Source organism: Rhododendron vialii, chromosome 12a, assembly GCF_030253575.1.
Source record: "Rhododendron vialii isolate Sample 1 chromosome 12a, ASM3025357v1".
Lineage (NCBI taxonomy): Eukaryota > Viridiplantae > Streptophyta > Magnoliopsida > Ericales > Ericaceae > Rhododendron > Rhododendron vialii.
Genome location: NC_080568.1, coordinates 19,560,106 through 19,626,505, shown reverse-complemented (window position 1 = coordinate 19,626,505; position 66,400 = coordinate 19,560,106). Strand labels below are relative to the sequence as shown.

Here is a 66,400-nt window from a genome sequence, read left to right as displayed (position 1 = left end):
CAAAGTCGCCAAGGCATCGGCGAACTGATTCTTCAAGCGGGGGACATGGGTGAAAGTCACCTTATTGAAGCGAGGAATCAGTTCTTCCAAATCTTGGTGATAAGGCTTCAGCTTTTCCTCACGAACTTTCCAATCTCCATTGGCTTGAGAGACCACCAGGTTAGAGTCTCCGATCACCTCCAACTTCTCGATCCCTAGAGCAATGGCTGCTTCCATTCCGACGATGCAGGCCTCGTACTCGACTTGATTGTTGGTGACATCGAAATTCAACTTGAAGGCGAGCGGAATGTGAGCGCCGGCGGGCGTGATCAGCAGCACTCCGATCCCAAATCCCCTCTGGTTAGCAGCCCCATCGAAGTAGAGCGTCCATACTTCCTCGACCACTGTTAGAACCTCCTCGTCGGGGAAAGTGAAATCCACGTCTTCCGGGCCGTCGATCGGGTGATCGGCTAGAAATTCGGCCACAGCTCGCCCTTTTACAGACTTCCTCGTGACATATTGGAGTTCGAACTCAGCTAGCAGAAGCAACCAACGTGCTAGCTTATGGGTGAGCGCAGGTTTCTCGAATAGATACTTGATAGGATCCATCCGAGAAATCAGTCTTACCGAATAGGCTAGCATGTAGTGTCTAAGCTTTCTTGTAGCCCAAACTAGCGCCCAACACGTCTTTTCCAGAGGGGTATAGCGCTCCTCAGATCCGACTATCTTCTTGCTCAGGTAGTACATAGCCTTCTCGACCCCATTGCTTCCTTCCTGTGCTAGCAGACATCCCATGGCTGTTGAAGAAACGGACAGATAGAGAATCAAAGGTCGACCCGGCGTTAGCGGCATGAGTACCGGCGGGTTCTGCAAATACCTTTGAATAGACTCGAAAGTGGCTTGGCATTTCTCTGTCCATTCGAATGGGACCCCCTTTTTGAGCAAATGGAATAATGGCCCGCAGGTTAGTGTCAACTTGGAGATGAACCTGCTGATGAACTGGACCTTCCCCAGAAAGCTTCGCACACCTTTTTCAGACTTGGGCGGCTCCATCTCAAGAATTGCTTTGATTTTGGAAGGATCCACTTCAATCCCCCTCGCGGTGATTAGAAACCCCAACATTTTGCCTGACGTGACCCCAAACGTGCACTTTTGTGGGTTCAGGCGCACATTGTACTTGCGAAGCCTTTCGAAAAACTGCCTGAGCGAGGGAAGATTGTCCTTTTCCTCCTTTGCCTTTACAATCATATCATCGACGTAGATCTCGACGGTCTTATGGATAAAATCGTGAAACAAGGTCGTTTGAGCCCGTTGGAAAGTGCACCCGGCATTCTTCAATCCAAACGGCATCTTCACATAGCAGTAAGTGCCCCATTCTGTGACAAACGTCGCTTTCTCTTGGTCCTCGGGTGCCACAGAGATCTGGTTGTATCCGGAGAATCCGTCGACAAAAGAGAGCAAGGCATGCCCCGCCGTGTTGTCCACAAGCACGTCAATGTGTGGCAAGGGAAAACTATCTTTGGGGCTTGTCTTGTTTAAGTCCCTAAAGTCGACGCAGACTCGGATCTTTCCATCCTTCTTAGGGACAGGCACGATGTTGGCCACCCATTTGGGGTATTCTACAACCCTTATGAACCCTGCATCAATCTGCTTTGTAATCTCTTCTTTGATCTTCTGAACCCAATCCGGCCTCATCCTGCGGAGCTTCTGTTTGACAGGGACAGCCCCATGCTCCAATGGGATCCGATGCTGCACTATTTCAGGATCGATGCCGGGCATATCCTTGTGAGACCACGCGAAAACCTCGGGAAATTCCTTGAGAAGCTCGATCGTTCCGGCATGATTTTCCGAGGATAGATTCGCACCGATTTGCATCATGCGGGGGTCATCCTCGTCTTTCAAATTTACAAAAATTACTTCTTCTTTTAGAGGCTGAGCACGCCTTTCGTCTTCCTTTTCGATGAGGGAAAGCAACTCAGCCGGGATGTCCCTGTCGAAGTCTATTCCTTCATCGTCAGGGTCGACACAGTTTATATAGAAGCTAGCAAAGTAGTCAGAAGTAGGATCATGCATTTCATAAAACCCCACAGGGTTGCCAAGTACAACAGACTCGAACTCGAAGTAAAAGCTACGACGTGGAGGGCCAAGAGGCACAGACTCCGACTCTGAGCTAGACTTAGACTTGACAGACTCTGTGTCAGACTCAGACTCATCGTCAATGCATGTTAGACGCGGAGTGAAAATGCAGTTATTGAGACTTCCCTGTGCCTTTATGATGAGAGAGGTAGGATCCTCGAGAGCATCTGAGGAGTCGGGCCCGAGCATCAGCACTTCAGCTTCTTCGCCCTTGCCAACCAAACCTACTTGGGAGAACATCATCTCCAGATCCCCTTGATCAAAAGTTTTCAGCCAATCAAACTCTTCCTTGGTCTGACCCAGCTGCTTCTCGAACTCCCTTTTGGCCAGTTTTTCTTCGGCTGTCTCCTCATCGGACCAGGTGTCCGCAGCAAAGATTTCAAATCCTGGCAGCCAAGTAGAAGTCTCCGGATCCCAAAACGGCTCTATCTGTCCCGAATAAGCAGAGCCTCCTCCCTCTCGCACAAAGTAGCTGTCGGGGTTACCAAAAAGGGTTCGAGGTTTTCCCGTGTCTTTCCTCTTTTCGGCGTCTTTGGCCGGTGGAGTGTAACCAAGACCAAAGCGACCTTTATTGGAAGGAAAGACAGGGAACTCAGCGATCCCTTGTTGGTTGACCCCGAGTCCTAGGCCCGGCATGAATGACATCTTCCTCATTATTTCGAGGACAGTTGAGCTTATGGTGAAGTCATCATCCATGGCAATGGCGAGGACTGAGCCAGATGTGTCGAAAGAGAATCCTCCGAAGTCTGAGTCTTCTTCCCCGTGCATAATGCCCAAGACAGGTGTGCCGTCATCTGTGAGCGGGCGGATCCCAGAGTCCGCGCAGATTGTTAAAGTTCCGGTAGGCAGCCCCAGCATGACGTTCTGGTGTAGGGGTACGGCCATGGTGTCAGCCCTATGAAGCCAAGGCCTGCCCAGCAGCAGGTTAAAGGTGGCAGGGACATCGACTACGTGGAACTCTACGTCCATTTCGAAACCCTCAGCATCCAGTTTCAGCATCAGAGTTCCCTCCACCATACGGCGAGTGCTGTCGTATGCTTTGACGGCCAGATTGGAGGGCGTTAGGTCACTCTTTGAAAACCCCAAACGATAGGCAACCCTCATCGGGCAAACGTTGATGGCCGAGCCGTTGTCAATCAGCACGGTTAGCACCCAATGTCCCCGGCACTTGACGGTGATGTGCAGCGGGCAGTTGTGAGCGGTTCCTTCAACGGGCAGATCTCTCTCGGTGAAAGTGACGGAGTGTTTAGAGAGAAATGGCAGCACGAGGGCAATCATGGCCTCGGGAGTGATGTCGATCGGTACTATGAGCTGGGCCAACGCGGAGGATAGCTTCTCACGATGCTCCTTTGATGACGATATCAGGCCCCAGATGGAGACAGCGGCCGGAATCTGTTCGAGCTGCTTCAAAATGGCGTCTTCTTCTCGAAAAGAGCGGATAAGTTCTCTGAGCAGCGGGAACAGTGGCTTTCTGACCGGGCGGATTGGACGAGCTTCCAGCCTGGAGGTTGGATGGCTGAAACACTCGGCCGCTCCTAGTGACGTTGGCCACATCCCACCAAGACGATGAGTCAATAGAATCCCACAGATCGGCCGGTACTTCTCCAGCTTGCGCTTCCCTTTGTCCATTGATGCCACCGTTGCAGACGAGTCTGTCCCCAGAGCGGTATCCCATTCCAAGTCCTCCATCACTAGACCTTCCCAAAAGGTAGGATCCTGTGCAGCCTCTTCTTCAAATGGCGCTCCCGGGTTAGTGACGAACGGAACGTCCCAAAATCCTCCATCAACGAGAGCAGCGTTAACGGTCCACACTTCGTTCCCCATGTTCAGGTCGACAATGTTGTCGATGTCCCAAATATCAGCAGGCGGTGAGGTCTTAACGGTTCCTTCCGCATCCCAGAGGTCGGCCGGAAGCGCATCTAGGACCATGATTGAGCAGTCATCTCCGGGAGCAGAAACAATAGGGCAAGGCTGTTCCACCGAGATAAAGTCGAGAGTAGGATCAAACCCATGGATGCGACGGTCGAGCGTGTCAGCAATAGAATTTACCAATGGTAACATGGTGCCTAGTGGGCGACGAATATCGGGCACAATCTCCCCTTCTTGGAACTAGTCCCAGTACTTCTCACCGAAGTCGTTTTGGTCCACATCAGTCTCGAGACCTTGACCCAATTGCCATCCACCAGGCTGTGGATCCCACACGTAATCCTCGGCTTCCACTTCGACTTGATTTAATTCGGGCTGGTAAAAGAGCGCGAACAAAGAGAGACCATCCAGAGGGTCAGCCTGCGCCGCGTTCCATTCTACCTGCCACTGGTCTAGCCATATTTGATTGACCTGAGGGTGCGCAGGGAACCCCATGTTATACTGTTCAGTCCAATCACTGCAAAGCTCTTCCCACTCCTTGGCTCTGTCTTCCATGGCCCAACCGGCCGCCATCATGTTAATGCTTGGTTCGGAGGGAAAGGGTACAACTGATCTTGGGTTGAAGGTTGAGGTAATATGGTCGGTGGGGTTGAATATGGTGGAGCTGAGGTTTATCTGGTTCACTTGAGGGTTAGGGTCATGTTTGGGTAAGGAGTTGGAGATGACATTAGGCTTTGTGGGTGGAGTCGGAAGAGTGCCATTGTCCACCAAATCCTGTATCGCATGACGGAGGCGATAGCAGGAGTCGGTGTAATGGCCGGGCATTTGGTGATACCCACAGAAAGCGTTGGGGTTATGGCTAGGGGGTGGATTTTGAGGAAGCGGAGTTGGGGCTAGAGGCCTGAGGTGTCCGGTTTTGATTAGCTTCTCCAACACCGAGGAGAGAGGTGCCTCGAAGTTGGCGAAGTTACGGGGTTGATTGCGGTTTCGGGGTTTTTGAGGGGTCTGAACTTGGTTGATGTCGGCAATGTGGTTAGAGCTTTGGGCAGAGGGGTTGTTGGCAGAGTTCGCGTTGGCGTAGCTGTTGCCACCGAACAAAGCAGTGCTGTTCCCGGTGTATGCACGGGGCTTTGATTTTGAGGCTGAGGTGGAGGGGGAATTGTCACTCCTAGGCAGAACGCCGGTTTGAAGGGCTTCTTCGATGGCTAGCCCGGAGTCATAGAAGGTTTCGAAATTTGCGCCCTGAACCAACACGAGGTTTTTGGCGAAGTCGGGCTGCAGATTATGGGAGATGATGCGGATCTGATCCTTCTCGCTTGGGCGGTCGGGCATGAGAGCGGCCTTGGCTCTCCATCTTTGGATGAAGTCTGCAAAGGACTCCTTTGCAGTCATCTTGGTGGATTCCAACTCCCGAGTGGTCATTTTGAGTTGGGCGTAGTAGCTATACTGGGCATTGAAGGCCGTGCCAATGTCCTCCCATGTCCGCCTCTTGGAAATGTCGAGCGACAGGAACCATTGGAAGGCGGGACCGGCGAGAGTTTGCGGAAATAGCTGAGCCATGGCATCCTCCCCGACGCCGCGTAGCTTCATGGCTCCATGATAGGCCAACAAGTGAGTTTTCGGGTCTCCAGTACCGTCGAACCTTGCAAAGTCGGGCATTTTGAACCGATCGGGCAGCCGGGCATTCGGAAATGGGCAGAGGCGGTCCATGTCTAGTACTCCCGACCCTTTTCTTTCGGATTTGGCAACGGCTTCTTCCAACTTGGCCATTTTGGCGACCAAGGCTGCCACTTCTGGGCTTGGAGCGGGATTCTCAACCAGCGGTTCCTCCTGGCCGGCGGCCCCCTGTTCACGCCTTTCACCGCCTTCCCCTCCTGCTACAAGGGGAAGTCACTCCTCGATCAGGGTTTGAAGATTGGCCATAGAGGCGTCGGCCTGGTCGGCTCTTTGTTGCATGATGGCCAGATTGCGCTGCAGATCGGCTAGGACGGTTGCAAGATTCGGAGGTGGGACATCCGCCATGGTTAGTACTTCTGTTTTAACAAGCTTGGGAGACGCTGGCGGAGATGGAGTAGACGGAGGGGACTCGTGCGGAGTAGTCGGTGGTGAATCCTCTCGTGACACAGTGCAGGCCAGAGCTTCCGTTGCGGTTGATTGAGAGACGAACCCCAAATCAAAACCTCAAACAGACTCGACGGACAATCCCAAGTAGGTTTGGCTTTTGATTTCGGAATTCTGCTTTGACATCGACATGACTAGACGGCAAAGTACAAGAGCTCAGTGACAGCCTGCAGTCATTTTATTTGAAAGAAACGACAAGAACGGAAAAATGCCAACGTCGTCGGTGTCCTCCTAGACTCTAGAACTAGGGGGGAGTCTGCTTTACACCACTCAAACAGTTGCCATGGAATCCTCGGATTTTCTTTTCGACGGTGTATCCTTGATTGAATCGAATGTTACTAAGAGATGACAAAACAGCCTAAGTCTTTAACTTCCTCCCTTCTCGACGTTTCAAAGTTTGATTTTGGAACAACTCGGTGTAGATGGCATGATACCGTAACCAAAGCGGCGTAAGCAGCACTGTGCCAGAGCCTGAGCGGTGTAAGTGTTTAGCACTTTTAACCTGAGTGGTGTAAGCATCATGCCATTCTCTTCGTTGTTCCTAGTTTTCGTTCTGAAACCTCAATGCGGTTTTAGACAAGGACTTAGAAAGTATCGGTTTCCTGAAGCCTCATTGATTAAGGACTTGAAAATTTTGGTAACGTGCAACATCGAGATGCACAACTCGTCATCGGTCCAAGGCAACGCCGAACGGGCGCAAGACAGACTCGACAAAAGATAACCTAAAAGCCGCCCTAGCATGCTCCTACGCAAAAACGGTCATGAATGTATGTACAAGCATGCGATAAGGAAAGCGGTAACACGTCGACAGGATATGGGTTTAGAAACAAGTAATCCTATCCTGCGGGTTCCTGTCTTATGTTGAAAGGTTCTAGTGCTTTGTAAACGCTGTAGAGGCCGGTTTTGGCTTAAAGGGGTTCCTCTGACTAGAGCCGCGATATACCTCCCATTGCAACACGTGGAGCAAAGCAGTGGTCGAACGGTAGTACGACTCATCATCGTCCAAGGTTGTTGGGCGTTCGAGGACTCCGGGCTCCAGTAAACTGTGCCGGTTACCCAAAACACCTCAACGGGGCTGACCAACCATCGATACGAACGGAGAATGCCGAAGAATGATTCAATGAGAGAGAAATGCAACGCTTTTGAAAACAAATGCCTTTTGAAGCTTGGCTCACTTTTGTTAATTGATATTTGGAGAAAACTACACAAGAGAACAATAGTAAAAGCCCCAGTTCGGATTGGTCGGATGCTGAGATCCTGTTACGTTACCACTCCGTTCTTCAGCAGCGCGAAGCGTACTATTTTGACAAGCTTTTGAGAATCGTTCAATTACGTATTAATCGCCAAATATCAATCAACGCAATGAGTCCCCAGCAGAGTCGCCACTGTGGGCACGCTACCCGAAAATTTTTGCTTTTGTGAAAAATGGGGTGTGGCCCTTTTTATTTGGAGCGCGGCGAAACGCATCGATTCAGAGTCGCCACTCGGGTTTTAGCGGTGAGAGCACCCAAGGAATCGAACTCGAAAACGTTTTGCCACGTTTGTTTGATTTTGAAAAAGGCGTAGACCGGTCCGTCGTCACCTTCGATATCTGAGGTTCGGGAGCCATGTTACGAGAGGGGAAGGGTTTTATGGCACCCCTCTCGCCCAATCCGGAGATCGGTCTCTACTCGGGCATTTTACAAAACGTTTGCATTTTTCTCTCATTTGATCATTTTTTAGCCAGGTAGGGCGGGGGAACAGATAATGGGGATTAAAGCACTGTAACAAGTTGCAGTTTATATGGCAAAATGTTTTATGGATGGCTTGATTGCAATGCTAAATATAGATTGAGAACAAGCACTGAGCAAACTGGACAAATTGCAGTACGCTGCCCCGCAAGGGGCATGAGCAAGTTCTACCAGCATGCACTGGTCGAGCCACTGCATGTTGGTTAGACTTGCGCACGCCACAGCAAGACTGGCGTACTCCACTTATCTGGTTTCACAGTCTTTGTTTGCAACCCTCTGGGCTCTGGAAAAGGACCAGCGCACACCCAGGACAAACCATGCAGTTGAAATAAGCAAGATGTACATATTTACAGACGGATGAAATGGCTTGAAGCCAACAAAAAGGAAAAAGACAGAAAACCCCCTAAACAGAGTGGGGATAGGAAGGAGGCCAGGACTAACTAAGATGCAAGGGCCAGCCACTGGATCCTAGCTTTAACTGCCGTACGCCAGTCATGGACTGCCGTACGCACGTTTAACCCTAATCCAGTGCTTGGCTTTTGCATCATCTGGGCTCTGGAACATGACCAGAAGGATCCCAGAGACCTTCTAATCAGATAAAGAACAAGCAATAACCTTCATCTAAACAGTTCTAAACATACAGAAAATAGTAAACTGGTTATTTAGCATGCAAGGGTGATTGACAGAAAGATAAAACAGCAGAAATGACGATCCATGATCCCCACGCCAGTTGTGCTAGTACTGCCATGACTGGCGTACGGCATGTAAAAACTGGCGTGCCCCATGTATCGTCGCATACAATTATTGTGTTTTTACCAGTTCAAGGCCAGGACTAGTATTGTTTACCAGCCTGGGCCTTGCTGGTTCCCCTCATGGGCCGAAAACAGAAAGGAATGCAAAGGTGGTATACCTTTTGGGTGTTGAAGTTTGAAGGTGGTTTAGAGCCTAAATGGTTGAAGATGGATGTTGTATAGTGACTGGATATCAGTGGAGGTATATGGAAGTAGGCTTCTTTCCTTTCTCTTTCAATGGAAGAAGAAGAAGAAAGCAAGAAGAGAGGAGAGGGGAGCTTTTGCTTCTTGATGATGCTAACCCCTTGCAAATGAATGTAAGGGGGGTATTTATAGGGGAGAGAGACTGAGATCAGTCTGGTGCTAAGGCCTGTTTGGCTGGCTTGGGTCAAGAAGAGAGCCTTCCCATGCATTAAATGCATGGGACTAGTTGATGGGGGGTGTAGGAGAGAAGGGGAGCGGGCCTGGCCGATATAATCATCAGGGGCTACTGTGGCCGACGTCAGGGTGGCACAAAAGTCCCGCCCAAGTGGCTGAATAAAGTTGATTTGACTGGGTTTGACTGGCGTGCGCCAGTAAAAGCTGGGCCACTGGTCGATGACTGACACGTGGCAGATAACTGGCGTACGCCTCCAGGACACTGGCGTAAGCCAGTTTGGTTTTGCTGGGGCTGTTTGGCTCTGGCTTGAATGGTTTGATATGAGTTTGAAAGAGGTTTGGGACGCTCAAAGCTCAACCACACCTTTGTCCTTTAGACTGTTTTCGACCATTAATCATCATTGGGGGGATAAAAGATCGACAAATAACGTTATCTGGACAGTCCAGAATGGGGTGTCTACAGTATCCCATTCTGACTCCCTGTAGCTCTTCGTCTCCTGTTTCAACAAGTGGTTCTGCTACTGCTACTGCTTTTCTTGGTACATCTTCTGCTGAACTTTGGCATAGAAGACTTGGTCACCCTAGTTTTCCTTTGTTTACTTCTTTAATAAATCAATTTCAGTTACCAGTCGTTAAACCCGTGTTAGTTGATTGTCCTTGTTGTCATATGGCTAAAAGTCATAAGCTTCAATTTCTTGTTTCTAAGTCATGTACTACAGCACCTTTCCAACTTGTTCATATGGATGTGTGGGGTCAGTCTCCAGTTGCTTCTAATAAAGGATTCAAGTACTATCTTCTTGTCATCGATGATTTCACACGATTTTCTTGGTTATTTCCAATGCATTATAAATCAGAGGTTAAGTATAAAGTTTCTGCTTTCAAAGCATATGTTCAAACACAGTTTGGCACTTCTATTCAAACTGTTAGAAGTGATAATGGAGGAGAGTTTATTAATCACTTTCTTCTTCATTTGTTTCTTTCAACTGGTGTGATACATCAAACAACTTGTCCTCATACTCTTGAGCAAAATGGTATTGTTGAAAGGAAACACAGACATTTGATTGAAACAACTATCACTCTTTTGTTGCAAGCTAGATTACCTGTTTCCTTTTGGTTAGAGGCCTTAACAACTGCTGTTTATCTAGCCAATCGTTTACCTCACTCCTCTTTGCATTTTCAAGTTCCTTATGTTCTTTTGTTTAAAACAACACCAAATTATTTGAACCTCAAACCATTTGGTTGTTGTTGCTTTCCCTGGTTTAAGTCATATGTGGCACATAAGTTGCTACCTAAATCTACACCCTGTGTTTTCTTGGGTTATTGTGATAATACTAAGGGATTTAGGTGTTATGATCCCATAACCACAAAGGTCTATACTTCCAGACATGTTAAGTTCGTTGAACATGATTTTCCTTATCCTACTTTAGTTCCTTTCTTGTCTACATCTAACACTGTGACTCCTACATTCAATGTACCATTAACCACTTTTGATGATATCACTGTTTCTGTTCCATTTTCTGTGTCTTCTTCTTCCTCTTCTGTTCCTATCTCTTCTTCTGTACCTTCTTTGGATTCTTTACCTCAATCTTTTCCTATTCCTTGTTCTTCTGTTTCTCTTTCAAATGCTTCATCTCCTCTACATTCTACTCCTGTCACTCTCTCTCCTTTTGCTCCTGAATCAGTTGCTCCATCTTCATTAGTTCTTTCTTCACCTGTCTCCTCTTCTCCAACTCATTGTACAGAGCTCATTTCTCAACCTCCTTCTGTTCCTTGCACTACTAACACACACTCTATGGCTACTCGATCTAAAAATGGAATTGTTAAGCCTAAAACCATTGTGAGTTTGACTGCAGTAGCTAGTACTTCTTCTACTCCTACTACTGAACCATCTCATTTTGCTGAGGCTGTTAAACATTATGAGTAGCAAGCTGCCATGGCAGAAGAGTATAAGGCCCTTGTCAAGCAAGGGACTTGGTCTCTTGTTCCACCCCCTCCTGGGGCAAACGTTATTGGTTGTCAATGGATCTACAAGATCAAACGCAATTCAGATGGCAGTATAGCTAGGTATAAAGCAAGACTGGTGGCAAATGGAAATCAACAGACCGAAGGTTTGGATTTCACAGAAACCTTTAGTCCAGTCATAAAACAACCAACAGTTCGAATTGTTCTGAGTTTAGCAGTTCATTATGATTGGCCTATTCGTCAATTAGATGTTTCCAATGCGTTCCTTCATGGCATTGTTGAGGAAGAGGTCTACATGAGACAACCACTTGGCTATAAAAGTGTTTCTCATCCAACCCATGTTTACAAACTCAACAAAGCTCTTTATGGTCTCCGACAGGCCCCACGGGCATGGTTCTCCTTATTCTCTAGTTTTCTCCTTCAACAAGGGTTTATTAATAGTAAAGCAGATGCTTCATTGTTTTCTCTTAAGACTGATCATGGCATCACTTTGATTCTGGTCTATGTTGATGATATTCTTATCACTGGGAGTAATTTAGAGTTTATTTTTGAGCTTATCAAGACTTTGAGTACCAGATTTGTGATGAAAGATCTTGGTTCCCTCAGCTATTTTCTAGGTATAGAAGTTCAAAAACATGGTAAGCGTCTCATTCTTTCCTAAAGTAAGTATGCTACAGATCTTCTTGTCAAGGCAGGCATGTATGAGTGTAAGTCTAGTCCATCTCCTTCTTCTACAAAACCTGCTATCCTAGATCTAGACCCTTAGTTTGAGGATCAGCATTGGTACAGGACTGTGGTTTGTTCTCTTTAATACTTAACTCTCACCAAACCAGAAATTTCTTTTGCTGTCAACCTGGCCTGTCAACATATGCATGCCCCAAGACAAAGCCATTATGTTGCTGTAAAAAGGATTCTGAGGTACATTAAAGGTTGTATTCTTCAGGGCCTTTACTTTGTGCCTGGTCCTTTGACCTTGACAGGGTTTTCTGATGCTGATTGGGCAGGGGATAATGTAGATAGACGGTCAACAACTGGTTTTTGTTTGTTCTTGGGGTCCAACTTGATCTCTTGGTGTGCTAAGAAGCAGCATACAGTTGTTCGCTCTTCCACGGAAGCAGAATATCGAGCCTTAGCACAAACAACTGCTGATATTACTTGGGTCCAACAGTTGCTTTTGGATGTTCATGTCTCTCCCACATTACCCCATTTGATTTGGTGTGACAATCAAAGTGCAATAGCTTTGGCATCTAACCCTATTTTCCATGCTCGGACGAAGCATGTGGAGGTGGACTATCATTTCATTCAAGAAAAAGTGCTGAGTAAACAAATTCAAATTTATCACATTGGTTCTTTGAAACAGGTTGCTGACATTTTTACCAAGTCATTGGCAGTGGATAGGTTTCTTTTCTTGAAAGGCAAACTCATGGTCTGTGATACTCCCATGAGTTTGCAGGGGGCTGTCAAAGCACACTAATGGTTAAGTTAGTCAGTCAGTTAGGTTTGTTAGAGAAAGGGTTAGTTGGTTAAGACGGTTTAGGTAGTGTTTGCTCTTGTATTAGTTTTGCCAGCTGGTGTTGTAACAGAATGGGATCATCGTGCAATCCCAGAGCACTATATATGCTCAGTTCCCTGTAATTGAGAGATAAGAGAAAATAGAATACAAAGAAAGATTTCCCCTTCCTTCTTTCTCTCACTAGTTCTTGAGTTCCTCTCTCTACTTCTTGTTACTTTCTATAAATGCCAGGCTCTGATGGGTAGAAGTAGACCATAGGCATGAAAACTGGATTGTTGATTTGATCGAGAAAGGAAAGTTGCATGTGGCACAAGTGGCTAGGGGTTGGGGAAGAAGGTTTGATTGTCTGTCTGGAGAAAACAAAAACCTTCTTCATTTTTTGCTCTATCTTTTTTATTGTGATGGGTGCAATATTAAGCAAGAGATAGATCGAGTTTGTGCCTGTAGTGGTGGCTGCATCCACTCCAAGTTACGCTTATATGGAGATCTGCAAATGGGATCTTATTAGTCATGTGTATAATTATTGAATCGACGAAGAACAAAAAAAGAAGATGACAAAAGGAATTATATAGGTTTGATTTTGACATTTCAATTAAGAGAGAATGATGCCTTGTTCAAATTATGCTCCCTTGATCCACTGTTTTAGGCATTATAACCCAATCAAGATGGAGTTTTATGATTTCTGAATTTGTTTGGGTGGTTGGTTCCACCCTGTGCAGTGTAAATGGGAGGGCCTGGGTCCTGTTGGAATAGTGGCCGGCCGGTCCAAACACTTCTGGTTAGGATGTGGTTTTTCCGTTTTTGTTTTTGGCGCGACACGTAAGCACGACTCAAATCGGACACAAAATTAGCAAGCCGTTGGGATTGGCTTTTTCTCCTGACACAGATACGATTATGGCGTCACGCAACAACACCAGTAATAAATAGGTCGGTTTGGTACCAGGGCCGGCTTATAGGGAAGGTGAGAGAAGCAACTGCTTCCGGTTTCCGAATTTTGGTCCAGAATTGAGGCTCCACTGTAATGTAACTTACATATTAATATTAGAATGTTTCCAAATGAAAACCCAATTGTATCTTATTTTCTTCAAAAACTCTTGCAATCATATTTTTTTATATTTATATTGTCATAATTGTATTCTTTTAGTTTGATTTTTTTGTTATTTTGTGTAATTTTATCATTTTTTTTAAAGAAATTCATGAATAAATACATAAAGGGCTCAATATAGAAAATTCACTTCGGGTCTCCAAAATATATGAGCCGGCACTGTTTGGGATTTGGGTCAGTTGTGGCCTTAGGAATTCTCGGAACGGTGTTCAAAATCTCAACTACCTCTAGAAATTATACATGTGTAGGGTGTTCAAGAAGGCTAAAACTACAAAAAAAACTAAAACCTAAAAAAAACAAAAAAAAATTTACTTGTATTCTAAATAATAATAAAAATTTGGGATATTCGAGTGACCACCTCGCCCTAAGGCGCCTCTGCGTTGGGTTGACACCGAGTGACTAGAAGTAGACATGTTTAACCCATGTAATAGAAATTTAGCTACCTATTTTGAAGATTATTCGAGCAAAAGTTGTAGTGGTAGACTTCTGTCAACAAAATAAAACTGCATGTGAAAAAAGAGTTTGGGGATTAATACCATCTTTTTGCTGTATAATTGAAGGGTTTTTTTTTTTTAAACACGGAAGGGTAAGAGAGTAATTCCACTTACCACTTCTACTAGACAAGTCATTCATAGCTACTATTTGAGTCACTTATCAAGAAATGACTTATAAATTACATAGGAATTCCACTACAGATATTGAATATTGTTATAAGACAACCTTCATTTCCCAATAAGAGTTAGTTTGATGAAAAACTTAAATATCACCATAGATTTGATATTTGAACAATTGATAAATCTTTTTGCTATGACACACTAACATCACACGAATCGCGCGCATATTGACCGAAAATGACATGACGTGATAAACACAAAAAATAAACGAATCGAGTTAGAATTAGAATTGGGAGAATTCTGAAAGAAAACCAACACAACAAGATATTTACCCGTTCTTTTATTGCGATCATATAGGGGAAGCGGTTCTTTCGTCAACTTTATTTCTCGTCACTTTAAAGGACATCTTCTATGAATATTATGGACATCTTGCGCGCAACAACTAAATCAAATCCAAAAAATGAAATTAATTCTCGAAATATCCCCCACAATGAGGAATAAATTAATAAAACAACAAAGATGTAGCCACCAACACAATGTGTTTGGGTTTTCATTTAACATTAATTGTCATCAGTTTACCTGTTTTCCTTATCAAACTCTTAGTTGTATAATTTACTGTTGTCCTAACCAACTGAGGCTAGCTCAATTGACCAAAACTTTACATCCCACTAAAAGGTCAAGAGTTCAAATATTCTATCCACCTAGAAGTGGGTGTTATTTCTCTTCTATTTGTTGTGATTATTTCTCCGTTAAATGGGGCTATTAGTTAGGATGAGCTTATAGTGATTGTGTACTAATAAAAAATAAAAAAAAAACACTACGTACTAATTGTTGACCTGGGATTTGGAGAAATTTTGGCCCAATTCCTAGGTTAAAATTTTATATAACGCGAAGTCTTTTTTTTTTTTTTTAGTGAGCGAGACTTCGATAATGTTCATAATTTTGTCATTTTAGGTGCGAGAGAATTTGAGAAGTTTATATGGTTGTTGCAAAATATCGTTTGTCCTTGGTGGGAATCAACTTCCAAAAGCAGGACATTCCACTAACATTTGGGCCAATAGGGGGCTATTTTTTCATATTTAGGACCTAATCCAAACATGTTGAGGATTCATGTCCATTTCGGGGGAGTACTGTCCGTCTTAGGGGCCCAGTCCAAACGTGCAAGGGATCAAAGAGAGAAAATCCCACTAGGCTGCCAAACATTTCTACCGCTCCCTTGTTTATGGGAATTTATCTTGCCACTCCCTTTTTTGTAAATGCAATTCTCCTTCTCTCACAAAACAAACCATCTAATCAAGACACAAAGGAGAGTGACATTAACAAAAAGGAAAGTGACAAAATCACTCCCCTTGTTTATATGCTAAACACAAAACATTCCAAAAAGTGGCCCAACCTCAAGGGAGGTGCATATATATAAGCTCATGGGAAAAATAAGCCAACCACTGTGTTTTGAGTCGTATGCATGCAAAAAAAAAAAAAAGAAGGTTCAAGATATATGACGTTAATAAATATTTTCTTTATGTAAAACAAATAGATTGCATTTTATTTGACCTTTTTCGCTCTCCACATTGAGAAACTAGAAACAAGGACACACATAAACTAGAATAGAAATACCATATTAAGGTGGGATGAAAATGTGATTAGTAGTGCTATTTTCAAGCAGTGCCGGACGCAGGATTCTCAATACGGAGGACCAAACCACGTGTATTCATAAATTAACAACAAAATAACATCATTATATATTAATATCAGCAACATGCATTTATGTCTAAACGTAAAAAACTGAATTTTATGAAGTGCTTTTCCAGCTTACACACACCAAAAAGACCAAAAGGGATTACACAAGTACTTTTCCACTTTCAAAAACAAAAGAAGGTAAAAATACTTCACATTGTGTTTCAGGCTTTAATCCTCATTCCTCATATCATGTCCCCATTGCCACAGCAGGTAGGAAAGCATATATTCAAAGTTGAACATTAATTCTGCACAAAGAAGTACCAAATGCTTCACAACAAAGAGGTGCCAAATGTGAAGAAATTAGGTGATACTAATTAGAGATTTTCTTCACTAGCTTAGTGACTGTGAAGAGAAGCAAAGACTGAGTATATGTTTTTTTCGTTAGTCTGATTCGCTGGGATTCACCCACCTTTTCACACACACACACAGAGAGAGAGAGAGAGAGAAGAGTACACATTTCTTGTGTTTTTGTTTCATGAGAATGAAGCACACGTTCCTTTTAGGCCCCGTTTAGTTGCACGGAAAGTATGAAAAAATCAACTTTCCTGTAACTTTTTGTATGTTCAGCTACCAAAAAAGTTGTAGGACTATATCTTCAACTTTTCCATTGAGAAACACTTTCCTGCAAATATTTCTCTCCAATCAATATTTCCTTGCCAAAAGGTGCTCATTGGCGACGAAATTATTGTTTCATTCCAATTCTAGAATTAATTAATTTTTTATATTAAAAATATATATACTATTTAAAATAAATAATACGATTTTATGTGAATAACATATATATTATACATAGGTCAACTTGGAAGTTTTGAAAAAATGTCAATATATATTTGATTTTGCAATATTCGAAACGAAGTGTCAAGTGGCTAAGCGGTGGGAGGAGTTGTTTTGAAACAAGAGGTTTTGATTTCGTGAAAATTCTTTTTTGCTTTGGTTGCTTTGAGCGACGAAAGTCAGAATGTTAAACCTGAAAGTTCTTTTGCGATAAAGATTGGGCAACGAAACTGGGTGACAAATTTTTTTTTTTTGCATACAAAGCTCTATATAAAATAAAATTTTTTATTATGATTGAAAATGAATAGTGCTAAATTTAAGTGAAGTTTGTTTTTGCTTTGACTACTCACGAATGATTTAGTGCCGACACTAGGAAAAAATATAAAAAGAAAATCAAATTATATGTAAAGAGAAATGTAACGACCCGGATTTTTGACCCAATTTTTTTTAATACAAATTTATATTTTTAAATTTCTAATTCAATAATTAATTAGATTGAATAATTAAAATATATTATTATGTGTGCAATTGATATTATTTGCATTATTGTATAAGATATGTATTTAAACTTTAGATATACAAGAAATCAGTGATTCATATTCATCTCTTATCTTTCCTATCTAAACCCTAAGTAGAACTCTATTCATACTAACTCTCCACTTCTCTATCTCTCATCCTATACATAAAAGCGTCCAGATACATTCTCACCCTGTACATACATGCGTCCACATACATTAGAATTGAAACCCCCCCCAAATGTGGCACTTGTCCCCTATCTTTTTATCGTTATCAGTATCACTCTCCTTCCTCATTCCACCACTTTTACACTTATCCTCTCACCTTCTTACTATCTTATTCTCTCTCATTATACATACCCACATAATCCGAAAATTGAACACCAGTAGATTATTTCACTCTCAATTCTATTGTTGAGTCTAGAACAGAGAGAGAGAGAGAGAGAGTTGTGACCGTAGGTGTGTGCATGCCGTGAGTTTCGTGGGCATACCGCTGCTGCGGGCCCTATCAGAGTGCCGCCGGACGCTGCCTCGAGATTTCAAAACCACCACAGCGATCTACGGACACCGTATAACACTTATCCGAACTTAGAATCGCGTTTGAGGTAGTTTTTCGGAAACCCAAAACCTTTATCTGCATTTTAATGAAGTTACTTAGATTTAAAGTTTATTGAAGATGATGATCTGCTGTTAAATTGTTAATTTATTTTTAGTCCTGTTTATATTAAAATTTAATCTGGTTGTGCTGGAATGATTAGTGTTATACCCTGTGAAAATTTATGATCGTTTAACAAATGTTTGATTGTGAAATTATTATTGATGTTGCATTGTTAATTTGTATTTGAGTGGACGTTTACGTGTTTAATAAATTATTGGGGTAGATAAATGTTTATGAAATATTAACAAGAATATTTTACTAGTAAAAATTTATTTAGATTGTAAACAAGAAATATTTTAGATTATATATTAGTTAATCTTTAACTTTAATAAATATTAACTAGAATAGCCTCGCATAATTTTATTGTTATAAAAATCTCATATTAATATTTAATATAGTTAGTAAATACTAAATTTAGCAATAAGAATTTTTCAATAAAAATTTGTTTGTAAAATCTATGAATAATACGATAGTTAAAGAAAAATGTATAAATAGTAGAAATGTTTTATAAAATTTCTAAATGAGAGAAACAGACTTAATTTTAAGTGTAGTAATTAATTGTTTGACTGAATATTATTTTGTTACTCGCATGATTAATTCTATGACAGGATTAATTTTATCGCATGGTTATGTGTTGTTAGTACTTTTAGTTGAAATATTGAACCGTGCGATATTTTGTTGTGGCTGTAGATTGGACAAATAGGTTCCCTGGGTGGTTACGAGTAGTGACTCATGTAGACGATGTTAAGTAAATGAAAATTGATAAAGTGTTGGAAGTGTGATTGTGTGGATTGTGATTTGAGCCATGGTGATGGCAAGGGTAACCTATGGGGCCCTGTGTTGAAATGTTTTACCTGAGGGGCCCGGTGTTGTGACGCTAACGTATGATACGTCATGGGAAGTTTCTCTTCGAGGAAGAGAATGGGTCCCATGAGACGGTTATAGTTAGTGAGACGTTAATGTATGATACGTCATGGGAAGTTTCTCTTGGATAAAGAGAATGGGTCCCATGAGACGGTTATAGTTAGCGTGGGGTAGTGGATGTCCGACCCTAATGTACGATACGTCATGGGATGACTCAATCCTCCTGTTATGGTCTTAAGTGAGAACATACTTGGTACATAACTTAGATGCGCTCACCTAAGACCCTGGTGCAGGACAAGCAAGAGGAAGGGTGGACCCATGAGACGATTGTAGTTAGTGGATGTGGGAGGAAAGGATCTCGCGGAGAGAATCCTTAGATTACATGTAAGATGATGGATAGTAAAGAAAAAGACGATGTGTTATTATTTTGTACCTTCGGTGTATTATGAATTATTATATTGTTGATCTGCATATTGTGGTATTGGGTTTTAGGATTTCTACTTAGTGAATTATCACTCAGGATACGTTTGTATCCTGGCAAATCGTTTGCTTCGGCGTTCAATTTGCCAGAGTGTGCAGGATTCCACAGTGGAGCAGTTGATATAGGTGGGACCCCTGAAACGGAGTCTGGGCCAACATTGCTTGGAATTTCGTGTCAAAACTAGAGTCGCTCTGGAGTTACTTTTGTTAAATAAATGTACATAGATTTTTGTATTATTTTGAAATTGTAATTTTTGTATAAGGATAAACAGGGGCCTAATAGTTTGTAAAATTTAGTGTATTTTTGGGTTAATGCTTCCAAAATTCCTTGAAAAATCGGGACGTTACAAGAAATACAAAATTGCAGTACATTTTTCGAGTCCAAGGAATTCAAGGGAACCCCACAAACATGGGTGCAGGTGTCCCTGGCCAAAAAGTCGTCAAATGTAAGCTAGAGGAGGCTTTTTTTTTTGCTCGGCAGGCTAGTGGAGGCTTACGTACTATCTGTGTCAAAAGAGAGAAGACAAGTCAATATATACGTGGAGCATATTCCAGCGTCCTTGGAGATAAAATCCAAGTCCCTATCTCCAAAACTTGGTCTAGAAAATTATGTGGGAAAGTAAAAATCTTGGCCTAGAAAATTCCATGTAGGATTTTGAATTTGAAAGATGAAATGAACCAGAAGTTGATGGAGGGACAGAGGTGGTCCTCTCCTCCCTCTTTCAACATTATTCTCTCTCCCACACACCTTGGAGAAACAATGTCGACACCATGTCTTGATTAGTATCCTCATTTTGTCGACATTTATTTTGACTGACTGTGCCATGATCACCAAATTAAGAACCAAGTTAAAAAAATAAAATAAAATTAGGTACTAATATATAATCTCCAACAACCAAACTACCATGGTTGGAGCTCTGCGAGGGGCGCTTTGGGGTTCAGAGCTATGGACAGCTTCTGAACCATCTGCGGACTAATATACTAACATCATGTTAACTCCCGTTGATGTATGCAATATTGGCAACAACAAAAAAACTACCATGCTGAATTTTTTAAAATGAAATTATTACTTGGTAAACTCATCATGCATGTATTCGGGCCAACTTATGCATACTTTGACTATTTTTGTGAACCAATCCCGCTATCCGCACTAACAAGGGCCCAATTTAAGTCCGGACAAACTCTTGTATCAACCAGCCCTTAATAGTTGGTAACACTTGGAGTCAGGGGTGGACCCATTAATGGTCCCATGGAGGCCCGGTCCCCACAAGATCATTAGAGAAAAAATAGTTAGAGAGGATCTGGGTCCGGAATATGCTAAGTTCCAAAACAGAGCAACGTATAGCGTAAGACATGTGAGAGTGAGACTGTGAGTCATGTGACTAAACCCTCGTTTTGAAATGAAAAATAGTGAGACAAATGAAAAAGATTCATTACTTGGCCTTTTCATATTTGGATAAGTATAAAGTTTGTAGATTTCCTTTTATTATTTCTCCTAGGCTCCGTTCAGTTGTCGAGAAAGTTGTGTGGGAAATTGATTCCCAGAAAAAGTGAAGTGAGGTGAAGTAAAAGAAAAAGAAAATTATTTTCCTGTGAGTGTTCATTTGACAAAAGAATTTTGCAAGAATAATTAAAGTTTAGTTGTTCATTTGTCAGGAAAAAGAAACTTTCGGAAAAATTTTGTGAGTGTTCACTCATTTTCCTTTTCCCGCGATGCAAAATCCTGTGTTGTTTGCAGGATCACTTTTGCAGGAAAGTAATTCCTGCAAGAAAACTTAAAAGCATGTTTCCTACTATTTTCCTGCCAACTGAACACTACAAAAATCATGGGAAAGTTGATTTTCTCATCATTTCCTGTACTTTCCTGGCAACTGAACGGAGCCCTAGGAAAATTCTAGATCCGGGGGGGCCTGTCACCACAAGGTGTAGTGAACCAAAACGGCGTAGTTTTGGGATTGCATAGGATTTAAAAATAAGGGCCGAAAGACCCTCTTTGGTGGAAAGCCAAGCAAAAAAATTAAGTACTTCAATTTTCAATCCGTTGGAACCGATGCGAATATCTTATTTCTTTAATCATTTTATTCTAAAAGGTCATAATTAATTTTTGGCTCTAGGGCTCTCGTTGGTTAGCCTTAAGAGATATTTAGCTCTACTACTTTCTTAGGATTAATTAACAAGAGTTCTAGAGTCAAAAATTAATTATAACCCTTGATGATAAAATAATCATAGAAATAAGATTTTTGCACCGGTTCAAACGGATTGAAAATTAGAGCACTGAATTTTTTAACCATATTTTTTAATATATAAACTGCCTAAAGATGGTTGAAAAATTAAGTGCTTTAATTTTCAATCCGTTTGAACCAGTACAAATATCTTATTTCTATGATCATTTTATCCCAAAGGGTCATAATTAATTTTTAACTCTAGAACTTTCGTTAATTAGTTCTAAGAAAGTAGTAGAATTAAATATCTCTTAGGGCTAACCAACGAGAGCCATAGAGTCTAAAATTAATTACGACCTTTTAGAATTAATAAAATGATCAGAAAAATAAGATTTTCGCATCGGTTCAAACGGATTGAAAATTGGAGCACTTAAATTTTTTGCTTGGCTTTCTACCAAAGTGGGTCTTTCGGCCCTTATTTTTAAATATAAATCCTATGCAACCCTAAAACTACGCCGTTTTGGGTCACCACAGGTCCTCAAGATCCGAAAATTCTAAAATCAGCCCAATAGGTTAACAATAATAAGTGTGTGAATGTGTATTGAATGGTGTAAAAAGTACACAGAAATAAGTGTTTTCCTTGTCTTCTAGTGTACTTATCGTCAGCCCAATAGCAAAACCGCTTCTCCTATTATTATTATTTTTTTTTTTGGGTAACCGAGGAACAATCCTGCAGCCGAGCCACTATTGGACCCGACTGCGCTATCTAAACCTAGGGGGAAACTAGCACAACAACCCACCGCTATGGCTCTTCACTTAAATCATGATTTGCCTCCGGGAAAAATCGAACCTGCTATGTTGCAAGCTCAAGTTCGCCCTTATCTTCTTTTGAGTACTAGTTCTCGGTATGTTTATTTATAGTATCACTTATCCATCAACCTAACCCACTTTACAGAAAAGGGTGAAATATGAATGCGTGGTGAGTCATCTAGCTAGACATTTGAAAGTTTGAAACATGCATGCATGTGGACTTGTCAAAAAAAAAAAAACATGCATGCATGTGCAAAGCTACTAAAGCTTTATGGGGTTCTATTAATCATTTGAATTTTGCAATTCTAATACATGCATGTGGACATGTCAAACAAAAAAACATGCATGCATGTGCAAAGCTACTAAAGCTTTATGGGGTTCTATTTATAGTGAAATAGGGGGAATTCAAGAGGAATTTTTTAAAAAAATCTTTTTGAAAAAGAGAAGAGAACAAGGCATAATAAATTATAGTGAAGTAGGGAAGATCTAAGGGGAATTTTTTTTAAAATTCTTTTTGAAAAGGGAAGAGAACAAGGCATAATAAAACCCCATAAAGCTTTAGTAGCTTTGCACATGCATGCATGTTTTTTTGTTTGACAAGTCCACATGCATGTATTAGAATTGCAATTCTAATACATGACCTCTCTGATGCGACCCATTAATGTGAGATTCATACAATAATCTTGAGTAAGTACTCAGTACCATTGTGTCGTGGACCCATGGTAGAAGAGAATGACTTGACTTGAGGCACCACATGGCGTTGTCGCAAAAGCACTGAATAATTTTTCTTCTAATACTTGCAACTTTTTTTTGGTCAAAATGGTAGATAAATTTCTATTGATATTAAAAAAATAAAACATGAAATAACAAATTAAGGAAATTGAACCGAACTGCCCTTCTGTAAAACTGCCATAAAGGATGGTAGGCCTTCCAAGTAGATGAACCTAATTAAACCTCTCACCACTCACTTTGCCAAGCAATGCGAAACACCATTCGCAGTTCTTCGATCAAAATTGAGCTTGCAAGTCCTTAGTTACTCTGCAATTTCTATATATTAGTCACCAAAACTGCAGCATCGGTTTGGGTCGGACTTTTGAGCGCATCTCCCTCTGTCCCTCAATCTCTATATATCTTGAAACCCTAGTTCCAAAGCAAATTTCAGGCCTTCACGAGCTGCCATAGCTTCCAAAACCAAAGAATTCTTTATGTCAATTGAAAAAATTCCCTCCTAGCTTAACTTTTCAGAGGAACATGTGAAGAAAAGGTTATATATTTCTTATTTGCTTCTTACATTGCTTATCTAGTTATGGTTTAAATATAAGTAATTAATAGGCAAAATCGTTGGGCTGCCAATTCCGTACCTATTTCCAAGTTGGTTATGTGTTATGGGTTTCTTTAATCGAAAATGATATAGGTACCAACGTTTCCGTAGGGAAACCGTACCGACGGCCGTGCTGGACCGTCTTCGGGCACCAAACGACCGATCTGAGCCGTCCAAAAATTTAAAAAAAAAAAAACCGAGAGGCCTTATACGGAAATCAATAACATCCGATATGTGTAGAGTGTTCGATCTAAACACCTTAGTTTTCGTATATATATCTAGCAATCAAATAAATCAGCAGCAGCAAGCAGCTGCCAAACAAACTTTTTTTGCTTTTTACTTGGTTTTTTTTTTTAATATTGGGAATATAACAAGGAATCATATTTATAAAAATTAAAAAAATTAAAAAAAAAAGACGAAACAAAAGTTGTTCTTGGAAAAGGCAACTCACACCTCATGCATACATACAGCGGCTGACATAGGGGTGCCGGTGGGGCAGCGACCCTTCCAAATTTTGAGAATTTTTAATTTGACCCCCATATATTCTTAAATATTTACAAATATTTAGCATTTGGACCCTCCGAATAATTAACTATTGCGTCTAAATCTCTTCAAATTATAATTTTAGTTGTACGATTATTTGATCATATTGTGGGGGGTCAATCTCATCGTCCACTTGCGGGGTCTCACTTAAAGATAGAGCAAAATTCTGTATGGAGCAGCCCCCAAAAGAGGTTGATAACATTAATTGAGAGGTTTCAAACTAGAATCCTAGGAGGAAGCAAACATTTAAGTCTCAAGCCTGGCCTTGACCATTAGGCCAATCCTTGACATTATCCTGCCATATATATATATATATATATATAAATACCAAATTTCATTTAACTCCCCTCTGCAAAATTATATCCACCACAACTAGTGTTTGTAGAATTAGGTTTTGTATGTTTCCAATATGAATGGCCGACAACTATATATACTCACCATTTTGGTCATAAATAGTGACCCATTTCGAATGGAGGTTGAATGAAGTGTACTTGTACAAAACCAAACCATAATGACAAAAAGGTGGGCAGTTTTAACAAACACATTGTCGAGCAAGGCAAGTTAGTTCATGGATTCAAACACTTAGCGGCCTCAGTGATCAATTGGAGATATATGGTGGTTTCTACCTCTGCCTATCCCTCTCTCCAATTTATAATTTAGTGGTGTCGGGAACAATTCGGCCCGAATGTGACAAGGATTAATAAATCCATAATGCCAATAGAATTAAAACCTAAAAAAGTTGGAGCAAACACGTTCAAAAGTTTGCTTTCTCAGATAAAGACAATTAATTGAAGGTGTAAACCCCAAGGGTTGGCATGGTAGGCGTGAAGGGTTGGGAGACTTAAGAGTTTGTTTTCTTCTATATATGTCACAAGTTGGAAATTTTCTAGCTAGGTCCTATCAAATCTTATGAGATTAGTACTTGTGAGGCTTTGCTTAAGAGATAATTGGGCCTCTTGCTAGTGGAGAGTAGGATTAGTCCCCGAAAGATGAGTTGAGGTGCATGAAAACTGGCCCTAACCCTAACCCTCTAAGTTATTTTTTGTAATAAAAAACAACGGGAAAATTTCAAAATGTCTGCTAAACTTTAACCTTAATGTCTAATAGACACCCAAACTTTAATGATGAAGTCGTTGTTTAATCAACCCTCTACCACCTAAATCCATCAAATTACTAATGAAAATTGCTGAGTTAGACACATCTAGCCATTACCCAGAAGGTTAGACATTGGCATGGATGACTTGCTCTTTTTTAGAGAAAAAAAATCCTTTAAAAAATCCTCAAACCCTAACTCTCTTCCCTCCATTTTTCATTTTCCTACACTCTCATAAAAACAGAGTATCACCCCCTACCTCAAATTCTCATTTATACCTCCATAACCATTTCCAAATCCTTCTCCATTCTTGAACACTTCCATAACCTGTTTAAACCCGAAGTTCTACTCTCAATCTCACTCCTCTTCCTAGCAACCGTTATAACATTAAACCCTCTATTTATTAACTCAATAATTACAAATTTCCAAACATACACAGTTGGACCCACCACTAGAACATTGATATCTTTTGGATTTTTACTTCTGAATGAGGTTTTGGAGGGTCCAACAGTTGTGGAAATTAAAGTTGTGATGAGTTTGAGTCATTTTCTTCTAACTTTAGAGAGTTCTAATAAATAAAAAGAAGATAATAAAAGCCCAAGTCAATCATTTCTATTGGTAATTTGACGGATATAAACGGTAAGGGGGTCGATTGACTAACAGCTTAGATGTTATTGTTAAATATGAGAGAATAGATATTTTATTGACTTCGATTATAAAACTATACAATGAGTCCTCTATTTATACAAGAGAGAGAGAGAGAGAGAGAGAGAGAGAGAGAGAGAGAGAGAGAGTAATTACGAAAGGAAATCATACTAATTAACTATGGAAGAAAATCATCCTAATTACCATCAAATCGCAATCTCAATATTACGATATTATTTATTATATCTATTTATTCTTGTTAAATATGAGAGAAGAAATCTTTTATTAAATTCGATTTATAAAATCTTACAATGAGCCCTCTATTTATAGAGGAGAGGGAGCCTAATTATGGAATGAAATCATACTAATTAACTTTGGAAGAAAATCATCCTAATTACAATCAAATCACAATCTCAAGATCACGATTTTATTTATTATATCTATTTATTCGAACAATTATAATTGAAGTTTATTAAAATTTGAGTGTCTATTAAGCATTGAGATCAAAGCATAGGGGTATTGTAAAACTCTATCAAAATACAAAGGAGTACTAAAAAATAAGTGTTGTAAAGGATATGCTTAGGGTAGGGAGGCGGCCGGCCATTGGCAAGTTGGTAACCATCATCTACTAGATCTGTAAGTTTTGGAAAAGTTTTAAAGCTATCTTTTAGTAATACGGAGTACAACTTTTTGAATATTCTACGCTGTCTGCCTGTCTACCTTTAGATATTCTAATAGGGAAATTAAGATCCATTCGGCTAAATAAGTCAATTGATTTATTTTTTTATTTTTATTCAAAATAAATTTGTATTTATTAATTTTTTATCAATTTTTTAAAAATTATTGCATCGTCGTAACGAAAGAAATCTAAAAAATAAAAAATTATAATCAAAATTTAATTTTTTTAAATAAAAACAAAAATAAGTCGATAATAACTCGCGGGTTTTAAAGAGATGAGGACAAGCACACTTCCACAGTGCGATTGCTTTTAACGTACACACGCCTACCTTTGTTGACCACGTGTTTCATCATACTCCTAACTCATCATACCATGATGAATGTACATCATCACATCTTACGTGGACCCCATTTCCACAACGAAAAGTACTATCATGTCTGACGCGGATATTTGTACCATGGAGTATTATGTTAATTTTTAAAATAAACAATAAGATAAAGAGAAATGATTTTGACACTCCACTTTTTTATGATGGTATTTCAAAATTTATCTTTTAGCGTGTCTTATTATGTATAATTTTTACACTAGAAGATAAGTTTTTGAGTGCCATCATAAAAAAAATGGAGTGCCAAAATCATTTTTGCCTAAGATAAAGTATACTCCTATTTCAGATAATGAAATTGGAGGCAACAACAAAGCTCTAATTGTAGAAAGCTTCCGCGGCATTTTGGTGTGTTCGGGTTACGGGATGCATCTTCGTTGGGGAGGCCAGTGGTGGCTAGGTGGAGTTCGGTGGTCGCTGATCGACAGTGTAGGTTTTTCTGTCTGATCAGGGTGGGCAATGTCATCATTCTTAGGATTAGGTTTTTGGTTTTCTTTGGGCTAAGCTTTATTGTTTGATTTGGATTTTGATAAGCACCCGAGAATATAATGTAGGGTGCGCTAGTGTTTAGTTTTAGTTTAATTTAAGTACTAATTAGTTATTGTTAACGTTGTTTGCTTGTAGAGTGTTCTAGTTCTGTTTTGTAGGTGAATCGCCAAACAGGGGAGTTTTCGAGGCTTAAGGCATGTCATGGCCTGAAAAATGACCCGATGACCAAGGCAGAAGCAGAATTGCCCGAGCAGAAGCAAAATTGCCCGAGCAAGAGGGAGGCAGCCAAGGCAGAGGATGACGACCAAGCATCGAGCTATTGAGCTCGGCATCGATGTCAAGAGAGAAGATCCATCGATGCCGAGGCAATTAGTGGAAATTGAGCAAAGCAGCTCGACATCGATGTAAGGTTATATGGTCCATCGATGCCGAAGTCCATGGCAGAGCATACTAAGGCCGTTGCCATCGATGCCGAGGGACTTAAGGGCGAATTTTCAGAGCATCTTGAGAATATTCCAGGCGTGGATCTCCGGAGTATAAAAGCTTATGTCATCATTTTGTACAAACAAGTAGAATAGATTCAAGTAGTACATTTTCTAGATCTAGGATTAGATTTCATGGCAATTCAAATTGTTCTTGAGTGTTCTTCATTTTGAGCTTTGAATATTTTAATTTCTGCCCTTAGTTGTTAATTTTTGATATTGTTGCTTTTAATTAAAGTTGTTTCTTTACTCCCGATCTATCATAATCTCTAATTTTCTTCTAGTGTTGCTTTTCAATTATGCTTAGTAAATTTTTACTTGCTCTTATCTCTCTAGATATGTATGAGTAGTTTCAAGGGATAGGTCATGGGATAATTAGCTTCTCATGACTCGGGCGAAAATTGCATTTTGCACCTAATAAAGCTTTAAACTTTGATTTGAAAATTGATGTGGGGTTCGGGTTTGTTTGACAAATTACCGAGGTGTTAACCTCTTTGATCATGTGTAGGTGGGAGCATCGCCTACCCACCACACATGATGCTTAGAGCTCTGTCGCTCGATGTATTTGCCAAATGAATTCTAGAGCTAGCTTGGTTCTCAAATCATTTTATCTTCCGATTTGAGAACTATAATCAAGTATCTTAAATTGTGTAATTGGGTGAAGAGTGTGATTTAGCTCGAGTCTTGGGTGTTAATAATTCCTAGACCTAGCCTATCTTTTCTCTAGTTAATTCGTTTTTAATTTAGCCTTTTATTTCCACCGTTTAAAGTAAAACAAAGTTGGCTGTCTAAAGGCCGAAAGCCCTTACTTGCATCTACAAATCCAGCAAAGCCGTATTAATTATTCCCTTGGGTACGATCCTGGATTTCCGGATTATCATGCTTTAACTGACGTATTAGGCCCTACGCTTGGGGCGTTATCCTTATATCGGAGCGAACGAAGCAGATTTTTTAGACTTTTTAGATTGTTTGAGCTATATTTATCTGGGAAATTTAGGCCCTCGAGTATTGTATTGAGCTTTGTCCATTAACTGTATCTTCCAATTTTTTATTGGAATCATTTTTCATTTTTCTAATAAAATATTACTTTAGCCGACAAAAAAACGTATGACTTTTTTCCTTTATTTTTACGGGACTACCGAAACATATTATCGAGCTAAAGGATGCAAACAAATAGAAGAGAAACCGAGCAAAAAAAAAAAAAAAACAAATAGAAGAGAAAATAAGATGAATTGAAACTCCGTTGGAAAAAGGTGGAGTGGGTCCAAATGTTCATCATTCCAGTTGCTCCAGCAACCTTTTCTAATTGCCATGTGACTAAAAGAAACATTTTTTTAATCTTGACTATATTAAAGCAACAATTGTTCTACAATCATAAAAACTTATACAAATATCTATACAAATTCACTTTATATTCAAATTGAAATTTACATACATTACTCCTCAGCGTGTGTGGAACCCCTAAAAAATGTGAGTGTGTATAAAATATTTGTGGTTATATAATAATTGATTAGAGCAAAGGATCATTTAGTGAGGAAGATTCTCATCGCGACAAGTGGCAATATGTGATTGGATGCAAATAGTCTTAAACAAATAATTTCCTCTAGATTAGAATAAATAACTTCCCTCAAAAAAGGGGGAAAAGTAAAAGGAGAAAGGAAAATGGTAATATTTGAATTTTATTAACAATTTATATGACCTTCCATTCTAGAAATATTAGTATAATGAAATATTGTGAAAAACACTGATTCATTCTTTGCCTTAGAAACACTTCTCATTATTAAATATTTTAAATTTTAAAAATTAGTCAACACAATCTATGAGATACGTTTGCAACAATACCATATACTCTCTCTGTCCCAATTTAAGTGTCCACTATGGTTCTGCATATTATTTTCAATTGCTTATATCTCTCAATATATATTGCTAAAAATATGCAATATGAATCTTGTTTAATATATCTCAATTAGTTCTATAAGACTGTTTTTTAAAAACATAAAACATAATACGGTTCTGCTAACAAGTGCCTTTTTCTTCAATAGATTACGCGTTCGTCAGGTGAGAATGCTTATTTCGTGTTCGAGATCCAAATGGTCCCCCATTTCTTCTTCTTTGTGACTAACGACCTACCAGGTGCAATAAATCCAATTGATGGCGAGAAGATAAAGAATGGAACGATTCTAATATTTGCCCACAGTCAAGGGCAAACATAAGAAAAAGAAAATTTTGTGTGAAGTACATCTTTATAGATTAGGAATGTTTGCCCTTGATTTTTTGGAAAGTTTCAAAAATGGCAAACGGCAAAAAGGGCTTCTTTTAGAATATGACATTAAATGTTGAGAAATATTCCCTAAATGTTATACCTTAACTTGTGCCTCGGGGGCATTGGTTAGCATGTGCCAACCTAATATATGTTGAGAGCTATAAACTATTAAAACAGCACGCAGAACCGTAGTAGACACTTAAATTGAAACAAATGGAGTACACGGTTTCAATTTTTCTTTGGCATAGTTAAGGTAAACACAGTTTTTTTTATTTTGAATAAAGGAAACAATAGCACTTCCTCCATTACTAAATTAGGAACATCTACTTTGAAGTTTGAAATATTGAAAAGGAACACAATCAATTAAAGACCATACATTGGTTATCCAAAAGTAAAAATGCAAGGTACCGAGCTCTAATATATACCTTTCACCGAAAATTGTTGATAAGTGTTCAAAAACTTTTCTATGCATGGGTTGAACATTCCAAAAAATAGTTTAACCCATTTGAAATTTTAAGTGAAAGGTATAGATTGCAGCTTGGTAGCTTGCATCGTCGAGATAAGAGTTCTCCTCAGACCTTCTGTTTTAATATATAGTATAGATAGATAGATTATCTTGCACCCAAATAACATACTGCCACTTATCAAGATGAGAGTCCTCCTTACTAAAAGACCTTTTGCTTTAATATATAGCATATGAGTATTAACAATGTTATGTACACTTCTACCGACCACTCTTCATTAATATTATTCTCAATCTTTCTATACTGAGTTGTGGCCTCAAACAAGCTTCAAAAGCAGAAGAAAACCAAAAATTAGAAACTGCACTAGACACAGTGTACTATGAGGTTTGTGCCACGCGGCATCTTAAATCACTGACTTCCAGGATTGACCAGTACTTGTGGAGTCAGAGACATTTTGGGCCATTCCAAAATGGTTTTCCACCATTAAAAACCTTTTTAAACCTTTTAAAACTCTTAAACTCCTTTTTAATGGTTTTTAATGTCCCATAGTGTATCAAGATGAATCTGAGGCCTTAGGCTATCCACAGTGGTATAATCAAATGCCAATTGTTTTTAAAGTTAACAATGTTGGTGCAAAAGATTGCTCACAATGGTATAATCAAACTTAGCAACATTCTTAGAAATAATCAAATTTTGGGCTTTGGATAACCAAAACTAGCAACCTTTTTCAATAATCAAAATTTATGAATCCTACTCCACATAAGTTAACTAGTTCTAAAATTTGTATACACATGTATTTCAAATGGAATTTTCTTCTTCTCTTCTTCGCCTACTCTCTTTTTTTTTTTTGGTTAAAAAAATAAAATTGAAGAATAAAAATTTTATGTAGCCAAGTTTTTTCGCCTACTTTATATCTTTTTCACTTCGCCAACAAACTATTTATCTTTCTTTTCCTCCAAAAGTGAAGCTCATATCTCTCGATCATCTACTATTCAATCAATCGTCGCCGGATTAAAGTGTTTCACTATTCTTTTCTGTTTCTAAACCCCCCACCCCCACAAAAAATAAAAAATAAATAAATAAATTTTAAAAAAAATCATAATAGGAGGGAAGGAAGTCACCGATTTTTTTTTCAAAATTAAGAGAGTGAATCGATATATTTTAAGCCATACAAAACGTACATGCAGGAAAGTGAATTACGGGAAACAGAGGGGGAGAGAGAGTGAAATTGTAGTGGACCCCATATTTTGGTTATGAACTAGAAGTGACCATAGTGAAACTTAACATTGTTAAACTTAGCAACCTCTTAAGTGAATAATCAAAAGCTGATGTGTCAACTTTTGATTATCCTTTTTTGATTATACCACTGTGGATGGCCTTACAAGCTGTTTTCAGTATTTAGAATCAATACAAACACATTTTCTAGGCCTATGGTTCATCATGAAGCATAAAAACCAAAACTGTTTTGGCAATGCACAGAAAGGTGTACCATGCGTTACATCACTCTGCCTTATAGTATTCTATATTACAGTAGCACTTTTCTGAGTTATATTGTTATTTCATTTTTGTACATATTCATTCATTTTTACACTGTACAGTTTGCACCACGAGCACGCCGATGTGTTAGTTAAATCACATTACTTATTTGCTTCCCACTCCCGTATGTGTTTACAAAATTAAGTTTTTCAAATGATTTTGAACACACGCACCCACCCCCAATTAAAATGCTTAGTAGAGAATGACTACACGTCGAGCAAGTGGTGCTTTTTCAACAAAATCTTCTCCTTTCATAACTAGGCTCCTGAACCCAAGATTTTAAGGTTTTTCGTCGGACAGAAAGCCTTATTATTTTTCTAAAACAAATCATCGGCTTCTCAGATCAATTATCTCAAAAATCCGGGTGGCGACCCTCAAAAACAAATCCGGGCCAGGCTGCCCACAAGGGTGCCCGGGTAATTGTCCACAGATTAATTTCCTAATAGGTAGCCGCATGGAAAAAAGGAAGTAATTGACAGTTGTGACCAAAATTGTTTAAACAGTATTCATTAATTGTTCACAGTTTAATTTCCTAATTAATACCCGATTAAGAGGGGAAAAAGTGAAAAAGTAAGTAGTAATAGATACCCAAATTGTCATCGGAATGAAGACATTTATGAAGACATTATTAGGCTGCAGGAAATTAATTGCTTCCCAGAAAGAGAATATTTCCAAATCACAAATTGCAGAGGGTACTGGTGAGATTCTGGCCCCATTAAATATTTTCCTCGTTCGTGTATACAGTATAACAATACTCCTAGTAACAAGACTGAAGGATAGATAGCGATGGGGATCTTGGAAAGATTCTGCCGATTGTGATCGATGCCTTTCATATTATATATAGATATATATACACATGTTTATGTATGTACATGTATAGGCCAAAAATCAAAGAACCGAGTGGGAGACTGGGAGTGACCAGCGCAGTCCTATGTGTGAAACCCACCAGTAACCACCTTTGAACACCCACGTGCTTTTCTTCCCACTTTCGTCGCAGGTCTCTTACAATACTCTGATTATTAAACCCTACTACGTTTTTCCTTCACCATATTTAATTGTGGTTAAATAGTTTAATAATATAGGTAAACCCTTTTATTCCTGAATTAATTACTCCTGTTTATTGAAGAATCTAGTCCTTTTTTTTCCACTCTGTTTTCCGGGATCAGTTACTGTTTTATAGGAGTTCATTCTGTTATTTGAAGGGTACCGATTATTTAAGGATTCTCTCTTTTTTTCCTGGATTATTTTGCTGTTTTATTGGATTTTATCGACGTTGTATTTGAAGTTTTGAACTGGGTATTGATTTTTCCAGTTTAGTACTGGGAAGCCATTGATGGGTTTTTTTGCGTTGGTTCAACAGGTCTACTACTGACTGAGGCTTCTCTCTTAGGGGTATTGGAATTTTGTGTGCCAATGGAAATCACTCCAAAGCTTGTCAATGTGGCCTATTTCTTGGTGTTTCTGATATGGGTTTTGCTAGAATTCTTCAAACGAAGAAGACAAGTTGGTGAAGATCAGTTCAAAAGTGGAGCAACAGAGGAGAGAAGAAGAAGAAGAAGATGCACAGGCTTTGCCAAGATTACTACAATTATGTCTAATGTCTTGATCTCTATTTTCTATACGGGGTTTAGTTGCTATGAGTTTTGGAATTCTAAAACCATCCCTTTAGTTTCTGCCTTGTCATCCTTGACTTGGATCTTATCCAGTGTAGTTTTAGTCTGCTCAGAGGGGAAAAAGTGGCCTTTAGTTCTCATAGTTTGGTGGGTATTCTCCAGCATCTGTGACTTAGTTCTAGTGTCTAGTTACCTAATCACCCATTTCACATCCATGAAGCTAGTGCCCTATTTTCTGCCTGAAGCAGACATTGTTGATTTTGCTTCATTCCCATTGTTGATTCTCCTCTGCTTCAATGCTCTGCTGCTCAGTAACAAGGTTAGTGAAGGAAACACAGACGATATCAAACACCCATTGCTTCAACAAGAGAAAGGAAACGTCCCTAAACATGTCTTTTCCAGTGCTGGAATTTGGAGCAAAGTCACATTTATGTGGCTTAACCCACTCTTTGAAATAGGCCGGATTCAAAAACTCGAATTGCCCCACATACCCTCCGTTCCTTCGTCGGAAACAGCTTCTGTTGCCTCTTCTTTGATAGAGGAATCGCTTAGAAAACAGAAAACAGAAACTCCTTCATTGCCAAGAGCTGTACTGCTTGCTCTCTGGAGACCCCTGGTCATAAACGGCGTCATTGCAGGTACATCTTCTTCTTTTTTCTTACTCTTCTGTTTCCCTTCAAAATCGTGCTTATTTTTCAGGTTTTTCTTAACAGATTTTTACACAGTTTTATTTCTTGGAATCTTTATAGGAGTGAATACAATTGCTTCATACATGGGTCCCCTCTTGATCACAAACTTTGTGAACTTTTTAACTACAAAGAATGACAATTCAAGCCACTACCATGGATTGATTCTTGCATTGATCTTCTTTTTGGCAAAGACAGTAGAATCACTGTCTCAAAGGCAATGGTATTTTGGGGCACACTGTATGGGTATCCGAGTACGTGCAGCCCTTATGGTATTGGCATATAAGAAATCCTTGTCAATCAAGTACGGTGGCACGAGCAATGGAAAAGTCATAAATCTCATCACAGTAGACGTCGAGAGGATTGGGGACTTCTTTTGGTACATACATGGAGTTTGGTTGCTTCCATTTCAAGTCATTTTAGCCCTGATTATTCTTTACAGAAACCTTGGTTTAGTTCCCTCGTTTGCTGCTCTTTTGGCTACAATTTCTGTTATGGGGAGCAACACCCCTCTGGCAAGGGAGCAAGAAAGGCTCCATTCAAAGATAATGGAAGCTAAGGACTCGAGAATCAAAGCTACTTCAGAAACACTAAAGAGCATGAGAGTCCTAAAACTCCATTCTTGGGAATCCACCTTCTCGAAGAAGATTTTTCAACTTAGGGAAAACGAGAGAAGTTGGCTTAAGAAGTACCTATATACATGCTCAGCCGTAGCTTTTTTATTTTGGACGTCGCCAACTGTGGTTTCCGTTGTCACCTTTGGTGTTTGCATTGTTTTGCAAACTCCATTGACAACAGGTACTGTCCTTTCAACACTAGCTACTTTTCGGATTTTACAAGAAGCCATTTACAATCTCCCAGAGTTGCTATCTATGATTGCTCAAACGAAGGTGTCAATTGATCGAATGCAAGAGTTTCTTGTACAAGATCGAAAGAAACTGATAGAGTTTAATGGCTCAAGAAAAGCCACTGATGTTGCAATTGAGCTTGAAACCGGTGAATACTCATGGGAGCTGTTGTCAACAGCTTCAAAAAAACCCACCATCAACATCACTCAGAAAATGGAAATCAAGAAAGGCTACAAAGTTGCAATTTGTGGCTCAGTTGGGTCGGGCAAATCAAGCCTTCTTTATAGCTTTCTTGATGAGATTCCTAGAATTTCCGGGGGAGGGATTAATGTTTTTGGATCCAAGGCATTTGTTCCTCAGAAGGCTTGGATCCAAACGGGCACAGTGAGAGAGAATGTCTTGTTCGGAAAGGAAACGAAAAAGGATTTCTATGATGATGTCTTGGAAGGATGTGCTCTAGAACAAGATATTCTTATGTGGGGTGAGAGAGATTTGTCTGTGGTGGGCGAACGAGGTTTGAACTTGAGCGGAGGGCAAAAGCAGCGTATTCAATTAGCCAGAGCTATCTATGCTAATTTGGATGTATATTTCCTCGATGATCCATTTAGTGCCGTTGATGCTCATACTGGAGCACATTTATTCAAGGTATGCATTATATGTCCTTTATATATGTGTAAATAGTTTTTTTTTTTTGGTATAATATGCTCTTGTAATGGGAAATTTTATTTGCAGAATTGTTTATTGCACCTCTTACGCCAAAAGACAGTGATCTATGTAACACATCAATTGGAATTCTTAAAGGCAGCAGATCTTGTCCTGGTGAGTTATAAGTTGCCTTAACAGAAGTGAAAAACTCGTGCCATTTCCCGAGAGTTCTCTCATTTTGTTTCCTTCAAATAGGTGATGAAAGATGGTAGAATCATACAGTCAGGAAAGTATGAAGACTTGATAGCAGAACTTGATGGTGAACTTGTTACACAAATGGATGCTTACAACAAATCTCTTAACCAAATGAATCCTTCCTCTGACCATAAATCCTTAACCAATACGGCCCCTCTTGAAGTTAATGAAGAGGAAATTGGAGAAACCGCAAGAACTGGAAGCATTTTGGAAAGAAATCAAGAAGAAGAAGCAGAAACTGGCCGAGTGAAATGGAGAGTATACTCAACCTTTATTGCTTGTGCATATAAAGGTGCGCTCGTTCCAGTGATACTTCTCTGTCAGGTTTTCTTTCAAGGGTTGCAGATCGCCAGCAATTACTGGATTGCTTGGGCGATTGACGAGAAAAACCAAGTTAGTAGAGGGCGAATGATAGGAATATATGCTTTGATCTCAAGTGGAAGCTCCATCTTCATATCGGGGAGGGCAGTTTTGCTCTCAACCATTGCCATTGAGACTTCTCAGTGCCTATTCCGTGGAATGATTACATCCATTTTTAGGGCACCACTTTCTTTCTTTGACTTCACACCTTCAAGCCGGATTCTCAGCCGAGTCAGTATACTACAGTGAGCTTCTTTTTTTGGGTTAAAAGTTGATTTCATCAAACTTATCCTTTTGGTTGTTTTTTTTAACAGGCTTCAACAGATCAAAGCATAGTGGACACCGACATTCCTTACAGATTGGCTGGATTAGCATTTGCGCTTATTCAGCTGTTAAGTATCATCGCCCTTATGTCCCAAATTGCGTGGCAAGTCTTTTTGCTCTTCGTTGTGATCTTGGCAATCTCCGTGTGGTACCAGGCAAGATCCAACTTCACTTCATAATGCATTTCCCAAGTCTTGTCCAAGGGCGTAAGGCCAAGAACTACGTTACACTCTTAGAAAAACCCATGTCAGGCACTGGAATGTTTCTCACACTTTTAGTTGGATATTTACCTAGGAAACATACCAATGATTCAAGTTTACCGGAGAACTATCATAATATTTTTATACAGCCTCGACATGGTCTATGAGAGCCTGTGGCTGTGAGTCATATCACGAATGCAGTTCAGTCTCAATAAGATTCCTAAAGCATGCTCAGATAAACAGCATGATAAGGGACAGCAAATTTTCTTTTGGTTCTCCTTTTATAGATTCTACAAGTGCTGAAGTATCAAGTAATATTTTGCAGTGTTACTACATCACTACTGCAAGAGAATTAGCAAGGATGGTTGGGATTCGGAAAGCTCCAATCCTGCACCACTTTTCAGAATCCTTGACCGGGGCTGCAACAATTCGTTGCTTCAATCAAGAAGATCGGTTCCTCAAAAAAACTGTAGGACTGGTTGATGATTACTCTCGCGTTGCTTTTCACAATTCTGCCACGATGGAGTGGCTTTGTGTCCGGGTCAACTTTCTCTTCAACCTTGTCTTCTTCTTTGTTCTTGTCATCTTGGTTAACCTGCCAAGGTCATCCATTGAACCTAGTAAGCTGCTCCTCTACTTCTCTATGCGTTATTTTTACGTTTCCTTGATGGCAAAGAGCGTGTATCTTTTAATAAAGGGATATTACAGTTAACCCTTGCGATAATTAGTTGGACTCAGATTAAGGTCTTCTGATCAAAACTAAATTCATCGGGCACAGAAATTACAAAAGGTGCAGGCAAAAACTGTTATTAGAGAGTGACATCTGAGGTTTTTTTAGGACAAACGGTTTTGAAAACTCTAAACGACATACAGATTTCTTTCTTCACCGCCTTTCTTCTTTTTGGAGAAATAGGACAGTTTATTTGAACAATACCAAATAGTTTATCAGCTAAATAGGAGCTATCTCCCATTTTGGTCGGCAAAGTGTGTATCATTTTCTTTCTCGAAGTAAAGGTTCCAAGTTTAACTGCATTAAAATCCAAAACCTTTTATATCCAAAAACCTCGTACATCCACTATCGAGAATCAGTATTTTTTTTTTTTTTTTGCTCACCTCTATCATATTTGATATAAGAGAGGACAATTTATCTGAAGTACAGGAAACTGTTCTATCAACAACCTTTACACATAAATAACAATTTGAGTATGTCATCTCGTTTTCTTCATTTTACATTTTTACTTTACTCCAAAGAAAAATTGTGTTGATTTTGGATGCATGGCCCTGAGAAATGATTCTTTTTTTGTGAACGGGATGAGAAATGATTCTGAGTGGATACATTTTGGTTATCTGATCACAGGCTTGGCTGGACTGGTGGCTACATATGGTTTGAATCTGAATGTTCTTCAGGCTTGGGTTGTATGGAACCTATGCAACGTCGAGAACAAAATGATATCAGTGGAGAGAATTCTTCAATTTACTAATATTCCAAGTGAAGCTCCTTTAGTGATTGAAAATTGCAGACCGGAGCCTGAATGGCCAATAAATGGAATAATTCAATTGGAAAATCTCCATGTCCAATATGACCCATCTCTCCCTAGAATTTTAAAAGGAATCACTTGCACCTTCCCTGGGAACAAGAAAATTGCCATTGTGGGAAGAACCGGAAGTGGAAAGTCTACTCTAATTCAAGCCCTCTTCAGAGTCATGGAGCCTGTACAAGGAAGGATTTTGATTGATGGAATTGATATTACTAAGATTGGTTTGCAAGATCTGAGGTCTCGGTTGAGTATAATCCCACAAGACCCAATACTTTTCCAGGGAACCATGAGGAGTAATCTTGATCCTTTACAGCAGCATTTAGATCATGAAATTTGGGAGGTAATAATAAGATCTAAGTTATATGGACTCTTGAAAGTACCTGTATCGGACCATCAACCTTTGGGTAATCATATGGGATATGTCTATGACATTGTTATCTAGACACTCAACTAGGAAACACATTTAGTATTCATGTTTGTGCAGAACTCTACTTAGAACAATCATATTATGCATGAACTGATATGTGCAGTATGATAAATACATATGAATTAGAATGTTGTTCAGTTTTTCCCAGTCGTTGATTAGAGAATTAGGCTAGCCTGATATTGAGAATACTCTGTACCCGAATCCTTATAACACCAAATAAATGAGATCATTTTCTTGAATGTTACAATGCATATGAAGCTTAACTTCCTCTTATTAATCTTTACATTGTAGGTTATGGGAAAATGTCATCTTGCAGACATAGTAAGACAGGATCAGAGGCTTCTTGACATGCCAGGTATGGAGAGTGAAAACAAATTATTTTCCTTCAAGAACCCTTCCCAGACCCTGTAGTAGCGGGAGGCTCGTGCATTGGGTAGCCCTTTAGCTTTCTTAAATTTTGGTAACCGTTTAGCATCCGCTTCTTGAAACTTTTGGTGAATTGGCTCAGTGGAAGAAGATGGAGAAAACTGGAGTATGGGACAAAGGCAGCTTGTGTGTCTTGCTAGGGTGCTGCTGCAGAGGAGGAAAATATTGGTTTTGGATGAGGCCACAGCATCAGTAGACACGGCAACGGACAATGTGATTCAAAGAAGAATCCGAGAAGAAACAAGCAGGTGCACCGTTGTAACAGTGGCTCATCGGATACCCACCATCATCGACAATGATCTTGTTTTAGTTCTTGATCAAGGTAAGACTACGAAATCCCAACTTTAAGTGAAATACCTCGCTTCTTCAAAACGTATCAAATCTTAAGTTTTGCATCTTATTCTTACCATTAGGACTTTTTTTAGAACTTCTATAGGGCAGATAAATGTCAATCAAACATATTTTCAAAAGTGACTTCTAGATATTCCATCCATAAAATAGATTTTGTTACTACTTGGACACATGGGGGTGTTTGCAGCAGCTGTAAAAAAGATGATAACCTGGAAATACTATTTCGATGCTTTTGGCTTTGCAAAGTCATTTTTTACCACCCAAATTATGTGAATGTGAACACGCATATTATGTGAATGTGTTAGGAACAAGATGAATGGGAATTAGGATCAACACATTGCTTAGAAACTTGGTAATAGTAACATGGAAAAAGGTCAAACTGCTTATACTTGGTTCTTTTCGTCAATGCAGGCAAGGTTGTGGAATGTGACTCGCCAAACGAGTTGTTGAAGGATAATTCTTCTGCTTTCTCAAAGCTGGTGAAGGAATTCTTGAGTAGGTCGTCTAACGGTAACCATCAATAGGATCTAGATTGTTTCTTCCAAAGGAAATGGTTCTAAACATTTTGTACCGTAGAGCATTGCACAGGGCATTAACTTGGAGTATATAAGCTTTAGTTAGAGATTACGGGGTTGACATTCCAAACCTGTAAATTGATATTTATGATGGAAATATAAAACTGATATTTTTTTTATCACAATTTCTGGGTCGTGAGAATTAACTACTTTGTCAACGGATTCAACTAAATTGATATTTATGATGGAAATATAAAACTGATATTTTTTTTATCACAATTTCTGGGTCGTGAGAATTAACTACTTTGTCAACGGATTCAACAGAGTCATTCGTTAAACCAGCATCCGGGTTCATTCGTTAAACCAGCATCCGGATTCATAAAACATACCTCCATCCGGGTTTATTGTGGAATCTGGTGACACTCCCTCAGTATTACCGATTTCGTTCTAGCAATGTTATTTTTCCCTTCACAACTTATGCAAATTCCAGATCCACACACGAGCTTTGTTTGAGTTATGTTTTTTTTTTTTTTCCTTAATGTGGTGCTGGAAAAGGAATAACGTATGATCAACCAGTGATCACATAACGTTTCGCGGTAAAAAAGATATGTATTCCATGATTCCTTGCTCTCTGCAATTTTGTTTTGCACTACCGTGAAGTTACATGATCGGTGTAATCTCCATGATCAGTCGCTTGACATGCTAAGCACGGAAGTAAAACGACGGAAAGGGAATTCAAATACGAAACATTCTTGTGTTACTTGTTTGAGATGATGGGTAAAACACACAGCAACTTGACACCATACATGTGTGGTTACTACTCTTAATCAATAGCTGAAAGCTTATTTGAAACGAAAAAAAAAATATCCTTGCAATGTCAGACAAATCTGATCAATCATTTGCTTCACTTCGGATCTGCGAAGAACTTGTTGAGAGAAGGCATGATCTCAGGGCGTCTGCCTCGCACGAACTTCCTCACTGGGTGCTCTGCGTATCTCTCCCCCTCGTCGAAGTTCTCAAGCACTCCCGCGGCTCTGTTCTGTTTGTTAACCCTGAAATGACATGAAATCTGGATCAATCGAATTCCAGTTCCACATATGAACTTTGTAGCATGTTTCCCAAAATTTCAGATGTGGACGTGTGTGTGGCTTCAAAATAGCCTTTGCGTATTGAAAAAAGAAAAATATTTCCATTCTTTGTTACTCTTTGTCCCATTGTCCTAACTCTACATGTGTCCCCTTGCCCAAGGATCATTGCCCCTAAACATCTGTGCCGTTGTCTCAATGCTCTCTCAAACGCACGACATGCTGAGAATCCCAAAGTTCAATAATCTTGAGACACTACCGTGCATCTGAGAGAACTTTATTAAGACAAGCGAACAGATTTTGGAGACAACGAAGTTTCTCGTGCACTTCTTATCATGTTGCTAGAACTTATTCGTAGAAGAGGGGTAAGAGGCAAAAAGAAAGACATAAAAAGGGACAAAGGGTCTCATGGAAAACAGGTTGAGATGAAATGTTACCTCACTTCAGGATTGGTACATATATTCCTCACTAGTTGCATCCCACAGATGCCAACAACTGTACCAACAGCTACAAATAGGGGGTATACCTATACACATCAAAAATAAAAAGGAACATCTCGTGAAATAACATATATTTCAAAAGAAGGGCCATGAAATTTCTCTTCTATTACCCACACGTCAAAGAAGAAATCAAAGTCATGTCTTTCATATTGTTTACGTTATTTATCTATGTTCAAAAGCAAGATAGTAGAAGGCCTCCACCCACGGTTCATATGTATGAACTTCTTTCGTCACGATCAAGGGTTCAGGTACGTAATAGGAACTACAATTTATTAACATGCTTATGATTCAAATAATCTATGTGTAAGTTTCTTACATACCTCAGGCCTAATCCATTTGGAAGAAGCCATTGATAGAGCTGCAAAAGTGATGAGGGAAGAGAAATGCCCCACCTCTCACCAAGTTAGAATGATCAGAGAGAATTAGGACAAGATTGTCCATCTCTGTGTCTATATATGCAAAAGAAAAGATACAAGGGCGGAAAACAAGGGAAGGTTCTAAAGTGACCAATTTTATTGGCCACAGTTTTTTTGTGGTTAGAATAAAAAGAGGGGGTATGGTCTGATTTGAACCAATGCTTCCAAGTTTGTGGGAGTTTCTTTACATAGTAATATAGTGCCCGCCATGTACACATGCTTTCAAACATTGGGCTGACTAACAAGTGTGCAACTTGGGTTGGGTTACAAACATTGGTGCATGCCCGTGCCTAAAGGTACGGCTCGAACAATCAGCAAACAAACCATTGTTGGGCTCACGTGTACTATCTCAGCCCTTGTCCAACGATTCCAACTATACAAAAAACAATTGCACCAAAGGCACAATATATATTCCGGACGCACTCTAATGAATTACTCAATCCTACCATTGACCACTCCACTGATAAAACCAATTTCTTCCAAAATGAACCAAATAAAATGATCAAGCTAACTCCCATAAGAATCACAGAACTTCCTGCATTCAATGGAAAACTATTAGGACACTTTGTCAATGGTATTCCAACCTCCAATTGCAACACATGGTATATGATGTTTTATCTTTGATTTAGTTCCGTACACCATCTAATACCATAAAAAATAAGAGACAATAACTTTGAGAGGCAAATGAAAAGGTAAGCTGGGTGCATATAAAATGGACAATGACACACAATAAACTGCAACCAGTAAAAGTCAATCTTACATGGTATTCTATAGTAATATTTTCAACTATGAAAATGATTGCATCGCTCAAAATCATGAAATCAATAAAGAAGAAAGATATTATTCTTAACAAAAGAAATCCTGAACACATATAACATTTTTAACATGACAATTACTTGAATCAGTCCACTTGTCGAGCCCTTGCGAGCCTTACCTTATATTGGAGCCTAAACCGAAGAGAGTAGAAGAGCTAGAGGTTATCAAGTTAAGTAGAAAAACGAAGAGTATATATGATAGCATATCACCAAAAGGAAGTCAATAATTGGACCTCCATATCAAGCACAACTAATGTTTGGTAATGAAAAATGATTTGCGTATGTAAGAACTCCATAAACACACATTATGCTTCAACCTTCAAGAAATTAAACACAAAATGGTTCAGCCATCAAGAAGAGCATTGAAGTCATTACAGTTATGGGGGCGTGATTTCTTCGTGAACCCTCCTGTGTAGCTATCTTCGTGTGTGAAGCGGTGAGGGCTAACGCCGGTCTTGATGTACCTGCAGAACCGGAGGGGGTTGTTGAGGTGAAGATGTTCCGACTAGAAGCCTTCCACTTTTTTGAAAATTATATGATGTCGAGAAACGTTCGGTATTCTCGGTACTATCTCTGCTCCCGGAGGAAGATGCAGAACATCATTCCCGAGGGAATGTATGACTCGGAGAAATGGGCCTCCGACTACGTCGAGGTTCGGGGAAATTTCCAATTCCCCGAACATGAATTTGGCCAATTTGAAATAGCCACACGAAGGGGAACGCCGAGTAAGAACACTTGTCCGTTATTTCAAATGTTTATTCCTTCTGTTGCTCTTATTTCACTTTATCAAAAATTTAATTAACGATCTTGCGTGTTTTTCTTCGGCAGATACCACCAAGCTTAACAAAGTACTGTTAAGGGCGCCGAAAGGTTGTGGTCTTGCCGACTCCCTGCTTACTATCCCAGCGGAGGAGAGAGACGCCCCAACCATTCTCAAATATAAAGCTACATACGGCGGTCGGATCCGAAGGAAGGTGACCGAAGAACCCGAGCAGTCTTTTGGCGTTGGAGCCGAGGTCATCCCAGAAGAGCTTCGGCCGAGCGTCGACAAACCTCTCCGAGGGAAGATCCAATTACCTACTGAGGAAGAACCCTTCAGCGAACAAGAGGATATGCCTCCAAGGAACATCAAGGAAGTTCTCCAGAGAAAGCTAGAGGAAAAAGAGAAGGAGAAGGCCCAGCTTCGGAAAGCTGGAGCCCTAGGCGCTTCGGGCTCGGCCCCAAGCAAGAAAACCCCACCTCCTCCACCCTCTAAAAAACGACCACTGAGCGCCCCTCCTTCCCCGAAGGAACCACCCGCGAGCAAGAAGACAAGGGCAGCCTCGAAGGGAAAGGGCCAGGAAATGGAGCAGCCGCAGGAAGCATTGGCAGAGGGAAAAGGGAGGGAGCCTGCTTCGGACCTTGACACCCCATGGGTGCCAAACTTCATCACCCCAGGCAAGAAACAAGTTCTCAAATCGGACAGCTTGAGGGAGGACCCCTCCCTGGCTTTCACTCTCCACTCCGGGCTAGCTTTACCGAGGGATGTACAGAGTCCCCCTTCTCTGAAAGCAGCCCTGAGTGAATACTACTATCATGTCGGAAGGGTAAGTAAATTTTTCCATACTTGCAATGATTTTCTGTACATCTACCCTATTTCGTCGGAATAACCTTCATTTTGTTTTGTTTACAGGCCACCCAATCCATAATGAGTGCCCAACTTCATCTCACCGAGCATGACAAGAAGTCAAAACTGCTGAAGCAGTCGGTTGAGTACAACAAGGGCATGGCCGAGGAGTACAAGAAGAGCTTGGAGCAATCTGAGCTCGTGAGGCAAGGCTTGGAAGTTTAGGTTGCAAATCAGAACGACCTCATCAAGGGACTGCAGGAGTCTGCCGAGCAAATGAGGGCTGAAGGAAAAGATGAGGGGCTGGCTGAGGGGAGAGCCCTCGGTCGAGAAGAAATGAAAAAAGAGATGGAGAAGGAGATGCAGGGGCAGTATAAGAAAGGGTATGCCCAGGCTGAGGAAGATGTGGCCGATCAAGTCATTGAAGTGCAGGACGAGATCAAGGAAGGCCAGCATAAAGAGAGCTTCATGCTCGGATATAACAGGGGCTGCGACGACGCAGGCGTTGAGCTTGATGATGAGAGGAGGAGTCTGGTGGAAGTACCACCCCTCACCCCTACTGAAGTTGCAGCAGAAGAGACGACGGCTGACGCTGCCGACTCGACTACCCTACCAGCCCCTGCCGATGCTCCAACAATTTAAATTGGCTCTTTTGTGTTTTTTTTTTTTGACTATGGTTGGCTCCGAACAATTGGAACCTTGCCAATCATTGAATGTACTAAGACATGCTGGAGAATTTCTTTTTGAATGATAGTCGTCTTTTCGTTCAGAATGGGTGTTGTTTCCAAGCATATAAAAATTTGCCAAGTCTTTTTACTCTATAGACACATCATAAATCAGAAATTTTCCAAGTCTTTTCATTCGGAAGAACCGAATATGTGATTTGGAGTTTACTAAGATATGAACTCAGGTTTACCCATATAGTAGCCCCCTGCCCTATTGTATTACTGTAGGAATAGAATAAGGCAGTAGAAATGGGTAAACTGAGCCGAACATAAGATGTGTCAACGGGTGATATTTCAAAGGCGATGGGAGAATTGCCAGAACAGATGTGCCAAGGGCTACGAGAATTTCGCCCGAACGAACAAATCATCTTGGGCGTCGAGATTTTCACCCGAACAAACAAATTATTATGGGCTTCGAGATTTTCACCCGAACAAAAGATTATCACGGGCTTCGAGATTTTCACCCGAACAAAAAATGGATCCGGGGCTAGATGAAATACCCCATTCAAAACAATAAAACAGAATAGTGAAAATAAACTTGTATTAAGTACACGAAGCTCAAAAGCGTATTGGCCGAACATAAATGTAAGTACAATAGAAGAAAAATAAAAAGATGGAGGATGCCAATACTAGCCATGGAATTTCCTAAGTTTTTGAGCATTCCATGGATTGGCAATTGGCGTTCCATCCATTTCAGCAAGCTTGTAAACACCATGCCCGATCTTCTCTACCACTCGGTAAGGTCCTTCGTAGGGATCCTTCAGCTTGGTTAGCTTTGACGCCTCGATTACCATCCGAAGGACTAAGTCCCCGACGTTAAATGGATGAGCGCGAACGTTATGGTTGTAGCCCCTTGCAACCTCTTGTTGATACGCGGCATGCCAAAGGTTAGCATTATCACGTAGTTCTTCGGCTAAGTCTAACTCGGCACCCACAAGCGCATTGTTGTCTACAGGGCTAAAATTCTCCGTGCGGGCTGTAGGGATCATAGTAGACAAAGGGAGGACAGCTGCCATACCGTAGGCCATAGCAAACGGAGTACGGCCGGTGGACCGCCGATGTGTTGTTCGATAGGCCCACAAGACGTGTGGAAGCTCTTCCACCCACTTACCGAGCTTCCGATCTAGACGGCGCTTCAGCCCCCGAGTGATGGTCTTGTTCGATGCTTCGGCTTGTCCATTACCTTGTGGATAGGCAACCGAGGAATTATGGATAGTGATGTGGTGCTTCGCATAAAAAGCTTTGAGGGCGGACGCAACAAATTGAGAGCCATTGTCAGAAAGAATGGCGTACGGTACACCGAACCTCGAGATGATGTGCTTCCAAATAAAGCGTTCCACGTCGCCTGCGGTGGTCTTGATCATGGGGGAAGCTTCAATCCACTTGGTGAACAAATCCGTGGCAGTGAGCATATACTCAAATCCTCCAGGTGCCTTCGGCATCTTGCCTACTATGTCAAAAGCCCAAACCGCAAATGGCCATGGACTAGTGATCATTTTAAGGGGGAAGGTTGGCTAGTGGATGAGGGATGCATGCTTTTGGCACCGAACACATTGTTTCATGTATTCTTCAGATTCCTTTACCATCTTCGGCCACCAATAGCCTTGCGTCAGAGCACGTTGTGCAAGTGATCGTCCTCCTGAATGAGCCCCACAGCTGCCCGAATGAAGTTCCTCCAGAACGGCTGGCACAAGGTCGTCGTGGACGACACGCAGATCGGGGCCAGTGAAAGTTCATCGGTAGAGATTGTCGTTCGGTCCCAGGAAAAAATTGGCAGCTCGGCAACGGAGTTTGTACGCTTCGCGCCTGTTCGGTGGCAACACCTGGTTCTTTAAATAACCAATCACTGGATCCAGTTGACTCGGACCGAGGAAGATTGCCATGACCTGTTCACACGGCGGTTCGAAGCTCGGTGTGAGGACCTCGTCAAAGGCGACTGCCCGAGGTCTTGTAAACCGAGGCAAGACCTACCAGGGCGTCAGCATGTGCATTATGTTCCTGAGCGATCCATTCCACTTCTACTAGGCCAAATCTCCCGAACAGGGCCAATACGTGGCTTACGTAAGCATTCATACGTGGATCTTTGGCTTGATAATCATCGTTTAAATGACCCACAATGAGCTGAGAGTCACAAAAGATATGTACCGAATCTGCATCCAGCCGAAGAGCAAGCTGGAGGCCTGCAATCAAAGCTTCATACTCCGCCTCGTTGTTTGTCGCTGTGTAACCAATCGAGACCACGCTTTCATGCACAGTCCCGCTTGGTGACACAAGGACGATGCCCGCACCAGCCCCGTGAACATTAGAAGCTCCATCGACGGTCAGTCGCCAAGCGTCGCCGGAGAAGAGCTTCCATTGTCGTTTGGGTTTCTTTCGTCCGAGGGAGTACCGAGCATGGAGTGGTTCTGCAGGACGACTGGACGGCCCTTCCAAAACCTCTTCTTCCTGAATCTAAGCTTCTTCAGCGGCGGTGGCCAAAGCATTGGCCTCGTCTTGTAAGCCAGGAGTGAGTTCGGCAAAGAAGTCGGCCAAGGCCTGCCCTTTGATAGCTGTCCGAGGCTCAAATTGGATGTCGAAGTTGGCCAAGTCTTGAGAGAACTTCAGGATCCGGCTCGATGTGTCCGTCTTCCGAAGAACAGCTTTGAGGGGAAACTCAGTGAGGACCACAATCCTATGGGATTGAAAGTAAGGCAAGAGGCTCGTTTAAGCAGAAACGAGAGCCAATGCCAACTTTTCCATAAGCATCTATCGTCTGAGAGTCCGTCATCGTTTTGCTGGAATAGAAGATTGGTTGATGCTCCATCCCCTCTTTCCGAACAAGAACCGCGCTCGTTGCATGATCGGAAACAGCAAGGTAAAGATACAGATCTTCATCGGGTAGGGGCTTGACGAGCAAAGGAGCGTGAAACAGGTATTGCTTTAAAGATTTCAAAGCCTGCTCGCATTCTTCGGTCCATACAAATCTGCGTCGGCTGGTGGTGATCGCTCGAAAAAACGGACGGCAAAGGTCTCCCGAACGTCGGATGAATCGGTTCAAGGCAGCCACTATCCCTGTAAGTCGTTGTACTTCTTTGATAGTAGTGGGAGCTCGGAGATTTTGTACGGCCTGGATCTGTGTGGGATCAGCTTTGATTCCTCGGCGGCTCACTATGTGACCGAGGAACTTCCCCGAACTTACACCAAACGCGCACTTCTCAGCGTTGAGGCACAACTTCCACCGTTTCAGAACAGCAAAGACCTCTCCCAAGTCCCAAAGGTGGTCCCGAGCAAACATACTTCTGGAAACCAGATCATCGATATAAGCTTCCACTGTTTTGCCGAGCATACCTGGAAACATTGTTGTGATGGAGCGTTGGAAGGTTGCCCCAGCATTCTTCAGGCCGAACGGAACGACCTTGTAGCAATAAGTGCCCCGAGGAGAAATAAAAGCTGTCTTCTCCTGATCTTCCGGATCCAACGCTATTTGGTGATAGCCTCGATAGGCGTCCATAAAGCTCAAGCGTTCGCACCCTGCTATTGCATCCACCATTTGCTCAATCCGAGGAAGGGGAAATCTGTCCATAGGACAAGCGTCGTTGAGGTTAGTGTAGTCAACGCAAACCCTGAGTTTCCTGTTTTTCTTCGGAACGACCACGGGATTGGCGAGCCAAGAGGGATATAAGACTTCCCGAATGACGCCTGCCTCCAACAGTTGATCCACTTTTGCCATTACAGTTTTGATATGTGCGGCGGACGAGCGTCGGACTTTCTGTACTACCGGTCGCCTACTTGGGTCGACATTCAATGAGTGCATGGCGAACGAAGGATCGATACCCAGCATGTCTTGTGGAGTCCAAGCAAAAACTTCTATATTCCTCATCAGGAAGTTATACATCTCCTCTCGTTCGGCCACGCTCATAGAACTCCCAATAAAAAAATATCTTCCTTCGCCCCCAGGGATTGGGAAGCGTATTAATTCCTCGGTAGACTTTCGTTCAGCCGGCACTCCAACATCTTCGATTATGGGAGCGGAAGCGGCTTCCACGCATTATACCTCCAAACAGCTCTGTTTGTTCGTGACAGTGCTGATGTAGCATTTCTTTGACTGGATCTGGTCCCCTTGGAGGCTTTCCTGCCGACCATTCCAGCCAATAAATTTGACCATCTGGTGATAAGTAGAAGCGACGGCTTTCATCTCGTGCAGCCAGGTTCGGCCAAGTATGACGTTGTACGGACTCAGAGAAGCGACCACCACGAATTCAATTTCGAGAACCCGTGACCCCGCCCGCACAGGAAGAGTGATCAAGCCGAGTGGCCAAACTGGGGCTCCAATGAAGCTAACAAGAGGAGTGGATGCTGTCCGAAGCTGAGCGGGAGACAATCCGAGGCTCAAGAATGTTGAATAAAACATCACGTCTACCGAGCTTCCTTGGTCGATCAATACCCGCTGTACAGTGGATTTTTTAATAGCGACAGTAACAACGAGGGCGTCCGTATGAGGGATTTGAACACCTTTCAAGTCGTCGGAGGAAAAGGTAATAGTGCTGTCGAGGTTCGGATCCTCCTACTTTCGCTTGCCCGGAGTGCCGATGTTACAAATGGATAAAGAGGAGACGGCTCTATCAATTTCTAAATGAAGCTCGGCTGCCCTTCCTTCGGATACCAATCCCTGTATAACGCTCACAAGATTGCCGACAAGAGGGGGAGGTGGTGGAAGTGGGTTCCGCCGAACGTCGATCCATTGATTTAGATGCCCAGCTGCTGCCAGCTCTTCTAGATACCTTTTGAAAGGTGGGCATTGCGTGGTGTAGTGGCCGCGCTTCTTGTGATACGTGCACATCCCTGGTCCGCTACCGACGGTGCCCAAGAGTACAGTCGGCCAAACGAAGAATGGCAATTTACCGATGATGTTAAGGAGTTTGTAAATTGGTTCGGTAAATGCCATACGCTTGGCCACATACTCGTCTAGCCGTGGCTCCCTCTTTGTTTGCTGCCAAGGTTGCGGCTGAGAATGTGGTGGAGGCCGACCCCTGTTGACCGGCTTGTTGGTTGTTTGGCCTGAACTGCTCTGGCCTCATGCCCCTGGCGAACGTTTGACACTTGCTTCTTCGGCCCAGTGGTTTTGGCGGGCTCTGGAGCCTTTGGTGGATTTCGCTCGGCCATGGCTTCTTCATGAACGCAGTCCTTTTCGATTATCGTCATGAGCTCTCCCATTGTCTTAGGAGGATTACGCGAGAGATCACGGAACATTGCTGAGGCTGGATCCAGCCCGTTCATAAAAGATTCTGCCGCAACTCCCTGATCATAGTCGGGAATAAGGTTATAAACTTCCCAGTAGCATTCGGTATACAGCCGAAGAGTTTCTCCAGCCACCCTCCGCATGTTCACCAACATAGACAATGTCTTCGGTTGAATGTTGCTGGTGACGAAGCGTTTACTGAACTCCAACTCTAGCTCGTTGAAGCAAGAAATGGATTTGGGCTTCAATTGGTTGTACCACAACATAATTGGCTCGCTTAGGGTGAGTGGGAAGATCTGCAAACCCGTGAACTGATCGTACAAGACAATCGTATTATTGTGTTTCGAACGGTTTCCCTTGCTGTCCATTCTGTGGCGACTGCCAGAGTTAACCGAACGAAGCTCTTCGTGGCACTCGGATTTGTGTTGTGATCGTACCGAATATTCCCGGTTGCTGCTGGTACGTGTGCGCCGAGGTGGATCGTTTAAATCCACGGGCCTCTTCCCACTTCTTGGACTCATTTGTCGTTCGGAACGGAATTGTGTTCGGGCTGATGCGCCCCCTTTATTGGTGCTGGCAGTGGAACCTGTAGCCGAGGATTGTGAGTTCTCGGTACGAATAACGCTTGTCAGCCGAGGTCTTGGAACCTCTTGGTCAAGACGTTCAAATACAGTTCGTCGCTCGGAAACCATGGGTTCGGCAGTTTGGGCTAGACGAGACGGTTGGCTTTGTTTACGGAGTTTGTTCGGTCGACTGGGCTCGGCTGGATGTCCGAGCATTGGAGTTGTGATCATCCCGCCGTCCCACTCCTTCAGCTGTTGTTGTAGCATGGCAATAACCGCCGCTTGACGCTTCTGTTCGGATAAAGCTAAATCCAACTCGGTTGGTGGAAAAGAGAGTTGGCGGGCTACGAGGGGAACCGCCCTAGCCGTTTGACGGGGCTCAAGGTTGATAGACCCGTAGCCCTCCAACCCAAGGGTAAAGTTCTCTGGACCCAAAGGTGAGAGATGTTGAGCCATTTGTTCCGTGTAAATATGAGGAACAAACAGGATTTGAGATGAACACTGGCCCTCAGTTGGTTATGAACACGAAGAACTCAAAGAACACCCCAGAAGTTGTTTCAAACATCCCCAGCGGAGTCGCTAAATGTGGGGGCGTGATTTCTTCGTGAACCTTCCTGTGTAGCTATCTTCGTGTGTGAAGCGGTGAAAGCTAACGCCAGTCTTGATGTACCTGCAGAACCGGAGGGGGTTGTTCCTCTGGGAAGAAGCTCCGACGAGCTAGTTAGTAGGTGGAGGAGAGAAGAAGTTTTTGTGAGAAAAAATATGCTGGTAAGGAGAAGATTGCAGTTGTTCAAGAGTCCAGAGAGAGCCTTTTTCTTAGTGGTGTTGCTCTTCTATTTATAGGCAAAGGGGGTGGAGTGCTGAGCAAGTTGATCATACTTTCCACGTGTTACGTTCTGCTCGGTTGGCGCCTTGTAGCAGGGCCATTTAATGAACACCACTTCCTAAGTCTTTCAGAGCCACATGGGTTGATGTCAGAAAGGTCACATCGTTCAGAGATGTCATTTCAAATATCAGAAAAGACAGCTTACTTATCAGTAGATATTTATGGAAGGTTCCATAATTGCCTGTACCCATCGGGACCCACTTTTGCCATACGAAATTATCCGAGTGTTTGATATCCCTACCGAAGAGAAATTTATCCGAACAGATTGATGTTTTCACCCGTGCGTTTGGTGAGGTCCCCGAGGGAACTCAAGTGTACATACGTTCGGATACAGCTATGACGTTCGGTGAAGTACGCGTTGTCACGTCTAACCTTCGGATAAATATTGGCATACTGGGCCGAACCCCAAACTTATTTACAGGTGAACTGAGACAGCTTAGATGACGGGTCAAACAGTGTGTGAATCTTCATTCCCCCTTCTGGACCTTGTGAACCCTTTGATCCTTCGGATATTTCGGCCCCCTACACAGTTCTTGTGGTGCTATATATGATTTCCTAAAGGACCATTTCTATAATATTTCCGTCTCACAGATGAAGCCATATACAATTTGAAAGAAGGGTTTCTACATCAAGTGTCCGACTAAAAGATTTGAAAGAATTTTCCTATTTGTATCTCATTAAGCCAACACTATGAGTAATATATAGTGTTGCTATATGCCGTGGTTAAATGGAAACAACACAACAAACTTTAGTCCCATAAGTCAACAATTGGATTTTGTCCAGCCTGCTACCTCCTCCTTCTGCCTCTTGAGCTAATAAACATGTTGTATAGGGTATTTTGAGTTTCTAACTCTACAAGAGTAAGAAACAAAAACCACAAACGGAGAAAAATTGGAATGAGAGGTATTCAAATCAAGCTTAGAATATAAAACAACAAACAGAAAACCACAAACAGAGAAAAATTGTAATGATAGGTATTCATATCAAGCTTAGAATATAAAACCACAAACAGAAAAAAATACATACCAAGATTTCCTAACCAAGCTTAGGAAAACTGAATACCGAATAAAACTGAAGAAGAAGAACAGGAGAGGCACAGATGGTTATACGACGTCGGTCTGGTTTTAGGAAGTTTGAGTTAGGAAATGATTCTATCTTCCATGAATTACTCGATGTGAAAGAAATCGTAATTGAATGATTTTTTTTAAGGCCATTATAATCCATGTCTATCAATGTCCATTCTGTTTAGGATATAAATTTTTTTTACAATTTTTGGGTATTATTTATAGCTATAAAGCAATGTCCATCCTTAGCACACCTCTCCCTTATATATACAACTTCTATAAGTTTTAATCTTCAATTTTTAAGATATAAAAAAAAATCCTATTTTTTCAAGGGAGAACTTTTATGTTGGGTTCGAATCATGAATTTCGATTTAATTGGACAATCTTTGTAATGCATAAAGATTATTTTGATAATTGTAAAGTTCGCAATAAGCATGAAAGACCTATAAAAATACAAGGGAGTCCCTATTTCTCTCAATTTAAAGGGTATCTCCAACCGTGATTCTTACATGACATTATTAAAGAGAGTTTGATGTCATACACCTATTTAATTAAGTTGTGAATATATACCACAAATGAGATACATATCATTTTTACATTTTTTTGGGTGAAATTCTTATTGCCTAGCCTTTTGCACCTTTTGGAAAAAATTTCCATCTTTACTCATCCCGTGCATAGCATGTTAAATGAAAAAAATAAAATTTTTATTGTTGGAAGTATCTATTATTATTTAAATATTTCGCGTGTTGCGATTTCCATGCATAGCACGAGTTTGCTGCTAGTCTTTTTAACTTAAAATATATATATACATATATATTTGCTCACTGCTCATGGTCTCTGCAGTATGCATAGAGTTGCAATATTGAATTGGGTGACATCAAGTATCACGCTTCTGACTTCTGAGAATACTTTTGATTTTGATTTTTCAAAATTTAGAAGCCCGCATGCCCCCGAAGGAAAAGTCAAACTTTGCTTTATGAAAATGACAATATGGATACATTTTATTCTTTGACAAATGTATCTTGAAGCTTCTACTTTTATTGATTGATTTAACCCAAAATAAACATAGCACTCCTTTTTTCTTTTTCTTTTTTCATATTTCCATTTCCGCTATGTCTTGTTTGAAAGGGGAAAAGAAAAAGAAAGGTGAGAAATTAATTATTTCTTTTCTTGCTTGAATGGTAATCTTTAAACAAATTCAACAAAAACAAGTAAGTAAATAATTTTCGTCCAAACTTTACTTTCTTTTTCATCTCTATTTCTTTTGTTAAGTCAATGCATTATCTTTTCCTATTGTCGCAGGAATCCTACTTTAATTTTTCTTCCAATGATGTATATATAGATATAGATAAAGATATAGATATAGATATAGATATAGATGTGTTTGAAATTGTTCAATGTGCCCAGATCCAAAATTACTTCGTGAGACCCATGTCTACCAAATGGTTTTGAAAACGAGTCTAGCTCCTTTAAATGGATTGGAGAGAACTACACTTTCTCCAATTTAGGCCAGAATTATTTTTCTCGATTGCACTTCAACGATCGGACCATTCATATTTTTGAACTCACTAAAAGCATCAAGCATGCCAAAAATCAATTTGATTGATTACCATTCGAAATGATTTCGAAGCACTTTTTTATGAAAAAAAAATAGAAATAGGTTTTTTTTTTCTAGTTTTCAATCTTATTTTTTTTGAAAGATAATGTGCTCCAAAATCATATTTAATGATGTTTAATAAACTTAATTTTTTGTTAGTTGATGTTCTCACAGAGTATAACGAAATGAACAGTCTCAATCATTGAAGTGGGGTCATTAAAATATTTTATGGGCCGAAATTGGAAAGATTGTTCTCTCCAATGATTGGAGGGGAGCTGGACTCTCTGAAAACATCTATCTATCTATATATTCTATCTTTATGCTATAAAAATGTAGTTGAAGCCAAAAGCTTCTTAACCCTCTATCCTAAATTCCTAGAATTTTGAGTTTCCTTTAAAAAAAATGAAAGAGAGAAAAATGTGGGGAAGTGAGAGAGAGAGAGTTAGAAAAATTTATTCTATGCCCAATAGGAGTCTCGTCACGTGATACTCCAAATTCATCGAACATAGGATTGAAAAAATATTAAACTATATTTTTTTATCACTAGTGTTGTGCCCGATCGATACATGGGGTCGGAAAAAAGCAATGTTATTTTTTTATCCCACGCATTGAAGGGGTACAATGTTTGATTTTTTTTGGTTACAAATTAATTTGATTTAATTTTGTAACGTAATTTAATTTGATTTAATATTTGTTCATTGTACGGAACCAAAAAAACTCACATTGATATTTTTTTTTTAAACTATATTTTCTGGGGTGCCTGCTAAGGGGACAATATGTGTGTTGGGCCAATCTGGGTTGTCCATACTCGGCAATAGATAATTCAGATTGCATCTCGATCGAACAGATCTCGAGCGTCCATTGCTATTCTACTGAGATGCAATCTGAGTCGTCCATTACCGAGCATGGACAGCCCGGACTAACCCAACACGCATGCCATTGTTCCAGAGGGACAGTACGCACCCCGAGTTCATTTTTTGTCAACTAGCGTTGTTCTTGTTCGATGCACGAGACAAAATATTTGTGTAGCTCCGCTACAAAATATCGAGCTCACACAAAATTTTGTTGTTTGTCCCGTGCATCAAACAAGAATGACGCTTGTAATTGTCTATTGCATTGGTTTCACTCCATGACTTTCAAATATTAGTTCTTCGTTTTTCTCCATTCCCTTCCCTTCCATATGTTCCAAATGCCACCTTGCGCAAAATTCCTCACTAATCTTGTCAATTCTCTATACTTTTTGTTTTTCGTTTTTAGGTAATTTTCACTCTTTTTGAATAATTACACTTTATTTTTGTCCTTTTGTAAAACTTTTATGTGTAATTTTTTTGCTAAAAATTGAAAAAGCGTGTAATTATAAAAAAAGAGAGAGGGTGAAAATCGTTTCCCCCCTTTTTTTATTATCATATTTGAAGAGGAGTTACATACCCTAATTCCAACTAAACCATCAACTGACAGTATATACTAGCCCCGTTTGCTAGCACTTATAATCTAACTTATTTGCTTAAAAAAAGTTAATGAAGGGTGAGTGTTACCAATTACGAATAATAACTTATTTGACCCAAAAAAGAGAGATTATTTTAAGCTCTAATTTGAAGTTTTTTTTGCTTATTATAAGTTTTTAGAATGAATGGACATTGAAATCCTAAAGTGAATAACTTATTCTTACTCAAGTTCTAATGACAATCTAGACATTTCATTTATAAAAAGCTATTTGACAATTTATTCAAGCAAACAGATTAATCCAATTGTTTTGTGAAAGTGTCGATGGAATAAAAAATAACGAATTTGAAACGGCTAACTAAAAAAGGATATAGAATAAATAGTTAAGAAGTCAAACTAGCTTTTGGGGATGGAGAGACTTGAACTCTCACGATTTTTAAAATTGACGGATTTTCCTCCTATAATAAATTTCATTGTTGTAAGTATTGACATGTAGAATTGGACACAAACACTTTCAGGCCTCGTTCCAGAACACCTTCTTAAAAAATAAGTCCTTATTTCACATTTTCATACTTAAAAATAATGTAAATAAAAATAATTTTTTTATTTTTTTTGCACCGTATAAAAAGATCTATATAAAATCTATCAAACAAGATCCATATTGGTAGAAAAATTATTTACGTAAACACATTATTTTTAAGCTTGAAATTGCCTTTTTAAAAAATAGGGCAAATTATAGTTACCCCCCTCTAACTAACCCTCACGTACACTTACCCCCTGTAACTTTTTTTTTGGCACTTAACCCCTTCAAACTAACTGAAATTCAAACGGTCATAACTTCTTCGTCCAAAATCGAAAATACGCAAATTATATATCGATTTCGAGGTCTTGAAGTCATCTTTCTAATGACACCAAAATCACATCACGATTCAAAGCACACAGAAAGTTATGATCAAAACGGTCTTTCTGTCTACCAGCCCTTACTCTTTTGATCATAACTTTCTGTGTGCTTTGAATCGTAATGTGATTTTTGTGTCATTAGAAAGATGACTTCAAGACCTCGAAATCGATATATAATTTGCATATTTTCGATTTTGGACGAAGAAGTTATGACCGTTTGAAGTTATGACCGTTTGAATTTCAGTTAGTTTGAGGGGGTTAAGTGCCAAAAAAAAAAGTTAGAAGGGGATAAGTGTACGAGAGGGTTAGTTGGAGGGGAGTAACTATAATTTTTTCTAAAAAATAAATACTTATTTTCAGTTCTGGAACGGGGCCTTTAGTATAACAGTAAATTTAAATTTTTTTAAATGAATTTAAAAAAATTATAATCTAAAAAGTGCTGGCAAATGGCGTCACTTTCCGAGTTTCAATTTCTGTCTAAATATACTCTTCTTTTTGCCCAACCTTCTCAAAAAAAAAAAAACTTTTCTTTTTGCCCAAGACAGAGCAAGGAAAAACCGCTCTACAATCTCCCCTTTAAAATCAAACCCTAATCACTCCACTTATCTCATCGCAATCTCTCTCTCTCTCCCCTCACATTTTCTCTTTCTAAAACCTAAAACCCTCCGTTACTTTCTCTCTCTAGACTAATGGGTAATCACTCACCAATCACCTTCTCTCTGTTCTGCATAGCTTTCAGTCTCTTCATTTTCGCTCCATTTACTAATTTCCTCTGGTGGATTTTGTTCTAGGTTCCGATAAGAAGATCAAGATCGGCATCAATGGTACCCTTTCTCTCTCGTTTTCGTTTGATTTTTCCTCCTTTCATTTTTTTCCTCAGTTCTTCGTTTTGTTTTGTTAGTCAATTCGATTTGATCTGCTGTAATCTGTTAGGCTTCGGAAGGATCGGTCGTCTGGTCGCCAGGGTTGCTCTCCAGAGAGACGACGTTGAACTCGTTGCTGTTAACGATCCCTTCATCACCACCGATTATATGGTATATATGTCTCTCTTGTGTTAATATCTGAAAATATATAGTATGTTTATGTATGTGTGTGTGTTTGTGTATGTATGTATTTCTGCATGTGATAGGCATGTATTGTTTATCTCTTTGTGTTTTGCTTATGTTCAGTCCATACAAAAACGTGGGTTCTTTAGGGTACCGAATCCTCTTGTACAGAAATTCTCTGTACCTCTGGACCGGTGCATTTTCAGCCATTGGAATGCATAAAAATTTTGTAACATTAAAAAAATAACCCAAAACCTCTCGGTACAGGGGTACACCAATTCCTTGGTATTGAGGATCTAGGGTGGTTCTTCAGTCCTCCATCGCAAAATGATATTATCCTTTCTGCAAATTGTTAACGTAAAAATAACGTTTATTTACAGAAAGTTTAATATTTCTGGATGAATTGAAAGAGACCATTGATATTTGTTGACTTGTGGGAAAAAAATTTAAATCTTTCTTGAAGAAAATGCAATGTTTTTAAGTTTTCGTTTTGTGGACCGGACAATCTTTTTGCAACCGAGGTAGTATGAGAGTGGATTAAATCTTAGATGAACTTGAATTTGTGTACCATTAATGAAGTGTGTGTACCAGTAATGAAGTGGATTTGCAATTGTGTTGTTGGGATATGTGCAGACGTACATGTTCAAGTATGACAGCGTTCATGGCCAGTGGAAGCATCATGAGCTTAAGGTTAAGGACTCTAACACCCTTCTTTTCGGTGAGAAACCGGTTACTGTTTTCGGCCACAGGTATTTATTCCATTTCTTCATCCACTTTTAGCTTGTTAGAACTCGGATCAGAATAAATCAGTGAAGAATTCTTTGTTTTCTCGTTACTACTGTTTAGGAACCCAGAAGAAATCCCGTGGGGCGAAACCGGAGCTGAGTTTGTTGTTGAGTCTACTGGAGTTTTCACTGACAAGGATAAGGCTGCTGCCCACTTGAAGGTTCTATTTGATCTTCTTTTTTGGTGGTGAAATTTTTATGTCAAGCCGATTATATGATTGAGTTGATTTCATTTGGACAAAATTAGTTGTCAAACCCACATGCTCTTTGATGATTGTCAATTAAGTAAGGTCTAGTTGTTCGTGAATTGTTGTAGAGTTATTATAGCTAAGTTAGATTTTCAGTGCTGGGGTATTGAAGGTGTTGGTTTTTTTTTTTTTCTGTGTGAATTCATTAAATTGTTTGCTTCTGTTTAATCAGGGTGGTGCAAAGAAAGTGGTCATTTCTGCACCAAGTAAGGATGCTCCTATGTTTGTTATGGGTGTTAATGAGAAAGAATACAAGCCCGATCTTCACATTGTCTCCAATGCTAGCTGCACTACAAACTGTCTGGCTCCCCTTGCCAAGGTAACATCGAAACTACTATACAATTGGATATAAGAGTTTCTTTGTTGAAAATACTTCAACAATTGTATGACTGAATTTCAATTTGTTTTTGCAGGTTATCAATGACAGGTTTGGCATTGTTGAGGGTCTTATGACTACTGTTCACTCCATCACTGGTAAGCTTTTGCTTGCATGCTCATTTTGCTGATTTGAAATACAAAATCTTAATGTCAGGTCTAATTTTCTTTCGAATGAATTGTCATCAGCCACGCAGAAGACTGTTGATGGACCATCAAGCAAGGACTGGAGGGGTGGAAGAGCTGCTTCCTTCAACATTATTCCAAGCAGCACTGGAGCTGCCAAGGTTGGTAGATGTGATGATTTTGTCCTAGATTTGATATGTTATCAGGCTGTATTTCTTATAATTATGTATGATTTCTGCATAGTGCTAAGATGATGTTGTGTTAGTTATGTTTCTTTAACCTCCTATGGTATTCGTTTCATATTCTTATGTTATTGGGCTTTTGATTGTGTACACTGTGTTTAATACTTTTATGCTCCTAGGCTGTTGGAAAAGTTCTGCCAGCGCTTAATGGTAAGCTAACCGGGATGTCTTTCCGAGTTCCTACTGTTGATGTTTCGGTTGTGGATCTCACTGTGAGGCTTGAGAAGGCGGCTACTTACGAGCAAATCAAAGAGGCTATCAAGTGAGTGCTCACCGTATTCCAACTAGGCTACTACCATGTGCAATATATAAGATTACACTTCCTACTATGAAGTATCTTTGACTGCCCGCCGTGATTTGCTGCTTGGGTTTGTTTTCTGATCTTTTACTCTGTATCGTGGTTAATTTCAGGGAGGAGTCAGAGGGCAAACTCAAAGGAATTTTGGGCTACACTGAAGACGATGTGGTATCCACAGACTTTGTGGGTGACAGCAGGTAGATTCTCTTGCTGCTAAACTTCCTAATGCTTTAGCTGATTACGTTATTTAACACTTGCATGCATGAAGTTCGGGAGCTTGTATGATATAACTGTATAAAGAATGTGATAAAACGTTCCATTACTTTTCAGTAAAAAGTGGTCCCCATCGAATGTTTGTTGAATATTTTGTCTTATACAGGTCGAGCATCTTTGATGCCAAGGCTGGGATTGCTTTGAGTGACAAATTTGTGAAACTTGTGTCTTGGTATGACAATGAATGGGGTTACAGGTAATTCACTATTCCATGTATTGTGTTGTTATCAGTGTTCGCTTCTTTGCAAATAATGCTGGTTTGAAAACGGGTTCTTAGTTCTTACAACTAATGCAAATTTTTTTTTTTTGGCAGTTCACGAGTGATTGACTTGATTGTCCATATGGCTTCTTGTCAAGCTTGATGCTGACGGGATGAGATGATAAAATGCCTCATTTTGATTTTTGTGTTTCTAAGAGTTGGTTTTTGGGCCGCTGAGGGTTTTTTTATTTGGAATAAATCTCGAGTCTTTTATGGTGTGATTTCTTGTTATGAACTCTGATGCCATGGAAATTATGGCCCTAAATTCCCGTGGAATCTTTGCCTTGTCTTTGTTTCCCTTCGTTGTCCAGAGGGAAATTAATGCACAATTTGGTATTGATATGTGAGTTGTGTTACTTATAATCTCGTTGCATTTTACGTCCTTATGGTTCAAAATGAGTGCTATCTGTTACCTGATCTCCCCATGTATTCGGTAAGTTTGGTGAATGGCTTGTATCATACTGAGGGTATCATATTCAGTTGGGGAAATTTTGTGAACTCTCTGGCTGTATCGACTGGAATGTAAATGGAAGGTGGCTTCGTGCTACTGTATTATTGTATGCTACTGATGTACTGTAGGATGTTTTCCGATCATGGGTTTTTTTTTTGTGGAGCGGTCATGGAGAGAAAAGATAAGATGAAGTGGAAAACTGAATTGTTGTTTAGTTCTTTGCGAGTTATTGTTGTTTAGTTCTTTGCGAGTTATTGTTGTTTTAGATCCAAACCATGAGTCTAGGGCCAGGATCCTTGTGATTTTGTTCATAAATTTCTACCCATCGTACTCATAATTCTCGTGTTCTGCTCGATGGATCTGGAGCTGAAACGGAGCATGTATGTTACGTGAAGTCATAAAGATGAATTGCTGCAACTTGCAACATCAACCCTGTTAGAAGAAAGTCAATTCCCCCAAACAAATAATAAGCCTCTTGAAAATAGGAAAAAAAAAGAGTGGGAGCATCAGGTGTGTGGAAAAAGGGATTAGATAGGAGCTGCCGGGCAGGGCTGGTGTAACTGTAAATCAGAATCAGAGAAATGGATCCGCGGATATTCTCCATTCCACCTATGGGATGGGATGCTGACTTTCATTTCATTTGATGGTGATGACGGTGAGACTTCATGGATTTTGTGATCCTGACTTCTCTTAATTTAATGAAGTTGCGTCGTTTTAATTATGAATATATTTTATTAATTGTTTAAACTTAAAACAAGAGGAAGTAATTGTATGAAGAAAAAAAATATATATATAAGTGTAACATGAGAATATTCTACTGGGACAAAGGGATTAACCAATAAATTCTATTTCATAAGGCATAGCAGTATTTAAATGGATACAATAAATCAAAATTTCCAATACTGTTATCCGTTTCGGAAAAGAATATAAAAAACTACTACTATTAATTTGCTAAGGGGTCTCTCGCATTGTGCAGGATTGCATCTACTGTTTGGAATTTCAATTCTCATTATGTCAAATGCATTTTATGCTTCGATTCGATCAATTCAAGTGTCGGCCGATTTTGAAAAGATTAATTAAAATGTTTAGCCTTGAAATACAAATATAAAAGATTGTGCAGAAAGATACTACTATTTATTTTATTATCTAAATACAAATAAAAATATTTTAAATCACGGCAAACAATTATGGACGGACTTGAGTAATACTCCCTCTGTCTCAGTTTGTTTGTTCAATTGTCGAAATTCATGTCTTACAAAAATATACTTATATTTTACATTTTATAAAAAAATTTATGATTTTGAAGATTTTGTATAATAAAATTAATTGAGATCTACCAAATAATATTCATATTATATTTTATAAATTTTTTTATGATTTTGAAGATTTTGAATAATAAAATTAATTGAGATCTACCAAAAAATATTCATATTACATATTAAAAATATTATGAATTAAAAATTATAGACAATTTTTTAAAAAGTTAAACACTATTAAAAAGTGAAAAATGGAAAAAACAAATCGGACAGGGGAAACGTGCCACCGATACAATCGAACAAGTTCTCGTAAACAGTCTAAAATTTTGGTGCTGGAAGTGTCGCTACAGCCCACCCCATCCCATCCCAACCTGATTTCTAGGTAATCTCTCTCTCTCTCTCTCTCTCTCTCTCTCTCTCTCTCTCTCAATGAATCTTTGATTGTTGGCGACTAGCAAATATATTTTCGAGTCTTCTTGCAATCCAGGTAAGTAGTTGCGTCTTTACCCGTGTTTGACGTTTTATCCGTTTCAGTTTACGTTCTCACATAAATCAGCGTCCTCCACATGTTCGACGAATTGTCCCAAAGACTTCGTGGCCTTGAACACGTACTATTCATAAGATATCCATATGCTATGCATGTTTGAGAGAGAGAGAGAGATGTTACATTTACAGAGAGTTCATTCCAAACAAAATAAAATAAAAATTTGAACTATAATTGGATAGCAGGTGGATTGTACCTGGGCTGTTAAGTTTAAGTTTTTTTGTGAGAACTTCTTTTGTTCCCCGTTTCCTTCTGTGTTTTTCTCCTAACCTTGTATACTGTATGAATAACTTAGTAAATGCCTCAGTTTTGCTTTGTTGGGTGTTATCTGTGCTTAATAAACAAAACAATTTCAAATTTTCAGTAATGGGGTTAGAGAGACTAGAATTTTGTGCAACTAAACCTACTATTGAGGGTTCCCCATTGGGATAAGGGCATGGACAAGCCTCACCTGGGCCACCATTGATAAAAATCTGACAAAAAGAAAAAAGCTTCTCAAATGGGCTTTCTATTTGTTACTAGTTGATTTAGTATTGGGGAGTTTTTCATGTTCCAGTAACGTCTAAAGCAACATAAGATGTATAAGTCTAACAACCATGCCAAGTGAAGTATTGACTGAGGAGTTTGATCATCAGGTTGTTTGTTAGAAGCATATACATAAAACTGATAACAGTTGCAACTTTGAATTTTGAGCCCTCATCTGCAACTTTGTCCTGTGACACCTTCTTCGAGTTTGGAAAGTGAATTAAATGTTGGGTAGCTGATGGTTTATTCTTCTGGTCGATGCAGATTGCAGGGGCACGTAACTACATACTCAATTACATTTCTTTCTTTGGTAACCCTTTATGATTCTTCGTGTCAGAAACCTAAGAAGAAACAGCTTCTTTACTGACCTATTTCTTCCTCGCTTTTCCAATGCTTCCTCTGGAGATTTCTGTTGCTTTCTTTCTTCATCATCCTTTCCTTACGCACTGGACTCGTCCTCCTTAAGGAGAACACAAATTGGCTGTCAAGAAGAGAAAACTTCAGATTGGACTAAAAGTTCAGAATTTGATGTTCTCGTAGCCAAAGTTCGTGCTGCAACTAGCGTCGATGAAATTTTTATGTCACTTAGCCATGACCATATTTGCAATGCTTTACAAATTTCGGACAGCATGCTTGGTGTACTACTACATCAATTCAGAGATGATTGGAAGTCTGCATTAGGAATTTTTAGATGGGCAGTATCACGTCCTGGCTATAGACCCTTAGCAGAATCATATGATATGATTGTGGACATACTGGGTAAAGCAAAGCAAATGAAAAGGATGAGAGAGCTGATAGAGGAAATGCGTCTGTCCAATGTTGTGACACTGAGTACCATAGCTAAGGTTATGCGGAGGCTTGCAGGTGCAGGAGAGTGGGAACATGCTGTCAAAACGTTTGATGAGTTAGGAAATTTTGGGTTGGTGAAAAATACCGAATCCATGAACTTGTTGCTTGACACTCTTTGCAAAGAGAACAGAGTCGAGCAAGCGCGTGCAATTTTCTTGGAGCTCAAATCACACATCCCTCCAAATGCTCACACATTTAACATTTTCATTCATGGTTGGTGCAAAATCAGTCGTGTTGATGAGGCTCTGTGGACAATCCAGGAAATGAAGGGACAAGGTTGTCGCCCTTGTGTCATCAGCTACTCAACCATCATCCAGTCCTATTGTCACCAATCCAGCTTCCAAAAGGTGTATGAACTCCTTGATGATATGCAAGCTCAAGGGTGCCCACCAAATGTTGTTACTTACACCACTATCATGTATTCACTGGCGAAATCAGGGGAGTTTGTGGAAGCATTACAAATACCTGAGAGAATGAGATCTGCTGGATGTAAACCTGATACACTTTTTTACAATGCCTTGATTCACACTCTGGGGCGAGCTAACCGATTGGAAGAGGCTGTTCAAGTTTTTGAAGTGGAGATGCCCAATCTTGGTATCATTCCTAATACATCAACCTACAATTCAATGATCGCAATGTTTTGCCATCATGCCGAACTAGGGAAGGCCGTAAATGTCCTCAAGGAGATGGAAAATTCTCCATTTTGTAAGCCCAATGCGCTGTCATACTGCCCGTTGCTCAAGTCATGCTTTAAATATGGGAAGACAGATAGCTGGTTGTGCGGATTGTTGGATGACATGCATAAGCAACATATTAGTCTTGATATCTCTTCCTATACCCTTTTGATTCACGGGCTTTGTAGAGCGAACAAATGTGAATGGGCATACCTCCTATTTGAGGAGATGATTGGTCAAGACATAGCACCAAGATATCTGACATGCCAGTTGCTTTTGGATGAAATCAAACAGAAGAATATGTATGATGCGGCTGAGAGGATAGAAACCTTCATAAAGCAAATGAAATTTTCTTGAGGTGCTGGAGATAATATATCTACCATTTTCAAATCACAACTAATTCTTATTTAGCTCATACAATGACGAAAAGAGTTCCTGCCTGAATTTGCCAATTGCTGGATGCTTGAGGTTGAAGGAACACATATCTGAGTGGGTGTCTAATTGGTTGTACCAATTACCAGTGATTTGTAGATCTAGAGTATCGTGATAGTAAACATGTTTGTGCTTGTGGTCATGAGCGTAAGCGGATTACTTTGTGCTTTACCTAACCTCCCATTTGCCCATTTTGTGGATCTTTCTTCCCTAAACATATGTGCATTTACTAGCCCTTGTAGCTTGGTAGTTTGTACTGATGCAATATTCACTTCTGGAGCTGTTTTGTTCAGGTAAGATCCCACCTCATTTTGAAACTTAAGACTAGATGAGAATGTGGTGTTTAGGGTTGTTGGAAGTATATTGGTTTGTTCTTCGTTTCCCCTCAAAATTTATTCACCTCCTATGGATCTTATAACTTTGTTCACATACTATATAAAGTGCTTGTGTATCGATTGGATTACCTTCTTTTTTTTTACTATGAATGGTAGCAGCCTGCCTTGTTCTTTTTTCCTTGTCTAATATCTTAATTCAAAGGCGCTTTTCCCCTTAGCATACAATTGTCCAATTCGTTACACTAGTGATTTGGTACTTACAGATGGCTGCAAATGTGTTTATGATGATGAACTTAAGGAGATTCAACTAGGTGCACCAGTCTTTTTGGCACTAGTCTTTTGGATGTGCATTAAGCATATATGATGGTGAAGTAAGTCGATTGGTTCTGATTGAAAAAAAGGAAGTACGTAGATTTGTTGGTGCTTCGCTTCCTCTCTCGATATTTCTCCTCTTCTATACCTTCCACATTGGTTGTTTACTACCTAAGGCAACACTCATTTATCCGGAATTAGACAGATTATATGAACAGATACTCTTAGATACCTCCGTTAAATGTGCACCTTTTTCGCTTTTCTTTCCCATG

General features: G+C 40.1%; 4 protein-coding genes across 9 annotated transcripts; 3 read left to right on the top strand and 1 right to left on the bottom strand.

Annotated features, from left to right (window-relative positions):
• The first annotated feature begins 32,667 nt into the window (after positions 1 to 32,667).
• Positions 32,668 to 40,465, top strand: LOC131309982 (putative ABC transporter C family member 15). 3 transcript variants are annotated; one of them, XM_058336733.1, is made up of 11 exons: positions 32,668 to 32,790; positions 33,453 to 34,343; positions 34,455 to 35,884; positions 35,972 to 36,058; positions 36,140 to 36,730; positions 36,814 to 36,978; positions 37,349 to 37,643; positions 38,381 to 38,901; positions 39,280 to 39,343; positions 39,497 to 39,736; positions 40,177 to 40,465. In XM_058336733.1, exons 1-11 carry the CDS (start codon positions 32,697 to 32,699, stop codon positions 40,287 to 40,289), a joined length of 4,491 nt encoding a protein of 1,496 aa, XP_058192716.1. In that variant the 5' UTR covers positions 32,668 to 32,696; the 3' UTR covers positions 40,290 to 40,465. The 3 variants fall into 3 exon arrangements, with proteins under 3 accessions (XP_058192716.1, XP_058192717.1, XP_058192718.1); XM_058336734.1 differs by lacking the exon at positions 32,668 to 32,790 and adding an exon at positions 32,948 to 33,089; XM_058336735.1 differs by lacking the exon at positions 32,668 to 32,790 and adding an exon at positions 33,046 to 33,174.
• Positions 40,466 to 41,001: 536 nt separating this feature from the next.
• Positions 41,002 to 42,292, bottom strand: LOC131309981 (uncharacterized). The gene is made up of 3 exons (XM_058336731.1): positions 42,186 to 42,292; positions 41,803 to 41,891; positions 41,002 to 41,332 (listed from the first exon to the last, which is right to left on the bottom strand). Exons 1-3 carry the CDS (start codon positions 42,213 to 42,215, stop codon positions 41,185 to 41,187), a joined length of 267 nt encoding a protein of 88 aa, XP_058192714.1. The 5' UTR covers positions 42,216 to 42,292; the 3' UTR covers positions 41,002 to 41,184.
• A 15,317-nt stretch (positions 42,293 to 57,609) lies between these two features.
• On the top strand, positions 57,610 to 61,113 carry LOC131309980 (glyceraldehyde-3-phosphate dehydrogenase GAPC2, cytosolic). The gene is made up of 12 exons (XM_058336730.1): positions 57,610 to 57,791; positions 57,890 to 57,922; positions 58,032 to 58,132; positions 58,778 to 58,893; positions 58,991 to 59,090; positions 59,350 to 59,496; positions 59,591 to 59,651; positions 59,742 to 59,839; positions 60,040 to 60,182; positions 60,332 to 60,415; positions 60,598 to 60,687; positions 60,805 to 61,113. Exons 1-12 carry the CDS (start codon positions 57,788 to 57,790, stop codon positions 60,851 to 60,853), a joined length of 1,026 nt encoding a protein of 341 aa, XP_058192713.1. The 5' UTR covers positions 57,610 to 57,787; the 3' UTR covers positions 60,854 to 61,113.
• A 1,611-nt stretch (positions 61,114 to 62,724) lies between these two features.
• Positions 62,725 to 65,959, top strand: LOC131309978 (pentatricopeptide repeat-containing protein At3g04130, mitochondrial). 4 transcript variants are annotated; one of them, XM_058336724.1, is made up of 2 exons: positions 62,725 to 62,839; positions 63,791 to 65,959. In XM_058336724.1, exon 2 carries the CDS (start codon positions 63,847 to 63,849, stop codon positions 65,404 to 65,406), a length of 1,560 nt encoding a protein of 519 aa, XP_058192707.1. In that variant the 5' UTR covers positions 62,725 to 62,839; positions 63,791 to 63,846; the 3' UTR covers positions 65,407 to 65,959. The 4 variants fall into 4 exon arrangements, with proteins under 4 accessions (XP_058192707.1, XP_058192708.1, XP_058192710.1 ...); XM_058336725.1 differs by having other exon boundaries at positions 62,812 to 62,944; XM_058336727.1 differs by having other exon boundaries at positions 62,816 to 62,839; positions 63,798 to 65,959.
• The last annotated feature ends 441 nt before the right edge of the window (positions 65,960 to 66,400 follow it).

Coding starts and splice junctions, on each gene's coding strand:
- LOC131309981 (XM_058336731.1), bottom strand. CDS start 42,215: ATGGCTTCTTCCAAATGGATTAGGCCTGAG. Junction 41,892..42,185: donor CCAAATGGATTAGGCCTGAG/GTATGTAAGAAA, acceptor TGATGTGTATAG/GTATACCCCCTATTTGTAGC. Junction 41,333..41,802: donor TGTACCAATCCTGAAGTGAG/GTAACATTTCAT, acceptor ATGTCATTTCAG/GGTTAACAAACAGAACAGAG.
- LOC131309980 (XM_058336730.1), top strand. Junction 58,133..58,777: donor TCATCACCACCGATTATATG/GTATATATGTCT, acceptor GGATATGTGCAG/ACGTACATGTTCAAGTATGA. Junction 59,091..59,349: donor AGGCTGCTGCCCACTTGAAG/GTTCTATTTGAT, acceptor CTGTTTAATCAG/GGTGGTGCAAAGAAAGTGGT.
- LOC131309978 (XM_058336724.1), top strand. CDS start 63,847: ATGATTCTTCGTGTCAGAAACCTAAGAAGAAACAGCTTCTTTACTGAC.
- LOC131309982 (XM_058336733.1), top strand. CDS start 32,697: ATGAAGACATTTATGAAGACATTATTAGGCTGCAGGAAATTAATTGCT. Junction 36,059..36,139: donor AGGCAGCAGATCTTGTCCTG/GTGAGTTATAAG, acceptor TCCTTCAAATAG/GTGATGAAAGATGGTAGAAT. Junction 38,902..39,279: donor TAGATCATGAAATTTGGGAG/GTAATAATAAGA, acceptor TTTACATTGTAG/GTTATGGGAAAATGTCATCT.